The sequence below is a fragment of the Bubalus bubalis genome, chromosome 8, assembly GCF_019923935.1.
Source record: "Bubalus bubalis isolate 160015118507 breed Murrah chromosome 8, NDDB_SH_1, whole genome shotgun sequence".
Classification (NCBI taxonomy): domain Eukaryota; kingdom Metazoa; phylum Chordata; class Mammalia; order Artiodactyla; family Bovidae; genus Bubalus; species Bubalus bubalis.
The window spans coordinates 59,149,630-59,209,913 of NC_059164.1; the positions used below are offsets into that span (position 1 = coordinate 59,149,630).

Sequence of the window (60,284 nt, forward strand, 5' to 3'; positions counted from 1 at the left end):
TTGATCTTCCAAATGACAGGACAGTTTCATTTCTCAAAATCAAAATCATTTTCTTTAGAAAAACAGACTTCCAACTTGGAATTTTTTGCCCCATTAAAATAACAATGTATTTTTTTTAATTAAGAGTTTTCAAAAATATTTACAGTCTTAATATGAATCAAGCACAGAATTTACTGCATCAAACTGAAGTTTATCCAGGAGGTGAAGGTGAGTTCTGATGTGTCTTTCAAAAAAGTTTAAATTGCTATTTATGATAATTAAAAAATAGCCTAAAAAAATTAATGTTTGCTACCAAATCCAGTCATTGATGACAGACATATTCTTTTATTTATGTTCAGATTGTGCATGTACAAATTTAAAACTGTCAAACACTGGGAAAACAAGTTGTAACAGTGTTTCTTTGAAGGTAGTGGTTCACATATCACACAGAAAGTAGCACATCTTGATTTTAGGAATCCAAGAGAGTAAAACCCTCTGGTACCATAAAATACACAACTGGGGTTGAATCTGGAGAAGGCAATGGCACCCCACTCCAGTACTCTTGCCTGGAAAATCCCATGGATGGAGGCTCCTGGTGGGCTGCAGTCCATGGGGTCGCTAGGAGTCAGACATGACTGAGCGACTTCACTTTCACTTTTCACTTTCATGCATTGGAGAAGGAAACGGCAACCCACTCCAGTGTTCTTGCCTGGAGAATCCCAGGGATGGGGGAGCCTGGTGGGCTGCCGTCTATGAGGTCGCACAGAGTCCGACGCTACTGAAGCGACTTAGAGGCAGCGGCGGCAGCAGCAGCAGGGGTTGAATCAGGATAGAATTCACTTCCTAATAGTGTTAGCAGCCTGAGCTGGAGCCAAGGTAGAGTTGCTGCAAGAATAATTTTGAGGGAAATTATGGATGGATGCTTTTATTTTTCTTAGATTTTCATTTTCCCAAGTGATTTTGTGTATTACTGTAATACAGTGACACATTTATTTCAGATTCTTTTATTCATTTCTGTAAAAATTTTAAAAGCCTAAACACATACTAATTGTCACAATACATGCAAGATTATCACTATAATCCCAGTCTCAGGTGAGCCCCAGTAAAGGAAAGAGAAGATGGTATTTTTGGTCCCCTTGCATTTTTTAATAATTAGTGCATAATATACTCCAAGTCACTCAGAGAAATTGGGAACAAAATCAGAAAAACCATTCTCTGAAAAATTGAAGTTTATATTAATTAATATGGAAGGGAGGGATGTGATTAGCCTTCTGAAGGAGTGACCCTTGAGAAACACTTTGAAATGAGTTGTGCAGGAGACTACAGTGTTTCTGAATTTCCTTAAGGTCTCCAATCCAAATATAATATTACTGTAGCCTGAGCTTTGACCTTTTATAACCTGGATAACCACATGCTCGTAATAAATGCAAACAAAATGATGTGGCACTCAGTATGAAGTTTAGAAAACAGAAAGTTGATGAATAATAATGAGCTTGGGTTTATTCAGAGAGACCTGCAATACAAGTCATTAGATATATGTAGTCAGCAGTAAAGCAGGAGCAATTTCTCTAGTTTTTGCCACAATCTGAAAGAAATATCCTTCAAGCCTACTCAATTTATTTTACCATTATCTCATATATTCATTCTTACCTCACAACTTTTTGATTAGCAACTTGGATTCCAGGGAAGTTTGATAACACAAAGGGCTATTTTAGATAAGTGTTCTCTAGTGACCTTATTTACCCAAAAAGGTAAATCCCCATTGAATATTAATAAGTTAGCACTTGTTTTATGAATAAAACAATGAGACCTCATAGCCTAAAGTCAGCTCCTACAGAATCTCATCTTTCCTCAGTGAACCGATAGCATCATTTCTTGAAACTGGATTCTGGACCCATCGGACTTCATCAGTTTGCAAAAGAACCCTCCCTGCCTGAGCAAATGTGTGAAATGATTCAAAAGCAAATAACAAATAAGAAAAATTTAATAAGCAAACAGCTTTTATTTATTGGCCTGTCACATGGCATGCAGAATCTTAGTTCCCTGACCAGACATCGAACCCAGGTCCCCTGCAGTGGAAGCATGGAATCCTACCCATTGGAATGCCAGGAAACATTTAGAACTTATTCCCAAATGTGCTATGTGGATAACTGGGTTCCATTACCATAGCTTTCAAAGTTGTTGGAGTTTTTGTGTTGTTTTTCGGTTTGCTTGTTTTCTTTCTGTTGCTGGTTTTGGTGTCCCATCTCACGAGCACCAGACTGCAGGACAGACTGCACAGTGCTGGATGGCATGGCTCCCGTTACTTCACAGAAGTCACACTAAAGCCAGGGCTCTGCTGAGGGGATGGCACAGGGTTGGTGTGGGGGGAGGGGAGGTGGTTGTGTTCCAGTGCAGAGCATGGTACTGTGCTCTTCTGCCTTTTTCACAGGATCAGTAAGAGAAAGCAGTGAGGGAGTATACAGGCTGCCAGCCCCAGGCTGTCTGTTTTGGCCTATCAGACCTGTATGGTATTTATCTGCAAACACCAAGCTTTAGAGACTTCCAGAGCACACAAGTGCCTTCCCTCTTCTGGAAAGAGGAAGCCCGAAGTCCCGTGGAAGCTGAGTTTATACACTCCTCACTCCCCATCCCCACTCCGAAAGACATGCTGTTTCAGGTCTCAGCTGGTTCATTGCCCAGGCCGCCCTGAGTGGGCCTGAGGGTCACTTACAGTCACTTCTTCTTGTCTGCTGATAAATGTTTAACAATAGTGGGTCTTCAACGGAGAGGGTGTGAAAGCCAAGTTTCCTAGCATTTGCTAAGGTATAAGTGGAGAAGGCAATGGCACCCCACTCCAGTACTCTTGCGTGGAAAATCCCATGGGCAGAGGAGCCTGGTGGGCTGCAGTCCATTGGGTCGCTAAGAGTCGGACATGACTGAGCGGCTTCACTTTCTCTTTTCACTTTCATGCATTGGAGAAGGAAATGGCAACCCATTCCAGTGTTCTTGCCTGGAGAATCCCAGGGATGGGGGAGCCTAGTGGGCTGCCATCTATGGGGTCGCACAGAGTCGGACACGACTGAAGCGACTTAGCAGCAGCAAGTAAGCCTATATGGCTAATTTCCAGCTATCAGTGTGCCATCATGGCATCGAGTTGAAAAGAGATGTCGAAAACACAAGGGTTGGCTATCACACAGCACAAGGTCATTCTAGGACACCACTTCTTGCAACACATAAGGTTTCACTAGAAGTCTACTGACAGTTTGGTAGCACTTGGCAATTTTTTTAATCACTTTTATTCCTTTTTAAAGGATTTAGGAACAGGAGGAAGACAGTAATACCAGATAACAAAGAATTGCTTGCACTACCCCTCACTTGTGAATAGCATTTACAGCATGTAAATGCTGAGAGGGCTATACAAATTTTAGTATGATACCACTAAAATATAAGGGAGTTGAGAAGATGTTACAGGCTTTGCTTACTCATATACATACTATTTTTTGAAAGGCATGGAAAGAAACAGCTAGAGAGGTTGAATAAAGATAGCAACTATATTTTTTATTCCCTAAATTTTTTTTATTTTATCATTTAAATACAGACTTCATTATTTGTTCATTATTTCCATAGTCAAAAAATAAAGCTTGCTTCTAGGCCTTGCAGTCTAGAAGTCCTCATTAATTTACAGTAAAAAGTCAGAGTTAGTCCCTTTGCTGAAATGACTGATATTTGAGGGAAAATAGTTTCTTAAATAAGAGCAACTAGTACTTGAATAGTATTATGTAGTTTACATACACTCTCCTACTTACTCCTCCACATGACCCTAAAATATGGGCCTCATTTTTCATCTATATTTTGTCTACTAGGAAATAGAGGCTCAAGTAGAGACATTTACAATGATTTACCAAAGACCATGTAATCTTGTCAGTTGAAAAGTCAGCTCTCTTCTACTATCTGCCTTTTTCCCTTTCTTTCCTTTCCTTTCCAAAAATATTTTTTGGGTAGCGAGTTAATCTATGCAGGCTGCCATAACAAAACACCACAGACAGGGTAGCTTAAACCACAGAAATGTATTTTCTCACAGTTCTGGAGATTAGAAGTCCAGGGTCAAGGTTCTGATAGGGTGAGTTTCTAGTGAGACCCCTTTTCCTGGCTTGCAGATGACTGCCTTCTCATTGTGTCTTCATATGGCTTTTCCTTTGTGCTGGAGAAAGAGAGATCTCTGGTCTCTCTTCCTCTTCCATAAGGCCACAGACGTATAGGATTAGGTTTTTACCCTTATGAATTCATTTCATCTTAATCACCTCTGTCAAAGGCCCATCTCCCAATAGTGTCACATTTAGGATTAGGATTCCAACATATGAATTTTGGGAGGACACAATTCATTCCATAAGCAGCAGCAGACACTACACCAGAGATGGAAATATAGTGATGGACAAACTGGTCCCTGACTTTGCGGAGCTTATGATGTATTAGGAAGGACAGATGCTGTCCTGGTCCACATTTTCCCTCACATAACACTATAGAAGGCATACTGCTTACCCCCATCTCCTTCATGCCATCCCCACCCGCCTCAAATATATTTTAATGAGTCAGACACGACTGAGCGACTGAACTGAACTGAACTAATACAGGATAAACTTCTGACCACCTTGTGTCTTGTTCATTTGTCTTTAAATTTGTAGAGACAGAATGAATAAAATTCACTTGACAGTCCCCTCAGAGGAAGGCTAGTGGAATCCTTTCTGAAAGCAGAACAAGGGTTAGGCCAGGATTCGTCAACAATAACAAAAAAGCTTATTGCAATGGTGGAGAGCAAGGAACGTTTTTGTGAATTCCATGAGGGTGCGTGCTGTGCTTCGGTCTTCAATCTAGACTGGTGAGCAGCAGGAAAGCTTTCTCTTTTCATCAGTACCCAAAATCAAGAGTTATTATATTTAAGAAGTCTCTGCTGTTAAGCCGAAGTAAATTCACAAGTGTTTCAGAAATTTTTTAAAAATAGCAAAAAGAATCGGACTCACCAGCATCACAGCACTTTGAGTCTGTGATTCTGTGTCACCTTCCCACAGCACAAATGGAGGTTAAAAGAAAAATGTGGGCGAAGAGGAAAAAAAACATTCTAAGACCTTTTGTTTAATGATATGCAAATGAAACAGTTACTAGGTCACCAAGCACCATGGATGCTAATTCTGCAGTGTTTTTTGAATCCATTCTCTGCCTTCCAGCTGGCAGAAGCTTTGTATTGAATTAGATATAATATCGGCTCCAACTCAGACAAATCTGGCTTCTGCTCCTGACTCCAGTGCTTACTAGTTTTATGAACTTGAGCAAAATAGCTAGTCTCTTTCTGCCTTGGTTTCCTTACAACAAAAATTAGAATGATAATGCTGTGCTGGGTGCTCTCGGGTTTAAGAAAACAAGGTACATTCCAATTACTACAGGATATTATAAACATACTATAAAGATGAAAAGGAAACTGTCTCAGTCACCATCCTGATAATCAGCACGTTGTTCATCATGATCACTCAGAACAGGGCAGGAACTGTTCTGAGGGTCCATGAGGACTCAGATTCACCTGAAGATGAGAGTTCATTTCTCCTAACACTAGCACCTCTGCAAAATGATGACAATCTCTCTCTCTCTCTCCTTTTATCCACCTGCTTCCTTCTAGTTTGGGTGGTGGTGGTTTGGTTGTAAGTCATGTCCAACTCTTAGCCATCCCATGGACTGTAGCTCTCCAGGCTCCTCTGTACATGGGATTTCCCAAGCAAGAATATGGGAGTGGGTAACCGTTTCCTTCTCTAGGGGATCTTCCCGACCCAGGAATTGAACCCTGGTCTCCTGCATTGCAGGTGGATTCTTTACCGACTAAGCCACCAAGGAAGTCCTTCCTTCTATTCAACTACCAACTAATTTCTCTCTACTCCTCATGTTATGACACCTGTTAACCTCCTACTTCTATTATTGCCTTCATTCTAAAGCAATTTCTTCATGTATTCCTTTTCAGCCGCTTCCACTACTCACTGCATCCTTTCTTGTATGTTTGTTTCATTTTTAAGCTGCCTAAAACACAAAGTTTGATAAAATTCTTAATCAAAATAAAACTCTGCTTTTGCACAGATTTTGATCCCCATCTCTTAAGACCACTGTTCAGCCTGTGGATGGCTGCCTTGGAGACTGATGCTCCTCTCGATACACTCGTGTGGCTACCATGGTCAGGTCACATGGACACAGCATGGTTCCATCTGCTGAGAGAACTGTTGACAGACAAGCCCTCGGAGGTTTCCCAGCAGAGAGCAGTGTAATTGAGTACTCTTTTGATTGACCTGTATAAAACAGGCACTGGTGAGGATCAGATAAAGATGTGCGAACAGCTTGTTTAGTGCCTGGCATATAACAGATGCTCAATAAAACTTAGCCCCACTCTTTCATCCCCATTGCAATTACTGTAGTTCAGGTCAAAGTTCTCTCTTACAACTGCAGTGGGTTCCCACAAGTCTCTGTGCCTCCACTTTCTTTTCTCCTCAAATTCATCACCCATACCTCTGCCGGAACAATTTGTAGAGACCGGGTGGAATTATTCATTTATTTAGCATAAATTGAGTCTTTGCTGTGTCAGACACTATCTCAGAAGATGGAAATATAGAAATTAATAAGATGTGCATTCTATTATCAAGGGACTAAAGTACAGGAAAGAAAATTACTCATGGTAAAGATACACAATAAAAAGTGCAGTGGAGCCCCACCTAAAATTATCAACAGGCTCTTCCCTGTTCAGCAAAGAACAAAGCTGCTAAAGAAGGGGAAACAGATGAATCTTGAGAAATGCAGTAGCTCAGAAAATGCTAGTGCAAAGGAAGTTCATTGCACAAAGAGGACCAGATCATGAAGAGTTTGCAATTTTTATGCGAGGAATTAGAGAATTTTAAGTTCAAAAGGAAAAGCCTCTTCTACTTTTAAAGAAAATTAAAAAAAAAAAAAAAAAAAAGTGGGGCTGATGTTTAAAAACCAAAAAAAAAAAAAAAAAGTCTTCTAAAATCTAATAAAATCCAGGAAATGCTGGGTTAAAATAATTGATGATAAAAGGACTTCTTTGCCACAGGATTTCTCAGAGCTTTTAATATATAAATGTGTATTATGACTTTCCATGAGGAAAATTTGATATAAGACATTTGCCAGATTAATTTGACCTGGAACCACTTTTTCCATAGAACATCTGGCAGGATACATTATTAAACCTATTTAGGATATAAAGTTGTTGTCTATGGGCTTCTCAGGTGGCACTAGTGGTAAAGAACCTGCCTGCCAATGCAAGAGAATCAAAAGATGTGTGTTTTATCCCTGGATCAGGAAGATCCCCTGGAGGAGGGCATGGCAACCCACTCCAGTATTCTTTCCTGGAGAATCCCATGGACAGAGAGTTCCAGTGAGCTATAGTCATTAGGGTCCCAAAGAGTCAGACACAACTGAAGTGACTGAACATGCATAAGAACTGAGAAGTTTCAGCAGGAGAATAAGGTGAACAAAAGTCACTTGCAGAGCCCAACGCCCTGGTCTCCCAGCCTGGCCCCACACTGCCCCTTCAGCCACGCTTGTCAGCTGCTTCCATCTGTGTTCTCTACACCCTGCACAAACTGGACATTTCATTTTTCACTAAGCATGCTTCATACTCCCTTGCTTTGGAGCCCTTGAACAGTCTCCTTCTGAAATTCTACTCATCTTTCAGGATACACCTCAAAGACCACTTCTTGAATAAAGTCATTCATAATTGCCCAAATTGTGTTGATAATACTCCCTTTGGGTGTTGCTTTTACTTCTGGCTAGCCCTTGTTTCATTCTATTCTGGCAATGCTCATGAATAACGATGTGGAATGCTGGTCACTCCTTGCCAGAACCACCCACAACCAGTTCTAAATTTTTCCTTCTATATTCACTACTTCCTCTTTGGGTTTTGAAATGGGATTGTCCCTGAATAATAGATGTACACACACACACACACAACAGAGGATTCCCAAATTTCCCTCACTGCACAAAAAATGTGTAGAGAAAATTCAGCTTCTTTGTCTGTAACCAACCTAATCTTCGTCATTAGCTCCCACCTGCTGAGTGGTGATAAAAACTGAGTTTATTCCTCTCTTATTAATTAATCTAATTCTCTCTAGGGAACTCAGTGTTTTTTTGGATAAATGTCTAGTCTTTCAGATGCTCTCTCTCAGCCTTCTCATCCCCAAAGAGACATCTGGGTATATGAGATGTGTTTCCTATGCCCTCTTGACAGTAGAGCAGGGAGGTCTGGGATTTATATTCTCTGTCCTTATGTTTTTCTCTGGACTAACAAACACAGAAGTACCACTGGGCTGTCCCGGGTTGTTCTGCTAGCATCTGCTGTTAAGTTTGGCAGCTGGTGGGATTTATGACCTGACCTCTTTTGGTCTCCTTAAAGCCTCATTCTGTTTAAGCCCATCTTATCTCTCAATGAACATCTGGTCCTGGCACAGCGGTCTATCATGTGATACTCAGCTGCAAGGTCACCTCCACTCTGCGACAGCAACTCTTGGCATGCCAGAATAATTTACTATTAATAATTTACTCTTCCACCTCACCCCTGGGGCTTAAGAAAATCTGGGATTCTATCCAAGACTGAAATAAAAAAACTGCTTGGGGTTGCTAAAGTCAATATGAAGTACAGTGTAGTTGCTCAATAAAAATTTGAATGGAAGATTCCAAGAAGAAAAAAAAATGTCTATAAATTTTAACTTTTTAGCATCTATGATAGTGTTTTCAAGAAGCTCTGCTATACATGATAATATAAATTGTATGCAAAGATTTCAATGTTTCTTGTAACTATTTTAACATATGCAAATTTGATTTCTTCTTTCTTTTAGTTTATCATCATTACCATCCAAGAGCATCGTTTAGCAGGTGCAAGGCCCCTACATTAGATACTTTAAATTTTAAGAAAAATAATTATGGTACATATATACAAGTGAGGAACAAGAAAATGTGAGCAAAATATTACCTTTAAATTGAAAAGCAAACTGAGGATGCCACACACTAATCAGTGGGAAGGTCAAGACACAAAAAGAGTCTGCCAGTGAAATGAGGGTAGCCAAAGGCATGAGAGAAGTAGACTTTGGGATTTAAGCAGTGTAAGATTAGGGATGTCTCTGTGCAGCTGACCCACACTGATTCTGTTTTGTCAGCTCCTTCTTAGACTCACCGTGCCTTCCCTTCTGAGTGGCTGAGCGTTAACATCCTCATAAGAAATGCATCCAAGCCTTATCAGCTTTTACCCTTGCCTTTATTTGATATGAAAACCAGGAGGTTAATGATCATGAAACCCTCAGTGGAAGGAAAAGCCCCTGGTTCTTGTCATGCAGATGTGCTTCTTCCTTAGCAATCAGAAGTTCCCCCTTTAAGTCCCTCTGTACTGGGTCAGGAAGATCCCCTAGGGGAGGCATGGCAACCCACTCCACCATTCTTGTCTGGAGAATCCCCTGGACAGAGGAACCTGGCAGGCTATAGTCCATAGGGTTGCAAAGGGTCAGACCCCACTGAAGCAACTTAGCATGCTCACATACCCCTTTTAGAGTATGTCCCTGGATCATTCTCAACTCAGTCTTGCCTGTATGTTATTACCCACAGTAAACTTCATAACTGCCCTTCATGGAGTTGCCTGCTTCACTGTTTTCAGCTTTAAAGTTCCTTCTCAGTTTCAAGGATAGTATTCAATATCTCCACCTTCCAATAGTCTTTCATTAGTTATTCTCTATAAAGGTAATAGTACAATGTTATGCAAATGAAATGAAGTATCTCTAAGAGTGACCTTAAACTCTTCTCCAAATACAAGACAATCTAAGTGGATTGCAAACTGGAGCTCTTAAATAGTATTCTAAAACACAGCTTCAGAATAAAGATAACCAAAGAATGAAGAGAATTAAACCCCTGCTAATATACTAATCATATCTGTTCTCATTCTTCTGTATTAGTTCACTGGTCAGAAATTGGCTTCTGGCTTCCTGTTAATCTTAACCTTAGCAGAATTTACATAACACTTGCTACTGAAGGGATGAGAGAAATCCAGACAGCTTTTAGCACATGAGTAATCAATTTTTCAATAGGCTGTAGTGGATATTGGGTATTGGGGAGGATTAAATACTATCTTAATAATGGGTCAAAGGACAAAAGAGCTTTTAAATATCATTTTTCTTCCTGAGAATATCTTGGAAGTTATGGCTTTTAAAAATAATAATATCTGATACAAAGTCAGGGATTCATCCGTTTATTTCTTTTATTTTTTTGTTTTAAGTAAATTCTTCCCTCATGATCACTGCATCACCTAAGTGTGAAGCCAAGCAGCGACTATTTCATCACACCAAATACAATCTCCTTTCCTCTGAGAGGTATTGAAAGGTTCATTTAATCCAATGACTCAATTGGAACCTTTTATAATGCATTTTATATGACACACAATTTATCTACATTTTAAAAATGCATTGGAAGAATACCTCTGTTCATTTCAAAGACCCTGAGAGAGCCCCAGTTACTTTAGATTATATAGATATTGTGCTACAACCTGCCGGCTTAACTGTAAACTTTTATCTTCAATTAACTTCTGCCTATGATCTATTTAAATCCTCAGAGAAGGTGGGAGAGGTAGGAAGTCAGAGAGAGGCAAAGGGCTCCTCTTGGAATAAGGCAGCTCTCAATCAACATCAAAGGACAAGGAGACCAACAAAAGCTGCAGAAAGCAGGGCATCTTGCCTTCACTCGGCCTTTGTTGAGCCTAGGTGGGCACGAGCTGGTAAATTGAGCTGAAAAATAGAAGCGTTCCAGGTGGGCAAAGCAGCAAAGAGAAGAGCCTGGCCAGCCCTGCCCAGGCTCAGCAAGGGCTGGTTCCACGTGACCACTGGGAGATGGTACCCATGCTACCACAGAAGGCATTCATTAGTGCAAATGAGGACAGAAGCAAAAATAAAATCCTAGAGCCTGTACAAGTGTATACATTTCAACTGGAGGAAAGGCATATCAAACAGACAATGAACACTCGATCCAATAGTAAGAGAGCTGAGGTTTGCTGTAAGTGAAGTCAAAAGAATGGTGGGAGACAAGGTATCACTTCCCTAAGCAAGTTATGTCCACAGTGCTTGCAGACCAGGTATCACCCTATTGCAAAAGTGGCCAGCTATAGTCCACGGGGTCGAAAAGAGTCAAACAGAACTGAGCAACTAACACTTTGGCAAAAGTAGAGAACTTCCTTTAGTATACCTACTAAGAGATGATCCCTTCCTTTCTTAAAGCAACTACGTCCTCTTGATGATGTAGATACTTGTAACAAGCTTAATCTGACAAATATTTAACTTGCACCTGTAGGTCTGAGTTTCCCTTCCAGAAAGATGATGTCAGACCCCACTCAGCACTTGTTCTAGGTGGCTAATTCCACTTAGAAGTGTGGGGCAACAGTCTCCACTAAGCCATGGCAGCCATGCCTTCTGTGTCCTGGGTTTCTTTTACAACAGACACAGAAAGGATGTTCAGCAATTTCAGGTCATAGTCCCTCATTATGGAATTACTGATCTGGTTCAGGGCCAAATTCCTGGCTTCATATTTGCATCACCTGGGGAACTTCTGAAAAACAACCAGAGTCTAGGTAGGGCCTGGATAGGGATATTTTTTAGCTTCTCTTTGCAAGCATTTCCTTCACCTGTAAAACAGGGATAATAATAGTGCCTCCCTCACAGGTCTAGTGAAGATTAAATGTGCTACTAAATAGAAAATGTTTAGAATAGAACCTGGCATCATTGACCAATCATCCTGATTTTTTTAGGATTCAAATGGTCCCAGGATGCAGAATTTTCAATGCTAAAGCTTTAATGAGCAAGTGAAGTGTTAGTCACTCAGTCGTGTCCAATTTGTTGTGACCCCATGGACTGTAACCCGCCAGGCTCCTCTGTCTGTGGAATTCTCCTGGCAAGAATAGTGGAGTGGGTTACAATTCCCTCCTCCAGGGGATCTTCCTAACCCAGGAATCGAACCCCAGTTTCCTGCACTGCAGGCAGATGCTTTACCATCTGAGCCACCAGGGACAGCTAAAGCTGAGAAGTCCTGGGCAAACCAGAATAATTTGGTTACCCTACCTGGTACATAGTAAGTAGTGTATACATGTTAGAATTTTTTGATGATACATGCAAAGATTATTCATTTGAACTATATGTAGATTGTTACATATCTCCTACTTCTATTTTTTCAAAAGTCAAATCATTTAAGCAAGCAGGATGCATACCACCTAAACTTCTCATCCTGGAATCATTACTTCATATGGATTCTTTTGTCTTCAAGCTCATCATTTTAAGTAGAGGCCTGAATCCCTTCTGTTTCATCTTCCCCAAAGTTTTTATATTAACACCAGAAACTCACTTCTCATTGGCTTACTTTCTCTTAAAGCCTGCTTGTTAGAAAAGAGGCTTCCTTCTTATTGGCTCATTTGTTTGATCTTGTTTAATGAGGCAAATTTTTATAACACTAGGAGGTAAAACATCATTACTGTCAACAATGCCCAATTTTATTTGGCTTCCTATCACAGTTCTTGCTATGCATAAAAAAAAATTGCATTTCTTTCCCTTTCTTCGCTGCTCAAAGCCACATAATCACAAACAGATTATTAGAAAATGTCTCCTATGCACTGGCCCAGGCTTACATAGATAATGCATGTGTCATAATTAAAAAGTAATGTAAACTTTCACAAACACAACAGAACTTATTCCAAAATGAGGTTGTCACCATGGAAGGAAATAATAGGGAGTATAAGAAGGAGAAGAACTTCAGTGCCAGATAAGTCCCAATTCTACACTAGTTCTAAGGGATTTAAATCACTTAAACATTTTTATTCTGCTTCCTCATCTAGATGACAAGGATAATACCTGCTTCATAAGACTTTGGTGAAGATTACATAAAAGTGATTTATATTAATCACTGAGCTTCCTTCTTCCCATTTTTAAATCTAAGTTATCCTGGGGTAGAAGAAGAGGCACATAGCCATTCCAGAGAGGATGCTGCTAAATAGAATACTTTGGAATTACTTATACCATGTCTTCATAAAATTCTCTATTAACAAAAATTCAGGCTCTTGAGTCAAGTTTGATGACTAGAGTGAGTGAACTAAACAAGGGCAATACCATCAGTAGTGATGATGAAAGCTCAGCCTCTCTGCACACTGGTGCACAATGGAATCTGAGAGATGGAGTTTTGGGTAAAGTAGAAAAGAATAGCTTTATTGCTATGCCAAGTTAAAGGGGATACAAAGGTCTCCTGCCCTTGAAAGCTATTTCCCAGCTAGGGAGGATCTGAGGAAGAATTTTATAGCAATAATTCAAGGGCAAGGTTGCAGATAAGATTAGGGTGTGAGTAGGGCCAGCCCTCCTTTAATCTGGCTTCAGTTAATCTTATTAATGAGCTTCTGTGGTTCCATTAGTCTGGCCTCAGGTGGTCTTCTCCCATATGGAGAATGCTGACAACTTTCATTGTTGGGTTTTAATTCTATAAATGGGATTAAGGATATTGTTATGTGTGTCCTTTGAGGTAGAACCAGGACCCTGCCCCAAAGCCGAACTATGTTTCTTGGCTGCTCCTCCCTTGACTCTGAATCCCTTCCCTTCCTGGATTAGCAACTTTTTGAATCTGCCCTTCAGAACTCAGGGAAGGTTATGGGAGTGGAACAGAAAGTCTTCCAGTGCCCAGGAGCCCCTACAGGGGCCTGCTTGCTTTCAATAATAAAAATGTAACTGTTAGGTAGGTAGAATAGGGAAAAGGAGTCCAAAATGGCAGTGGCTAAAAGACAAGGAAGGTCTGAGGACCAGAGTGAAGACTTCAGGCAGGACAAACAGAACAAACAGCACTCCTGGCTAAGCCCAATTTGCATAGGGCAGGCCCAGGTGGAGGAAAAAACATATAAAAGGAGGAGCCAAAGCGCTTTCTCTAGGACTCTCTCTCCCGCATGCATGCGTGCGGGCGCTCTCTCTCTCTCTCTCTCTATCTCTCTCTCTCTCTCTCTCTTTCTCTCTCTCTCTCTCTTTCTCTCTCTCTCTTTCTCCCTCCCCATGCACTCCTCCACTCCCTTCTCTTCGAGTCTTGGATTCTCCTGCTATCTTCTAAATAAAATGGAGCTGTAACACTGATTTGCCTAAGAGCTGTAACACGGTTTGTCCAAGACCCGAGAGCTGTGATGTGCCGAGGGCTTTAATGTCCGTTGCTCCAAATCTTTATTGTGATGAGACAAAGAACTGAGGAACATACACTCGCGTGACATCTATGGCATTGCCCAAATGGACTCCATTCTGTGCAATCTCTTTGTGCATTTTTCAATATGCATCTGTTTATCTTTTAACAGTTCTGGTGTCCAAAAAGGGAACCAAAGAAGACCCCCAATGGCCCACAAAGCAATGAGCAACCAGGCATAGGACTGCATGAGACCCTTGATTTCACTGTCTCTGGAAATGATTGGTAAGTCCTTTCTGGATTCTGGATCCAAGCTCCACAGCTTTTGAATTATGAGTTTTCAGACTATATTTGAGCATTTGTGTTTCTGGATAGGGTCCAGAAGCTGTCCAGAGTTAGACTCGGTCTGGGATCAGACTAAATTCAGCTTAGAAATGGGAGATAATCTGGACTGGGTCCAATTTAAAACTGGATTGGGTGCAGCGTGAGGCATCAGATGAGTAAAATTGTTTTGAGGCTAAATAAGTAGGTTAACTTTACAAAAAATAATATTGAATTACAGTGTACACCAGTAGAGAAGTTTTCATCATCTTCAGGTCAGTTCAGTTCAGTCTCTCAGTCGTGTTTGACCCTGCAACCCCATGAATCGCAGCACTCCAGGCCTCCCTGTCCATCACCAACTCCCGGAGTTTACCTAAATTCATGTCCGTCGAGTCAGTGATGCCATCCAGCCATCTCATCTTCTATGATCCCCTTCTCCCCCTGCCCCTATTCCCTCCCAGCATCTGAGTCTTTTCCAATGAGTCAACTCTTCACATGAGGTGGCCAAAGTACTGGAGTTTCAGCTTCAGCATCATTCCTTCCAATGAACACCCAGGACTGATCTTTAGGATGGACTGGTAGGATCTCCTTGCAGTCCAAGGGACTCTCAAGAGTCTTCTCCAACACCACAGTTCAAAAGCATCAATTCTTCGGTGCTCAGCTTTCTTCACAGTCCAACTCTCACATCCATACATGACCACTGGAAAAACCATAGCCTTGACTAGATGGACCTCTGTTGGCAAAGTAAAGTCTCTGCTTTTTAATATGCTATCTAGGCTGGTCATAACTTTCCTTCCAAGGAGTAAGCGTCTTTTAATTTCATGGCTGCAGTCACCATCTGCAGTGATTTTGGAGCCCCCAAAAATAAAGTCTGACACTGTTTGCACTGTTTCCCCATCTATTTGCCATGAAATGATGGGACCAGATGACATGATCTTAGTTTTCTGAATGTTGAGCTTTAAGCCAACTTTTTCACTCTCCACTTTCACTTTCATCAAGAGGCTTTTGAGTTCCTCTTCACTTTCTGCCATAAGGGTGGTGTCATCTGCATATCTAAGGTTATTGGTATTTCTCCCGGCAATCTTGATTCCAGCTTGTGCTTCTTCCAGCCCAGCATTTCTCATGATGTACTCTACATATAAGTTAAATAAGCAGGGTGACAATATGCAGCCTTGACGTACTCCTTTTCTGATTTGGAACCAGTCTGTTGTTCCATGTCCAGTTCTAACTGTTGCTTCCTGACCTGAATACAAATTTCTCAAGAGGCAAATCAGGTGGTCTGGTATTCCCATCTCTTCAGAATTTTCCACAGTTTATTGTGATCCACATAGTCAATAAAGCAGAAATAGATGTTTTCCTGGAACTCTCTTGTTTTCTCAATGATCCAGCGGATGTTGGCAATTTGATCTCTGGTTCCTCTGCCTTTTTTTAAAAGCAGCTTGAACATCTGGAAATTTACAGTTCATGTGTTGCTGAAGCCTGGCTTGGAGAATTTTGAGCATTACTTTACTCGCATGTGAGATGAGTGCAATTGTGCAGTAGTTTGAGCATTCTTTGGCATTGCCTTTCTTTGGGATTGGAATGAAAACTGAGCTTTTCCAGTCCTGTGGCCACTGCTGAGTTGTCCAAATTTGCTGGCATATTGAGTGCAGCACTTTCACAGCATCATCTTTCAGGATTTGAAATACCTCCACTGGAATTCCATCACTTCCACTAATTTTGTTTGTAGGGATGCTTTCTAAGATCCGCTTGACTTCACATTCCAGGATGTCTGGCTCTAGGTGAGTGATCACACCATCATGATTATCTGGGTCATGAAGATCTTTTTTGTACAGTTCTGTGTATTCTTGCCAGCTCTTCTTAATATCTTCTGCTTCTGCTAGGTCCATACCATTTCTGTCCTTTATCGAGCCCATCTTTGCATGAAATGTTCCTTTGGTATCTCTAATTTTCTTGAAGAGATCTCTAGTCTTTCCCATTCTGTTGTTTTCCTCTATTTGCATTGATCACTGAGGAAGGCTTTCTTATCTCTCCTTGCTATTCTTTGGAACTCTGCACTCAAATGGGTATATCTTTCCTTTTCTCCTTTGCCTTTCACTTCTCTCCTTTTCACAGCTATTTGTAAGGCCTCCCCAGACAGCCATTTTGCTTTTTTGCATTTCTTTTCCATGGGGATGGTCTTGATCCCTGTCTCCTGTACAATGTCACGAACCTCATTCCATAGTGCATCAGGCACTCTATCTATCAGATCTAGGCCCTTAAATCTATTTCTCACTTCCACTGTATAATCATAAGGGATTTGATTTAGGTCATACCTGAATGGTCTAGTGGTTTTAGCTACTTTCTTCAATTTAAGTCTGAATTTGGCAATAAGGAGTTCATGGTCTGAGCCACAGTCAGCTCCTGGTCTTGTTTTTGCTGACTGTATAGAACTTTTCCATCTTTGGCTGCAAAGAATATAATCAGTCTGATTTCGGTGTTGACCATCTGGTGATGTTCATGTATAGAGTCTTCTCTTGTGTTGTTGGAAGAGGGTGTTTGTTATGATCAGTGCATTTTCTTGGCAAAACTCTATTAGTCTTTGCCCTGCTTCATTCCATATTCCAAGGCCAAATTTGTCTGTTACTCCAGGTGTTTCTGGACTTCCTACTTTTGCATTCCAGTCCCCTATAATGAAAAGGACATCTTTTTTGGGTGTTAGTTCTAAAAGGTCTTGTAGGTCTTCATAGAACCGTTCAACTTCAGCTTCTTCAGCATTACTGGTTAGGGCATAGACTTGGATTACTGTGATATTGAATGGTTTGCCTTGGAAACGAACAGAGATCATTCTGTCGTTTTTGAGATTGCATCATTGACCATGATGGCTACTCCATTTCTTCTAAGGCATTCCTGCCCACAGTAGTAGATATAATGGTCATCTGAGTTAAATCACCCATTCCAGTCCATTTTAGTTTGCTGATTCCTAGAATGTCAATGGTCATTCTTGCCATCTCCTGTTTGGCCACTTCCAATTTGCCTTGATTCATGGACCTGACATTCCAGGTTCCTATGCAATATTGCTCTTTACAGCATTGGACCTTGCTTCTATCACCAGTCACATCCGCAACTGGGTATTGTTTTTGCTTTGGCTCCATCCCTTCATTCTTTCTGGAGTTATTTCTCCACTGATCTCCAGTAGCATACTGGGCACTTACCAACCTGGGAGTTCCTCTTTCAGTATCCTATCCTATCATTTTGCCTTTTCATCCTGTTCATGGGGTTCTCAAGGCAAGAATACTGAAGTGGTTTGCCATTCCCTTCTCCAGTGGACCACATTCTGTCAGACCTCTTCACCATGACCCGTCTGTCTTGGGTGGCCCCACACGGCCTGGCTTAGTTTCATTGAGTTAGACAAGGCTGTGGTTCGTTGTATCAGATTGGCTAGTTTTCTGTGATTATGGTTTCATTGTGTTTGTCCTCTGATGCCCTCTTGCAACACTTAACATCTTACTTGGGTTTCTCTTACCTTGGACATGGGGTATATAATGGGTATTGTTAATTGTCGAAAATGTGTGGAAAATGCTATGTCTAAAGCAATCTTTTCTTCCCTGTGCTCTCCACTTCTATAATCATCTTAGATAGGCTTATCCATTTACATAGTTGCCCTAGAGACAAAGGAGTTTCACTCATGCACTTACTATAAAGAATAGAGGGGAAACTATTTTTCTTCCTTTATAGTTTCTGATGACCAGGATGAGACCTGCAAATAGGATACTGGGAAAACTGCAAGAGGTCAGCAAAGGATGAGAATTCTCACCAAAGTCAGCTCCCCTAGATCTCTCTCTGTGGTGCCTAGTGTGAAATAAAATATTTCCTGCCATATCAGTAGACAGGGATTCACAGTTATCAGTGATTACAGCCCTCCAATGTGAGCTGGTGTGTCGTAAGGGCACTCAAGAAGAGTACCTACTAGCCATCAGATTGCAGCCACTCCCTATAGTAACCTCCAAAAGAGCTCAGGATGTGAAAAATACAGGGTACCAGGTGAGGTGGCTATGAAAGGAATGATTTCAGTGAGCCAGATTCTTGCAGCTTCCCATACATAGACAAGCACTAAATTCCTTAACTTGGGATATCTGGTTTTCTTTAACAATACTTTTTTTAAGAGATAAATAAGGCCTTTATATACAGAGAAGAGCAAGTGGTGAGTGGAGTTAAGGTAGCACTAGTGGTAAAGAACCCACCTACCATTGCAGGAGACATGAAATCCAGGTTCAATCCTTGGATTGGGGAAATCCCCTGGAGAAGGGAACAGCAACCCTCTCCAGCATTCTTGCCTGGAGAATCCCATGGACATAGGTGCCTGGCGGGCTACAGTTCATGGAGTGGCAAAGAATCAGACATGCCTGAAGTGACTTAGCACACATACAGAGAAGCATGACTAACTAGTGGGGGTAGGCGGGCTGTCAGCAGCAGCAGCAGGTCAGATAGGGCGACCACACCAGCAGGGTCCTGTCAGTGGTAGAAGATGCGCCAGAAGCAGGCCTTGTCCTCCTTGTCTTTCTGAGGGATCTGCGCTTAGAGGCACAGCTCACAGCTAGATCTGCACCTAGATCCACAGCTCAGGGCTCACCATAGTCGCCAGGGTGGGTCCCAGCTCCAGCACCTTGGCAAAGTCAGCCTGGGCCTCCTGAGTGCTGCATGTACCTTGATGTACTTGAAGTAGGCCTTGACATTGTCATCATACTTAGTGAGGATGGAGGAGCAGTGGTCCAGCACTTCTGATACTCTTCCACCATCAGCTTGCACTAACAGTAGTTGAGCAACATCAGTGTGATCTGCTGATCCAACTGGATTCTGTCAGGGGACTCAGGCTGTTCTTTCATCTGAAGGTTCTTGACACAGGTGATGGCCTCGTAGTATTTGGCAGCAGCCTCCTTCACATGGCCTTCGAGGTACAACCAGTTGCCCTCCTGGTGGATGACTGGCATTGCCTTTGCCTTCTCCTCAACTGTCATTGCCCATGGGTCCTGCTGATATGTGCCAGGATTCTCCATCTTAAGCATCTCGATGTCAGAGATGAGAGGCTAGGCCTTCTGCTGCAGGGTATCCAGATCAGCATGGCCCAGGGAATTGTGCTCCTGCATCTGGGTGATGCCCTCCAGGAGGTCCTTGCTGGCTGCAATGTTGAGTAAACTCTTGGCCAATAGCAGATATAGGGCCACATGCTTGACGTCACAGCAGAACTGAGCGATCTCCCCCTTCCACATGGTGTGCAGGATGGGCTCCCACAGGGGCAGCTTAAACTTCTTGCCAATGATAAGCTCCATGGTTTGCTCCATGGTTTGCCCCATGGCCGACTGTCATCCAACATGGTGTTCTCCTTGTCATTGCAAAGAGTCTGGTAGCAGAATGTGACTTTGGTTCCATCCTGAAAGTCAGAGAGCTTTCCTTGGCCCTCATGTATCATGTGCTTTTGGATCCCATCCTCCCAGAGTCTTTCAATGATATCTACCATACTCCTTCCTCACTGCTCTCTTTCAGCAGCTTCCAGACCAGCTTCCACAACTTCTAGAATTTAGGCAACTTCTGAGCTGGGGTCATTTCGGCTATGGGCAGAACAATAATATTTTGATGTTCAGATTACCTGCCTTTTGTGTAAAACTTCTATATAATCTGGCTCCTCCCCACCTCTCCTCAGAGCAGTTCTCTCAGGGTTACTTGAGATGCTGTTTCCCAGGCTTGAAATTCTAAAACTTCCCACCAAATAAAACATAACTCTCAACTTTTGGAGGAGGAACTGGCAACCCACTCCAGTATTCTTGCCTGGAAAATTCCACTGACAGAGGAGCCTAGCAGGCTACAGTCTATGGGGTCACCAGGAATCGGACAAGACTGAGCACTCATGCACATGGCATAGATTTCTTTTAAACTGGCATTCTTGCTTAATGATGTCATCTAGGCATCATTGGAGACTAAAAAAAAATTACTGCTCTGTAAATAAAGCTAATTAAATGTCTACATAAATTTTAAAAGGGGCAATATTTTAATTTTTTTCTTACTTAATAGTGTAAAAATTCTTTGAACTAAGCTAAAACCATGGGAAAACTTGCTACTTTAGTGTTTAGCAGTATACCAAGACTAGCAAGAGTTTGCTTCAGGATTTCATTGAATAATTAAGATTATATTTTGAGTGTGTCAGGGCCATTCAAATTGTTGGTGTCGCATCATAGCTACCTTAACTGTTTTAAGCATGGAGCCTCTGTGCCTGTGAATTTACTTGCATGCTTCTACTTGACTTTACTGACTCAGCTTTTAGGTTGTGACTATTTTTTAAGTCAACAAAAGAAGAAGCTAAAATTTTACATAGTTTCTTTTTCCCCAAATTAAGATTGGTGAGGAAAAATATTGATTCTTGACCCTTTCTCTCCCAGGGGCAGCTATTGCCTTCCTGTTTCACTGTGTGTCCTGGGAGGTTGGCCTGGCTACCATCAGATTGTAGGGCCCCAAAATATGGCCAGATACAAATGTGGGTTGTACTCCATTTGCAGCTAGGGTCCTACCAACCATTCCCAGCTCTCAAGGGAATTGTCTAAGTCATTCTTCAGTTATCTTTGGGGGTGGCTCTAGATCTCGGAAGGGTAGCAACGTTTGCATTTCACTGGAGACCCCTCTTGTGTCCACGTGCTGTGTTGAGCTGTGCTGTGCCTAGTCACTCAGTTGTGTCTCTTTGTGACCCCACAGATGGCAGCCCACCAGGCTCCTCAATCCATGGGATTTTCCAGACTAGAAAACTGGAGTGGGTTGCCATTTCCTCCTCCAGGGGATCTTCCCAACCTAGGGGTTGAATCTGCATTTCTTGTGTCTCCTGCATTGGCAGGTGGATTCTTTACCACTGAGTCACCTGGGGAACCCCTGTCAAGAATATTTACTCTCTGTCTCAGGTAAAATGTGAGACAATATATTGAAGAGGATTATTTTTTAAAGTAGTTCTCTGGTCAGAAATTGACCTAATTGAAAGCTGACATTCAGAGTCTGATAAGACCTGTTTTTTAGACCTTGTCTACTAAGCTAAAAAGCAGAGCCATTACTTTGCCAACAAAGGTCCATCCAGTCAAGGCTATGGTTTTTCCAGTAGTCATGTATGGATGTGAGAGTTGGAATAATGAAAGCTGAGTGCCAGAGAATTGATGCTTTTGACCTGTGTTGTTGGAGGAAGAGAAGGGGATGACAGAGGATGAGATGGTTGGATGGCATCACCAACTCAATGGACATGAATTTGAGTAAAGTCTGGGAGTTATTGATGGACAGGGAGGCCTGGCGTGCTGCAGTCCATGGGGTCACAAAGAGTCGGACACAACTGAGTGACTGAACTGAACTGAAATAAGCTAAAATGAAACTACACACCCAGAGGGAAAGAAAACCATTCTGAAGCCATTGTGGAAGGATTACTAAACATTCCAAAGAAATATGGCTCTAAATCTAGAATGTAGGAGTCTTTTGATTTCCATTTTTGTTGGAAATCTTCTCCCGGAAATGAAAAAGGAAATTGAGAATAATGCAAGATTGGATGGTAGGGTCAGCATCTTGAAATTATTTAGGTTACAACCCAATTCTCTGAGGAATTAAAACAATTGTACTTGTCTTACAATTGAGTCTTTACCAGAACAAAAATGCAGCTCTAGCAACAATTCAAAATCTACTTATCTTTTTACCAATCCCCTCAGCTTCCCTATTTACCTCAAAAGGCTTGTCGATGTTGTAAAACATGTGAATTTTGGAAACAAAAGTCCTTTTGGAGAAATTTACAGCCTTTCTCTGTCCTTTGAGATTGTAAATGTTCTACCTGGTCTTCCTTAGGAACCCAGCTCCATCTCTTGAAATGCAAATTTATGAAAGAATTTTTATCAGATAAAAAATAAACTATTTGGAAACAAGGTTAATGAAAAGTCTCAAGCCTTTTTCACAAATATTAGTAAAAGTTTTAGCCATCTGACATGTAATCTTAACTTATTCTTTCTGCCAGAAATACAACCAGCCTTTCTTTTATAAACCACAGTTTGCACTGTTGCACCTCATGGATAACATTTTAAAGCAAAAATTATAAAATCAATGTGTCTGTATGCCTTTATAGTTGTGTGAAATTTTTCTGCCTCTGGATGATATTGCCAAAACTAATTTGCCAAGAGTTCTATTTAATTTACTTGAAGACAAAATTTTAAATTAATCGTGTTCTCTCAGAAATATAGAAACTAACCCAAATGTTTTTCAAGTTCATATGATCTAAGATAAAAGCTAAACTTTGTTGGCTTAATTACAGTAGGCATGTCTTTAGAGTTATAAGCACTGAATATGATACTTTGATTCTACCTAGATTCACTAAAAGTCAGATAAGCTCCTATTTTCTCTGTTACAGAATTGAGGGTGATTGTGAGGGAAAAAAAATATATTTCAGTAGAAAATTATAATACAATTTTGTAGATATCAGATTCTAGTTCCATTTATTGTCTTTGAGGTTTTGTTATATATCTATAAACCAAACTAAATCCTGATTCTTCCAGTATCCTCAAATATCTGGCTATAAGTCTCCAAACTAACACTGTCAGTTTTCTCCCACCCTTTCTGAGTTGGAATCCTTAAGAGCAAAGACTGCCCTTGAACCTCTCTGGCAGGACAATACCAGATATGCCTAATAACCCAGAAAGCAGCCAAACTTCAAGAACTTGAACTTTGGGTCCACATCCCCCAATTACATTGGGCTCTCTAGACTCTTGAACTGCACACTAGCTAGAGATCTAAAATTAAAATTGTCTTGGGAAGTTCCTCACCAGAAGCAGATGGCATCCTGAGGTAGACAGCTCTCCCAAAATCAGAGGTCAAGATCCTCATTCAGTATAAAAGCTTGAATCCTTTTGCCTTTTCACAACTTAGTTTTTCTCTCTGTTAATGCATGAGAAAACAGAGCTCCTTAAATTTGGCAACTATTGCTGAATCTACTGCTAAGCCCATAGCTGCACAGCAGAAGTGCCTATATTTTCTTGCTAAAGTGGTTTTAGGTAATAGAATTGCTTTTGGCTGAACAAAGAAGAGTCTGTGCCATAGCAAATACCTTCTGCTCTACCTGGATCAACACCTCTGGTATTGTAGAAAATAGAGGAAATAAATAAACCACTTGACTAAAACAGGCTGTTTCCCCTTAAGGTACATTCCTTAATTTATTTGCTAACAACTGGTTTGGTTCATAGGGGCTCTGTCTAAGGAGTATACATCAGTGTCTTGGTATTATCCTCCTAATAGCTATCCTTGAAGTGTCCCTGGTGCACTATGTTCTCCCAAAAGTCTTAAATGAATGTCCAAAGTCACCAATAGTTCATTAGATGGTCTCAGTATGCTTGAGAACAATCAAGGTGAACAGCAGAAACAATCTCTTCCACAGATCTGACATCATAACCTATGAGTCTCACAATGAGACAAGAGCAGCTTAGATCTGATGGTGACTGAGAGTGACACTAACTCTACATTTTCGGTCAATATCTCATGTATCAGAGGATGACCAAAAGGGGAGAATTGTTTAATTAATTAAACAGGGAGGCCATTACACTGATGTGGCTGTAATGCCTTAGTGGCCTGTTTAAGCAAACCAAAATCTAAGCCTGTAAATGCCTCAAGGTAATGAAATCAAAACACGAAGGACACCAATTACAGTCAACTAAGCTTTTTGCTGTAGCCAATCAATAATTCCTTTAACTTCTCCCTTTTCCCTAGAAAACTATCTCCCTGAGCTCCAAATCACTTTTCATTTGACACCTGTTTTTCAGTCATTCAGTCATGTCTGACTCTTTGCAACCCCATGTACTGCAGCACCCCAGGCTTCCCTGTTCTTCAACTCCTGGAGTTTGCTCAAACTCATGTACATTGAATCAGTGATGCCATCCATCTCCTCCTCTGTTGTCCCCGTCTCCTGCCATCAATCTTTCCCAGCATCAGGGTCTTTTGTAATGAGCCAGGTCTTTACATCAGGTGGCCAAAATATTGGAGCCTTAGCTACAGCATCAGTCCTTCCAATGAATATTCAGGATGGATTTTCTTCCTTTAGGATTGACTGGTTTGATTTCCTTGCAGTCCAAGGGACTTCTCCAACATCACAGTTCAAAAGCATCAATTCTTTGGTGCTCAGCTTTCTTTATGGTCCAACTCTCATCCTTACATGACTACTGGCCAAAGCCATAGCTTTGACTAGATGGACCTTTGTTGGCAAAGCAATGTCTGCTTTTTATTACACTATCTGGGTTTGTAGTAGCTTTTCTTCTAAGGAACAAGCATCTTTTAATTTCATGGCTACAGTCACATCTGCAGTGATTTTGGAGCCCAAGTCTCTCACTGTTTCCATTGTTTCTCCATCTATTTGCCATGAAGTGATGGGACTGGATGCCATGATCTTTGAATTTTGAATATTGAGTTTTATGCCAGCTTTTTCACTCTCCTCTTTCACCTTCATCAAGAGGCTCTTTGGTTCCTCAGTTCCTCTTTACTTTCTGCCATAAGGGTGGTGTCATCTGCATATCTGAAGTTATTGGTATTTCTCCCAGCAATCTTGATTCCAGCTTGTGCTGGAAAAATCACAACTAGTTGCTGAACAACCATCAACTGGAAAATGTTGGATCCCACCAAAAAAATATACCCTGCATCCAAGGGCAAAGGAGAAGCCCCAACAAGATAGTAGGAGGGGCGAAATCACATTTAGATCAAACCTCATACCTGCCAGAGATGCTCAGAGGGTGCAAACAAATCCTTATGGACAACTGGGGTCCAGGGAAAAGAGCAGTGACCTCCACAAGAGACTAAGCCAGGCCTGCCTTTGAGTGTCTTAGTGTCTCCTGAGGAGGCACGTGTCAGCAGTAGCCTGCTGCAGGGACAGGACTCTGGCTGCAGCAGACCTGGGATGCGTGGCATGTTGCATAAGTTCTCTTGGAGGAGGTTGCCATTAGCCCCACCATAGAGCCGCTGAGCAGACAACCTACAAACTGGAGAACAATCAAAGAAGGCAAAAGTTCTAGGACCCACAACAGATTTCCCAACCTGAGGATCCAGCACAGGGACTAAGAATCCCCAGGGAATTTGAAGGTCAGTGGGATTTGATTACAGAACTTCCACAGGACTAGGGAAAGCAACTCTTGGAGGGCAAAAACAAAACATTGGGTGCACCAGGACCCAAAAGAGATGAGCCAGACTTGCCTATGAGGGTCCAGGAGTCTCCAGCAGAGGGTCCAGAGTCTCCGCTGTCAACCCCCATGCCATGGGTTGACAGCGGCATGCTGTAGGGTCAGGGGCACTGAATAACAGTCCTGGGAGCTTCAGCATGCTCCTTTTGAAGGTCTCCATTACTGCTATTACCCCTACCAAAGTTTGGCCTAAGGCCAAACTACAGGATGGTAACACAGCCCCACCCATCAGTAGAAAATTGGGTTAAAAGATTTTCTGAGCATAGCCACCCCCTCACCAGAGCAAGACCTAGTTTACCCCACAGCCAGTCCCTCCCATCTGGAAGCTTCCACAACCCTCTTCATCCATCAGAACGCAGACAGGATGGAAACCACAATCACAGAAAACTAACCAAAACTAATCACATGGATCACAGCCTTGTCTAACTCAATGAAACTATGAGCCATATGATGTAGGGCCACCCAAGTCAGACAGGTCTTGGAGAGTTCTGACAGAATGTGGTCCACTGGAGAAGGGAATGGCAAACCACTTCAGCATTCTTGCCTTGAGAACCCCATGAACAATAGGAAAAGGTTTGACACTGCCCAATTCCAATTGATTCATTTTGCTCAAATAAAATCTTAAAATTCTTAAAAAATAATAAGGCAAACCAGGTCATAAACCAACTTTCAAGCAATTCTGACACAGGGTTTTTAAAAATATTTTGAAAAATAGATTTATTTTTTCAAATTTGTCTGTAGCTTCCCAAAATAATTCCTTAAACTAACAACCCTAAACTGAATGATTACTTCTATATTCATTTTAAAAATCACACTTATTCTCATCTATTTCATACAATTAAAATTAATTCTGGTTTCAGACACCAATTTAGATATTCTAATCATGGAAAAAGCAATAAAGTTCCAGAAAAACATCTATTTCTGCTTTATTGACTATGCCAAAGCCTTTGACTGTGTGGATCACAAAAAACTGGAAAATTCTGAACAAGATGGCAATACAAGACCACCTGACCTGCCTCTTAAGAAATCTGTATGCAGGTCAGGAAGCAACAGTTAGAACTGGACATGGAACAACAGACTGGTTCCAAATAGGAAAAGGAGTACATCAAGGCTGTATATTATCAGCCTGCTTATTTAACTTCTATGCAGAGTACATCATGAGAAACACTGGACTGGAAGAAACACAGGCTGGAATCAAGATTACCAGGAGAAATATCAATAACCTCAGATATGCAGATGACACCACCCTTATGGCAGAAAGTGAAGAGGAACTCAAAAGCCTCTTGATGAAAGTGAAGGTGGAGAGTGAAAACGTTGGCTTAAAGCTCAACATTCAGAAAACAAAGATCATGGCATCCGGTCCCATCACTTCATGGGAAATAGATGGGGAAACAGTGGAAACAGTGTCAGACTTTATTTTGGGGGGCTCCAAAATCACTGCAGATGGTGACTGCAGCCATGAAATTGGAAGACGCTTACCCCTTGGAAGGAAAGTTATGACCAACCTAGATAACATATTCAAAAGCAGTGACATTACTTTGCCAACAAAGGTCCGTTTAGTCAAGGCTATGGTTTTTCCTGTGGTCATGTATGGATGTGAGAGTTGGACTATGAAGAACGCTGAGCTCCGAAAAATTGATTCTTTTGAACTGTGGTGTTGGAGAAGACTCTTGAGAGTCCCTTGGACTGCAAGGAGATCCAACCAATCCATTCTGAAGATCAGCCCTGGGATTTCTTTGGAAGGAATGATGCTAAAGCTGAAACTCCAGTACTTTGGCCACCTCATGCAAAGAGTTGACTCATTGGGAAAGACTCTGATGCTGGGAGGGATTGGGGGCAGGAGGAGAAGGGGACGACAGAGGATGAGATGGCTGGATGGCATCACTGACTCGATGGACGTGAGTCTGAGTGACCTCTGGAAGTTGGTGATGGACAGGGAGGCCTGGCGTGCTGCGATTCATGGGGTTGCGAAGAGTCAGACACGACTGAGCGACTGAACTGAACTGAATCACCATTGATACTTGATATGTCATAAATCAAACCTCAAAATTATTTCTTGTATCAGGCTAATCCCAAGAAATAATTTTTAGCTTTGGTTTATTTTGCAGATCTGAGCTGTTATATACAGAATGGATTAACAACAAAGTCTTACTGTGTAGCAAAGGGAATTATTTTCAGTAGCCTGTGATAAACCATAATGGTAAAAGATATGAAAAAGAATATGTGTATACATATGTGTATAAGAAGTGAAGTAGCTCAGTCGTGCCCAACTCTTTGCGACCCCCTGGACTATAGCCTACCAAGCTCCTCTGTCCATGGGATTTTCCACCCAATAGTACTGGAGTGGATAGCCATTTCCTTCTCCAGGGGATCTTCCCAACCCAGGGATCGAACCTGGGTCTCCCACATTGTAGACAGACGCTTTACTGTCTGAGCCACGAGGGAAGTCGTGTATATATGTGTGTGTGTGTGTGTGTGTGTATAATTGAGTCATTTTGTTGTATAGCAGTAGTTAACACAATATTGTAATTCAACTATACTTCAGTAAAAATAAATTTTTTTAAAAATCTGAAAAATACATAGAAAATTATTTCTTGTCATGTACATTCTTCAGGGTTTATATGACAAGGAACAATTGTATAAGGAATAAGCATATAACATGTAAGAGTACATATGGTACTTTTAAAAAATTTTTTTTAACTGGAGGATAATTGCTTTGCAGTATTGCATATGGTACTCTTGATGACTGCTACATGAAGGGCAGATTTCCATAGCCAGAATGAAGAAGAAATTTATGTTTCTCACCTTGACATTGAGAACAAAATACTCACATAAACTGGTTAAAAATCTTTTGGCTTCAGTGTGATTAAATAATATGCTTGCATCAATATCTATTCACTTTGCTGTGAACTCTTGGCCTCAATGTACATTATCAGAAACATGAGACATGTTTTCTTATTTCTCAAAGTAAGAGGTTTTTCTCCTAGTTCTAACTGCCATAACTGTCTCAAAGGAAAAAAAAAAATGCCCTCAGCCACAAAGATAAATTATAGAAGAACTAAAAAAAAAAAGTTAGGTTTACTGATTTAAGAGGCACTTGGTGAGCTTTCAGACCTCAATTAAGGCTGTGATTTGAGAAAAAGAAAATGAATTTTCCAAGCAATTAGGTGGTAATAGATCTAATGGCTTTGGGGGGGAAAAGAAATGGGTATATTTAATTTTGACAAGTGGCTGCCGTGCATGTGTTATATAACCTCTTTTGATAAGTATTTTTGCTCCAAATACCTTTTTTAATTATCTGCAAATGCCTTTTACAGGGAATTATAAAAAATAAAAACCACAAAGAAGAGAGGCATTCTGCCCTACTGAGTCAATAGCATTCACTTTTCTAAAAATATCTCATATTAATTTCATAATACTTATTTTAAAAGGTCCAAAAATATGTGCTTACCAATAAACCATATGGTCTCAGAAGGATATTTTACAAGAAAATGTGTCAGCTTTCATAAATTTCCACAGGGGACCCTTTTCCTTTTGAAAGAAAAAAATCTGACGTTGAAAACACAGTGGAATTTGAACATGAAAAGACTTTTTAACAGCATGAGAATGCAATAGGATCCAACAAAATCGGTACATTTTATATTGAAGTAAGGTTCTGTGTTCAGCTCACTCGTGGGACAAAAGAACAAACTATTGGTTACAGTGATATAGCACAGGTATTCACATTAATGTAGGTTGAAGTTCCTCATTTACTTATTGTTGAAGGACAAGCTAAGATTGAGTCATCTGAAAATAGAACCACATCACTATACCTTATTCCATAGGTAAAAATCTTTTTTTAAGCTCTTTTGTTCACAGTGTACAATTTTCTTCATTATTTGACCCTACTTTTATCTCTGCCAATTCTTTAGAGTGCCAAAATTTGTCCTACAAAGCCTCACAAGGAGGAAATCCTCCATCCACTAGTTTTGTATGAGCAGGAAATTAATTCTCTGAGCTTTGGCACCTGGCTCTTCCAGACCCCAGAAGCCTGACCTCTCTGACCTACAGAATAGCAAAATGAGTTGGCTTTAGGGTACAGAAAATATTTCAAGCTAGTCAACTGAATGAGGTTTCTCTAAAAGAAGGCATACAATTAACATACATAATGGTTACACCTAAAACTTGGCTGGAGACAAAAGAACTTTATGTCTGCTTTGCTGGGGTTGAAATAATTGTTCACAAAATAGGAATTCTGAGGTCATACCAGCAATTAACCAATGAGTGGTGAATGGGACAATAGCCAATCCATTCAGTCATTTTAACCACAGTGATAAGGAATATTGGTTACTTCTCTTTAAAATGTTTATTATTATTATTTGACTGTGCTGGGTCTTCACTATGTTGCACCAGCTTTTCTTATTGCAACCCACAGGCTCTCTAGAGGAGCTGGGCTCAGTAGTTGCAGTGCACAAGTTTAGTTGCCTCACAACGTATGGGATCTTAGTTCCCCAGCCAGGAGTTGGACTCACATCCCCTACATTAGAAGATGGATTCTTTGCCACTGGATCACCAGGGAAATCCCATGAATAATGATTTCTAAAGCCAAATCTTTCAGGAGGTGATCATCTGTTTATTCAGATGACAAAACCAATGGGTCAATTCCACTGCCCATTTGGTCCTTTATGTGATGAAATCTGAGGAATGCTTGCTGTTATCTGAGATGGAAGCATAGTGATATTGGTGATAATAGGAAAGCAGAGGCTCTCCTAACTCCAAGAGAGGAAGCAAGCAGAGGATGCACTCAGCTCAAGAAAAGCTGGACAGGACATCAGTGCCACAGAATTAAGCAGGAGAAAGCAGCACAGATCATGCAGCCAAAGTAACAGAGGGTGGAGCTAAAAACAACAATACCTAATTAGTCATAACAACAACTTGCATATGGTGAGCACAAATATTTGTCAGGAATTGTGTTTAGCTCAGCAAATATTTTTTAACATTTAAAAAAATTATTTATTTGGCTGCACCAGGTCTTAGCTGCATCATGTGGGATCTTTGATCTTCTTTGGGCATGCGGAATCCTTACTTGTGGCATGTGAGATCTAGTCCCTGACCAGAGATTGAACGTGGGCCCTCTTCATTGGGAGAGCAGAGTCTTAGCCTCTGGACCACCAGGAAAGTCCCCTATCTCAGCAAATCTTGACAACCTTTGATTGTGAGCTTCCCAGGTGGCACACTAGTGGTAAAGAACCCACCTGCCAATGCAGGAGACATAAGAGACATGAGTTCCATCCCTGGGTCAGGAAGATCCCCTGGAGGAGGGCATGGCAACCCACTCCAGTATTCTTGCCTAGAGAATCCCATGGACAAGAGGAGCCTGGCAGGCTATGGTCCAAACAGTCAGAAAGAGTCAGACACGACTGAGTGACTTATCACGCATGCAATGCATCCCCACGTTAGAAAGAGAGAAAATTGAGACTCAGAAAGCCAGTGGTGGAATCAGAGACAAATCCAGGCAATATAACTTCATGGTCTGTGCTTTTGCCAGAACCCCTTTAGGAGCACTGGCTGAAGAAAAGAAATAGCAAAAATGAGCATGAAACTGAAATGAATCAGCCAAATATCAAGGGAGGGGCAAAAGCAGCCAGTGGACAGTCTTTAAGCTGTGGAACCCTACAGCCAGGACAGCAGGTAGGTGTGTGATGCTGCTTTGGAAGCCTGTGCTCAGCCTCATCCAGCAGCTTTAACCACCTATTTACAAGCCACCATCAGAAAGGGGTAACTGGAAATAGCCATTTTGGCAAGCATGGATCATTCAAGAGCAAATTCTGCAGGTCAAACAGAACTCTTCACTTGAAAAAAAATCCAAAATCTTGCTTGAAGTACATACCAACATGTGGAATATCAGGCCTTCATCTGAGGAGCTCAAAACATTTTGTAAATACTCTCACAGTGGCCCTCACAAAAGAATCCTTTTTATTCTGTGCCCTGAAGCTAGGATTGGAATATTAGAGAATCCAGTACCTTCATACAACCTGTGGGATATCCTGTACTTTCACCAAGGCTAGAGAGAAGACAGTGGTGATTTAGAAACTGGAATCTCAGTTTGTTTTGCAGGGATTACACATACTTCTAGAACCTCTGAAGGATGTGTTACTTACTGTGAATCAAAGCATCTGTGGTAGAGTGTACCTACCAGATTAATCGCATTTCCTGTGTTGATTTGTTAAGCAATTAGAACATGTACCATATAAAGTCTTATACCCATTATGCCATGCTGGTAAATAGCCAGCTTTAATCTTCAGTATCTTTAAGCAGTTGCCATTGTGTTATATTGTCCTCAGTAGATCCATGCATTTCTACTTATAATTCCTCTATTTCTAGAAGTGTGGTTTGTAAAAAATAGCTCTGACCTGTCAAATCTATAATATGGAATTGATTCTCTTTACTAAATATATTTATAGCACTTTATGTTTACAAATGGATCTGTTTAGGTAAGTGTGGCTATTTCTTTTCTTTTCTTTTTTTTGTTAACTGAAGTAAAACTGCTTTACAATGTTGTGTTAATTTCTGCTTTACAGCAAAGTGAATCAGAAGTGTGACTATTTTCATCTTACTCTGGAAGGCTAAAGACCACATGGCTATAATTTACCCACTAAACCCACGATCACAACAACTAGAAGTCTATTGATACTCAGCACAGTTTTGGCTCATGTTTTTCTTTCACTGAGGCAAAAAATAAAGAAATATGGACAACAAAGGATTTTAATTTAACTAATGATTATAGATAGAAAAGCTGAAAGACTCAGACTAAATCCTTCCCTAATTCTCACTTTATATCAGTTTCTGGCAAGAATTACTCTCTAAGTAGCCTATGAGCTGATATTTCAACTTTTCTTCAGTTATTAAGGTTTAGGTAGACATACGCTATAGAACAAACACTGTAATTAGCTTTAGGGGCCTCTAAGGGCAATCACAGGACAAAAGGTCCAGCCCTCTTCAAGTGACTTCAAGTGTGCTCAGAAAAACACAATATAGACACAAAATGTCTTGGTTAACCAGTATGCCCAAAGATGCGGGACAGTATTTACATCAAATCCTAATAAATATATCCAACTGCAGAGCTGAGAAAACTTCCTGAGCCACTGTCAGCAGGCACTTGGTTTCAAACAATATTGAGCCAAACCAAATTCCAGCATGACAAACGGGTAACATTCTTTAGGCTTTGCTGTGACGATATTTGAAGGCATAAACCAAATGAATACATGCTGAACTATGGTTCTCCAAGTGTGATCTCAGACTCGCAACATCAGCACCACCTGGCACTTGCTGGAAGTACGTATTCTCCGCGCCCTGCCCAGACTTACCAAACCAGAAACTCTGGGGGAAGAACCCTACAATCTGTTTTCAGAACTTTTCCAGGGGATTCTGAGGCACACTAAAGAAAAGTCATCTGTTTCAGGTGGAACGAGATCAGGAATATTTCTTGAAGGAAGAGAATCTGTAATCAGACTTGACAAGAGCTTGCCTGAACTACAAGCAAGATCAGAAAAACAGATTAAACACTTACCTTTTCAAAGAAGTGTGGGCTCTGTTTAAACACTAAACCATATTATTCAACCACTTGGCTGATCTATTTTCCATTGATGTTGCAACCTCAAAAATATATACTTCCCAGCCAGCCGTTTAAAAAAAAAAAAAATTGATCATCACCCCCAAAATATTTGAGAATTTACACGCTATCATTCAAGATGAAAAGTGAAGTATTTCCCTTCACTGATAATTATTATTTCTTTTCTTTGTCCACTTCGTAAGCCATATATTTAGCTCAAAGGTGAAATTTGTAGAAGATTTACAAAATAAAAGGAGGCTAAGGCTTCTCTAGTGGCTCAGGGGTAAAGAATCCGCCTGCCAAGGCAGGAGACAGAGATTCAATTCCTGGTCCGGGGATATCCCACATGCCGAGGAGCAATTATGCCCAGTAGGCCACAACTACTGAACCTGCGCTCTAAAGCCTGGAAACCACAATTACTGAAGCCCGTGTGCCTATTAGAGCCTGTGCTCCTCAATAAGACATGCCTCCACAATAAGAGAAGTCCACACACCACAACGAGAGAGTAGCCCCCAATTGTCGCAACTAGAGAAGAGCCCGCTGCAGTGAAGACTCAGCACAACAAAAACTAAAAGTACATAAAGTTATTGAAAAAGAGATTTCAACTTTCAAAATATTCTTTAAAAATATATATATATATACACACACACATATATATGAAGGGGCTGAAATTAATGTGAATTTGAAGCCACAGAGATTACTAAATTCTAGTCAACTTTTTTTTTTAAGTTCTCATTTTTTGTGCAACAGATTACGTTTCTTCTTAACACAAATGCACTACATTTTTCATTAGCCGCCATTTCATTACAATTTTAGTGTTCTACTTCCCCCTTGTGGTGGAAATAAGAATTTTACTATTTTTGACATCGAAAAGAGTCCCCCAATAGTCAACAGCAAAGGCTTAATCAAGTTTAATAGAAATTGACAGATTCATTCCTCTCATTGTTTCTGTATCCTTTTGAAATACCTGATAGTTTGTAGAATGTGTGCTTTTCACCTAGATATAAGTCGTTATCTGCTGCTGCTAAGTCACTTCAGTCGTGGCTGACTCTGTGCGACCCCATAGACGGCAGCCCACCAAGCTCTCCTGGGATTCTCCAGGCAAGAACACTGGAGTGGGTTGCCATTTCCTTCTCCAAGTCGTTATCTAGATACAGACAAAAACAACTGATAGGAGCAGCCAATCAATAAATTTTTTCAAACATTCAATTGTTAGTTTTTTAGAGTGCCTGAAAAAAAGAAATTCAATAGTTCAGAATAATATGATTGTTACTGTTAAAAATGAAGTAGCTAAAACTACACGGAGAATGTGTGGTGGGCTTCTCACCATTTATTTTGTAAATACTGAACTACTTAACAGATAGCTATCGCTAGAGGGGGAAAAAAGCCCAGTTTAATCAAAATTTCATTATAAAATCTACAATTTGCAGCTCTGGAGTTGTGGCAGTTTAAGTGCCATGACAGCAACACATTTCATTCACCCATCAGAATGAACTTGGGCAAAATTACTGGGGTTGTGAGAGTGGTTTCAAGACTGAGAACTTAAAAATAAAAAAGTGAAAGAACAAAAAAAGAGAGAGAGAAATGACAATTTTAACACCTAAGTGTGTTTGCATCTATGATACATCCAGTTTTCAACTCCTATCTTCCTTCGGTATCTGTATGATAACCTAAGGAACCTTGATTATGTGATCAAATGACACCACACTAGAACCACACAGGGGTTTCATGAATGAGATGAACTGGTTCTACCTCAGTCCAAGCAAAAACTGAGAGAACCAACAATGAACTCAGCTTTCAAGGAATTCTAGTTTCCTCCGTCTCGGAGACTGTTAGACAATGACATTGATTAAACTGCTATATTCAGGATGCTGAGTTAATGAGATACTCAGAAACCTTCTTGTCCTTGAAGGACCAGCTCAAATGCCAGAGTGTGTCTAAAGCTAGACAGAATTAGTTCTTTCTCTTCAATTATATGAGCAATTTACTTTTACAGCTAAGAATGCACTTCACATATCATTTTAAAACTACTGTGTGCCCATCTGTCTCCTTCACTAGACTCTGACCTCTCTAAGCAGAGGAACTATAACTTAATCATAGAATCATTAACATCTAGCATCAAGTCCTAATTGTTCAGTCATGTCCGACTCTTTGCAACCCCATGGACTGTAGCCTACCCAGCTCCTCTGTCCATGGGATTTTCCAGGCAATAGTACTGGAGTGGATTGCCATTTCATTCTCCAGGGGATCTTCCTGACCCACGGATCGAACCCCGGTCTCCCGCATTATAGACAGACGCTTTACTGTCTGAGCCACCAGGAAAGAACATCTAACATAGTGCCTGGCAAATAGTTCAGTTCAGTCGCTCAGTCATGTCCAACTCTTTGCTACCCCATGGACCGCACGCCATGCCTCCCTGTCCATCACCAACTCCCAGAGTTTACTCAAACTCATGTCCATTGAATCAGTGATGCCATCTAACCGTCTCATCCTCTGTCGTCCCCTTCTCCTCCCACCTTCAATCTTTCCCAGATTCAGGGTCTTTTCAAATGAGACGGCTCTTTGCATCAGGTGGCCAAAGGACTGGAGTTTCAGCTTTAACACCAGTCCTTACAATGAATATCCAGGACTGATTCCCTTTAGGATGGACTGGTTGGATCTCCTTGCTGTCCAAAGGACTCCCAAGAGTCTTCTCCAACACCACAGTTCAAAAGCATCAATTCTTTGGCACTCAGCTTTCTTCACAGTCCAACTCTCACATCCATACATGACCATAGGAAAAACCATAGCCTTGACTAGATGGACCTTTGTTGGCAAAGTAATGTCTCTCTTTTCAATATGCTATCTAGGTTGGTTATAACTTTCCTTCCAAGGAGTAAGCATCTTTTAATTTCATGGCTGCAATCACCATCTGCAGTGATCTTGGAATCCAAAAAAATAAAATCTGACACTGCTTCCACTGTTTCCCCATCTATTTGCCATGAAGTGATGGGACCAGATGACATGATCTTAGTTTTATGAATGTTGAGTTTTAAGCCAACTTTTTCACTCTCCTCTTTCACTTTCATCAAGAGGCTCTTTAGTTCTTCTTCATTTTCTGCCATAAGAGTAGTGTCATCTGCATATCTGAGGTTATTGATATTTCTCCCAGAAATCTTGATACCAGCTTGTGCTTCTTCCAGCCCAGCATTTCTCATGATGTACTCTGCATAGAAGTTAAATAAGCAGGGTGACAATATACAGCCTTGACATACTCCTTTTCCTATTTGGAACCAGTCTGTTGTTCCATGTCCAGTTCTAACTGTTGCTTCCTGACCTGCATACAGATTTCTCAAGAGGCAGGTCAGGTAGTCTGGTATTCCCATCTCTCTCAGAATTTTCCACAATTTATTGTGATCCACACAGTCAAAGGCTTTGGCATAGTCAATAAAACAGAAATAGATATTTTTCTGGAACTCTCTTGCTTTTTCGATGATCCAGAAGATGTTGGCAAATAGTAGGCACTCAATAAATGTTTGCTAAAAGAATTGAATCAGTGAAAGTGGATTATACTTCAACAAATAAGTTGTTGTTGAAGTATAATCATTGCCCTTAACTCATTTTTATGGCTAATCTTCATAGGCTTTCTAAGAATATATTGATGGTTTGATCTATTGTATGATTATAAAAAGTGTGATCTCTCCTGGGATTAAGGAGAAGTAAGAAAGGTGTTTTGTTAGCTAAATGCCACTCAAACCAGCTTTTTCAGGTTTTCTTCCACTAGCCCTTCCCTTGAAGCACAGAACTTGTTTGCAGCCAAAGTGAGCTGGGAACCTTTTTTTTTTCATTCTTTCTTTTTTTTAAATTTATTTTTGGCTGGCCTGGGTCTTTGCTGTGGTGCACAGGTTTCTTATTGTGGTGGCTTTTCTTGTTGTGGAGCACAAGCTCTAGGGCGCACGGGCGTCAGTAGTTGAGGCTCACAGGCTCCAGAGTGCAGGTTCAGTAGTTGTGGTTCACACAAGTTTAGTTTCCTTGCGGCATTTGGGATCTCCCCAGACCAGGGATGGAACCTGTGTCCCTTATGTTGCAAGGCAGATTCTTAACCACTGGACCACCAGGGAAACCCTGGGCCCCTTTTCTTGATCAGTGTTATTTTCCTCTCTTCACAATAGCTACATGGCCCCCAGCTAAAGGTGCACATGTTCAGAATCAGGAAATGGTCAATAAGGTATATTTCTAAAGAAATTTGTATGCAGGTCAGGAAGCAACAGTTAGAACTGGACATGGAACAACAGACTGGTTCCAAATAGGAAAAGGAGTTCGTCAAGGCTGTATATTGTCACCCTGTTTATTTAACTTATATGCAGAGTACATCATGAGAAACGCTGGACTGGAAGAAACACAAACTGGAATCAAGATTGCTGGGAGAAATATCAATAACCTCAGATATGCAGATGACACCACTCTTATGGCAGAAAGTGAAGAGGAACTCAAAAGCCTCTTGATGAAAGTGAAGTGGAGAGTGAAAAAGTTGGCTTAAAGCTCAACATTCAGGAAACGAAGATCATGGCATCCGGTCCCACCACTTCATGGGAAATAGATGGGGAAACAGTGGCAACAGTGTCAGACTTTATTTTTCTGGGCTCCAAAATCACTACAGATGGTGACTGCAGCCATGAAATTAAAAGACACTTACTCCTTGGAAGGAAAGTTATGACCAACCTAGATACCGTATTCAAAAGCAGAGACATTACTTTGCCAACAAAGGTTCATCTAGTCAAGGCTATGGTTTTTCCTGTGGTCATGTATGGATGTGAGAGTTAGACTGTGAAGAAGGCTGAGCACCGAAAAATTGATGCTTTTGAACTGAGGTGTTGGAGAAGACTCTTGAGAGTCCCTTGGACTGCAAGGAGATCCAACCAGTCCATTCTGAAGGAGATCAGCCCTGGGATTTCTTTGGAAGGAATGATGCTAAAGCTGAAACTCCAATACTTTGGCCACCTCATGCGAAGAGCTGACTCATTGGAAAAGACTCTGATGCTGGGAGGGATTGGGGGCAGGAGGAGAAGGGGACGACAGAGGATGAGATGGCTGGATGGCATCACTGACTTGATGGACGTGAGTCTGAGTGAACTCCAGAAGTTGGTGATGGACAGGGAGGCCTGGCGTGCTGCGATTCATGGGGTCGCAAAGAGTCGGACATGACTGAGCAACTGATCTGATCTGATCTGAAAGATATGGAGAAGACCCCCATTTTCCAATGATATTTTCCCCACTGCTGCTGCTAAGTCGCTTCAGTCATGTCTGACTCTGTGTGACCCCATAGACGGCAGCCCACTAGGCTCTCCCATCCCTGGGATTCTCCAGGCAAGAACACTGGAGTGGGTTGCCATTTCCTTCTCCAATGCATAAAAGTGAAAAGTGAAAGTGAAATTGCTCAGTCGTGTTTGACTCTTAGCGACCTCATAGACTGCAGCTTACCAGGCTCCTCCATCCATGGGATTTTCCAGTCAAGAGTACTGGAGTGGGGTGCCATTGCCTTCTCCACTACTATGTTAATTAAATCCCACCGAAAGAATTGATTCCATTGTGTTATAAATCTCTCTACCATTTAAAAGTGCAGTTTCCCCTTGGAAAAGCAGTTCACCCAGTTCTTAGCACCTTGGTATGTGTTGGTGTTTATTAAGCTACCTTTTGTCTGCTCTAACAGGAACTGAAAAAGAGCATGAGGATTCTGGATACTTATTAAGGGAGGTGAAGTGCTAAGGGGTGAGAATGAACGTAAAAACTGACAGTGACGAGAGGAAGCCCTACCATTCCAGGCCCCTGCATTCCTGGGGCTGCTCGGGGACCTGTGAAGGCAGCCTTCCTGTACACTTCCTGCTAGTACCTAGCCACCCATAGTTTATCACTACCGTGCCTCACCTCCCTTCAAAGTGACAGCTAATTAATTTAACAAAAATCATTCCTAGGAGTACTATGAACTCTCAGAATCTTCTTCCTTCTCTAAGTAACATCTGCTAGCCTTCATGATGTGGGCAGGCTGTGACTAACCCAAAACTAAATGCCATTGCCAGCAAGAGGAGTTGAAAACTCTCATCACCTAGCCCTGGGGCAGAGTAGTCTGATTGTCCAACAGGAGAGCAGCCAGCTGCAAGTATACAGACACAAGGTAAGATGCAGAGGGGCAGCTCCATGGAGCCCTGCTTCCTTCCTTCACAGACTAGCAAAGTAGGCATCCAGTACAGTGGGGAAGACAGTAATGAGGCACTGTGCCCTGGGGAACTGATCTGGTTGTCCAGAGGTTATGACTCTTCTCTTCAAATGCAGAGGGTACAGGTTCTAGCCCTGATCAAGGAACTAATATTCCACATGCTGCTCAGAGCAGCCGGGGAAAAAAGCACTATGCCCTGAACATCAGCAGATGGTAGTTAAGTCCTTAAAGCTATGCTCTGGGCCAGAGCTTAAATAATGCCATCTCTACATGATCAGGTATGTAGATTTCAAAGCAAGAGGTATTCATCGTCTCTCAGACAGGGTGCCAAGAGCAGCCTTAAACACATTGAAAGGGAGTCACCCTGGATGGATCACCGGCTCTGAAGAAGCAAGAAGGATTCAGAAGCTAGTGGACATTTGTTGTCATTATTGTTATTATAGTTCTGCTAAACAGGATTCCCTCTTTCTTATGTTAGCCTAACTCCTTTTAGAAAAATTACTTCTTCACCTCTCTGTGAAGTCTTAGTCGAACTGTACCTTACCCCTATCAGATTTGGCACCAACTCATGAAATGCAGCCCTCTCTCCATGGACTTTGAACACTGAGAAGAATAATTCAAAGATAGGTCAAATAAATAAATAAATAAAGTTTGGGTCACATTCATTCCAGGAGCAGAGCCTGTAAAAGATAGCCAGACAGTTTCCATTGCCTGGAGGCCTACCTGTCTGCCCTGCTTTCTGTTTCTACCCTGATATTGCGTAGAAGCCATCCTCATGTCTAAGTCAATATATTCTGTGATGAATCCCTCCAAAAAGTTCTCATTTTTCTCTCATTCCCTCTCTTTCTTTCTATACTATATATATATAATAAATCTTTATCTATACTAAATAATAAATACATATAACTAAATAACAAGTCTAAGTATGATTATACTTGAATACCTATATCAAGTGGGGCTTTCCAGGTGGCTCAGTGGCAAAGAATCCACCTGCCAATGCAGGAGACACAAGAGACACGGATTCAGTCCCTGGTTCAGAAAGATCCCCTGGAGTAGGAAATGGCAATCCACTCCAGTATTCTTGCATGGAAAATTCCATGGACAGAGGAGCTTGGTGGGCTACAGTCCATGGGATCACAAAGAGTAAGGACTGAGCATGCATGCATCTATATGAGATATCGCACTTGACTGATTGAAGACACATATAGTAGGCAGAATTAGGTACACAATTCTGTCTTAGAGCTTATTTTCCTCTGGATATGCCACATGCTACATTTTAATTCTATCAATTTATTTCCAGCATCTCACTCTGGATGATCTCTGCATGAGCCAGGAGACATGAAGCAAGGATAAAATGTTGAGCATAATCCTTTTGACCTCATCACATAAACCTACTGAATTGAGAATTCAATCTCAGTCTCTTGAAAGGGGGAAAGATATTTCTCAGACGAAGTGAAAGAATCAATAAGCAGTACCAAGCCTGAAGTCTATCTAATCTTCAATTCTCCCAGTCCCAAAGAAGATTTTTCTAGTGATTGAGACACTCTGGTTCAGGGTGGATATGGCTGGCAACAGATTCACACTAAAACAAGTCTTTTTGGATCATGCCTGGCTGGCTCGTGGCTAAGGTTCCCATGCGTGAGTTGAAGAGGCTAAGTTCAGGCAGTTTCTGTGTGCCTTAGTTTGGGCTGCTCTAACAAAGTACTGTAGACTGTGTGCCTTGACTTACAAACAACAGATATTTATTTCTCACGGTTCTGGAGGTTGGAAGCCCTAGATCAGGGGACCATTATGGGCGGGTTCTAAAGAGAGACTTTGTCCAGGCTACAGACTGCCAACTGCTCCTTGCATCCTCACGTGGCTAAAAAGAGAGCAAAAGCCTCTTTTATGAGGACACTTCCCCCATTCATAAGGGCTTGAGACCCAATTATCTCCCAAAGATGCCACCTCCTTATGCCACTACACTGAGGGTTAAGATTTCAACATACGAATCTGGGGGGACACAAATATTCAGCCCATTGCACTGGATGGCAGAAAAGCCCCAAACACAGCAGTGCCCAGGTGAAGCTCAGACTCAGTTTTCTGGTCCATCTGCCCTGTTCTTCTCAAAAGCAGGATTCATTTCCATTGACTTTACTCCTAAGCCCCACTCAGAGAAACAAAGGCAGAATTTAATTATGAGCAGAATTTAATTTTCTCATAGTTCTTGAGGCTTGACATTCAAGATCAAGATGTCATCAGAACTGGTTTCTGGTAGGGCCTGTCTTCCTGGCTGTGGGGGTCATAATTCAGTCCATAACAGGCAGACATAAGCACCACAGATTGGAAGGTTTAAACCACAGAAATTTACTTTCTCACAACTCAGATTACTTTCTACTTACTTGGCTTGTAGATGGCCATCTTCTCTCTGTGAATTTCACATGATCTTCCTTCTATACATGTTTGTGTAAAAATTTCCTCTTAAAAGGACACCAATCATATTGGATTGGGGACCACCCTAATGACCTCATTTTAACTTAATTACCTCTTTAAAGATTCTCTCTTCAAACATAGTCCCTATCTGAGGTACTGCAAGTTATGATGTCAGCATACAAATTTTAGTCAGAGAAGGCAATGGCAACCCACTCCAGTACTCTTGCCTGGAAAATCCCATGGATGGAGGAGCCTGGTAGGCTGCAGTCCATGGGGTTGCTAAGAGTTGGACACGATGAGTGACTTGGCAGCAGCAGCAGCAATTCAGCCCATAACAGTAAAATAATAGATAAGTCAAGAAATTGGACAAACGTTAAGAATAGAAAATATGGTGAGAGAATAAAGAGCAACATTTGTCAAGGCTGGGTTAGAACTCTGACTCTGAGATTCCCAGGTGCCAACACAGGGAGGGGAACGTGATCAGTTACAAGACACTCCCCATGCTCTGAACATGGATTTTTTTTTTTTTTCACTGTGGCCCATTTTTAAAGTTTTAATTGAATTTGTTACAATACTGCTTCTGTCTTTGCTTTTTTTTTTCTGCTTCAAGTCATGTGGGATCTTAGCTCCCTGGCCAGAGAGTGAACCTGCACCCCCTGCATTGGGGGGTGAAGTCTTAAACACGGAACCACTAAAGAAATCCCTACACAAGGGTTTGAATGAAGATGCTCTTTCAGAGGCAGTGTGCTTCTGTTGTCTAATAAAAAGTCCTGACTCATGGTGGGAGACTCAAGATGGGGAGGAAAGCAGAATAGAACCACGGCAGCCCAGTATTCTTTGATACAATTTTATTGATTCCTTCACAACACTGTCATGGGGTCAACTATCTGTACTTCACAATTCCAGGGTGACAAAGAATGTCTGCAAAGAAACCAATGTTTCATAAATAATACATGCTTATGTATGCTTGCGTGGAGTGTTTCAAAAATTGTATTACTTCAATTACTTTTAAGAACACTCTAAAATTAACTAGTTTTAATTTCTCAACTAAATGACTAAAGTCACAAGGGATATTTTGATCTATGCAGGCTCTTCACAGTCTCCAGCATGTTTATGTCTCTGAAGACCATCACGGCTCAGTGGGCCAAGATGAAAACGATCCAGGTGCTGGAGCACAAATTTTAATCTTTGACTTATGTCTTGGCAGACCATTTAGATCACCTTTGGAAGGGGAACAGCATATTTGGGAGTGAGGTAACACGCAGGCATACATGAGGATGAATGGCATAGGCTGGGCCTAGATTGTCAGTTTTTCCAGTTCTGTTAAGAGATAAAGTTTATCTGTCAAGCTGATAGGAATTATGGAGTCTACCCACTGACAGAAGTTCTGTGTAGTGCTAAAAGGACATGAACTTGGGGGACAACCTTCCTGGGTTTGAATTCCAGAATCACCATTTATTAAAATGTATGAAAAAAAAAAAAAAATGTATGACTTTGGGATATTTCATTAAGCTCTGCACCCTGGTTTCCCCATCCAACAAGGAGAACAACTGGACCTATTCAGAAGGTTATGAGGATTTAGTTAAATATGTACAGTGCTTACAACAATGCCTGGTATTTAGTAACTGCTATTATTCTTACATAGTTCCTTAAGTTCTGAAAATTATAGGTTGGTATATTCAAATTTCTGTTAAATTGTTTGACTAAAAGTGATAGAATCAGAACAGTTCTGGCCACGTGTGCATATTCACATGACCCCCAGTGCACTCTGTACTGTGAACAAGGTTCATTTGGTCAGCTGTGCAGTGAAGATCTCACTCTGTTAGTAAAGAGGGACATAAGCTCCTTTGTCAATGCTTCATAATGAGACACCTCTGCATTAAAAACCCCAAGAGGTAACTCTCACCTTTTGGAGCTGTTGTAATACCTTGCAATTCTGATAGTATTTGCTACCTGCTTTCACTCCACATCCAGGCTTTACACAGGTTTTCTCCAAATAGGTATCTTTACTTAAGATTTTGTTCCCCAGGTGTGTGTGTGTGTGTGTTCACTTTTCTCAGTTGTATCCTGAATTTTTTTCCTGTTTTTTTGGTTCAAGCCTCTGAGGTCCCTTAAGCCTTTGTAAACTATCTCAGTCTGTAGTGTTCTCAGCATCATTATTTGGTGCTAGATTGTAAGCCTTATTGGAACATCTCTCTGCCGGATCATTAATGATGTTTTAAAATTTACATCCCAGTTCTTCTTGGTCTTTTTCTTACATCCCACAAGCCTTTCTCTACAGAATGCCACTGGCTGACTTGGTTCTCTTTCTCTGTTCTCTCTCATTCATTCTCTTTCTCCCCTTTCTTTTGTCCTTTTAAGAATGAAGGGAAACTTTGTTACCCAAGTAGGTTTTATTCCAAGATGACTTGTCTCTTAGTGCATTTGACGCAGGTATATAATTAGTGTAGAACATATTTGTATGGGATCTTTTGTTTTATAAATTACAGCCACAGGCTCATCCGTTTTTCTGTACGTTCTCTTTTTTTCCCTGGTACCTAAGGTAACCAGATTTATGCTGCTGTTTATGTTGACTCCCTATTGTTCTTGTGATGTGTGACATCTGTTATTTTACAGCACTTAACTCATGTGCACTGGCAGCCAGGAACCTACTGGAAATAACAATTAAGGGCATAAATAACACACATCTGCATGAGTTTGGCTCCCTCTCAGGTATTAACTCTGCTTACCACCTTCCAGATTTGTTCTCTTCTGCATTGTGATAACCATTTGATTTTGAAGACTTTCGTTTTCCTCCCTGTGGAGATTTTGGCATACATTTTATGTAATTGTCTGTTTTTGTGGATTGGGACTTGTGTGTACTGTGTGCTCTCTGATAATTGAACATTCAGGAAAAAAAGACACTCCCCATCGTGTTCTCGTATTGCAGTGTTAGCCTTCCCACCTGAATAGTTTATACAACAACATCAAGCATGACTCACTGGTAATCCCTGCTCACATAAAATTCATATGCCTGTGTGCTTTCTTCTGAAGGCAGCGATTTGCATTTCTGTAGAGGTCTGAAAGAATAGGAGAGCGTAATTATCAGTTATTATTTGCTGACCACCCAGAGCACTCACAATGGGGTACAAGAGACAGAAAGGGGAGAGGTCAGTTCTTTAAAATGTATGTGTAACCAGCTCAGAGCCAATGCAAACATCTTGGTGGCACTTTAATTAGCAGTTTCCAGGGTGAGAGGACTCCAAAAATTTTCCTAACATCTACTTTGAGTCCATGGAAAGCGCCACTTCACAGACTCCTGAGATGAGAGGGCTAGCGGTGAACAGCTGTGAATTCTCTCTGCTTCTCAGCTAAGCAAGATGGCTAGCACCACCTCACTCCTCCTTTGTAGAGCCTGAGGCTGGCATGCTCCCTGAATGCCACTAGCACCTGCTGGGGGCCACACAAAAGCTTGAAATGTTTGTTTCCTCTAAAAAAAAAAAAAACATAGAAAACCAGAAATGAAGAAGGGAGGAATCATTTGCGCACAGTGGTTGAAGGGCTGGTGCTTTAGATGGCACTATAATGGCAGGACAACCCAGATCCACTGGGATAGAATGTTGCTGAGCAAGGAGCTACTCTGATGCTTACATCAGACTAGAATCCTAAACCCATGCTTCCTAAACTAATTGTTAGAAAATAAAGTGGCTTTTTCATTTTTCAAAACAAAAGCATAGCTTGCAACACCAACAGTACCCTTCCTTAGAACATTCTAATTTTTTTCTCTAAAAGCCTCTCAAATATTTCTAAATGACAGAGTATGAGGTCACAGAGTTTCTTTTTGTTTATTTTTGTAGCATAACAGGTGAATGAGAAGGATGAAATAGGTCATGTATAAACTGGTTTCCAAACTATACACAAGAATCTAGTCTCAGAAATTAGGGCAAAGCTTTATGTCTAAAATATGTCACAATATGATAATATTAAAACAAAAAATCTAGATATGTAAGTGTCCAATGACAGGGAAATGATTTAGCTATGGTCCATCTACAACTATTAGACAATTATAGAATTATGCTTTCAAGTCATTTTAATGGTTTGCAGAAATGTTCACTATATAATGCTAAGTGAAAGAAATATAACACAAAACTACTTACAGTGTGATTTTATTTGCATGTATATCTGTACAGATGTATACACACACATACATACTAACACTGGAAGGAAACACACCAAATTGTCAATAACACAGTTATATCCAAATAAGACCATTAGAGATGATTTTTATTTCTTCTGTAATTTTTTAATCTTTCCATGATTAATGTATTTTACTATTAAAATCAGAAAATAAGTGAATAGATTAAAATGCCTAGCCTGAGCTGAAAAGATAAGTCATCAGCAGGACAAATATGCACTTATGTAATAGAAATTTAACAAGATTTGTAAAAGTCCATCTTACCCCCAGATCTCTTTCATTAATATCCTTCAGGTACCCAAAATTCCTGAGATTAGAATTCATTCAACAGCAGTTGAATTCACCTGCAATGCAGGAGACCTGGGTTTGATCCCTGGGTTGGGAAGATCCCTTGGAGAAGGGAAAGGCTACCCACTCCAGTATTCTGGCTGGGAGAATTCCATGGACGGTTTAGTCCATGGGGTCGCAAAGAGTTGGACATGACTGAGTAACTTTCACTTTCACTTTCAACAACAGTAAACTATCTCGAGCAAAGAGTATATATTTATGACTCCATTTCTTTTTTTTAATGAGTATATACTTTAAATCTATTTACTTATTATTTATATATCTTATTATACAAGTGTTGGGGCTTCTCTGGTAGCTCAAATGGTAAAGAATCTGCTTGCAATGCAAGAGACTTGGATTCAACCCCTGGGTTGGAAAGATCCAAAGAGGAAGGCATGGCAACCCACTCGAGTATCTTGCCTGGAGAATCCCCATGGACAGAGGAGCCTGAAGGGCTACAGTCCATGGAGTCAAAAAGAGTCAGCACAACTAAGCATCTAAACACATACATAGATGTGCTGGGAACTGACCCAGTCCCATTTGTTCACAATCATAGGTTCTTTTTCATGGAGAATGGTAGGCTCTAAAGGTTAGAAGTAGGTGATAGTAAAGGACCCTTCTTCCACAACTGCCCCCACTGTGGGTATCTGGTACAACGAAAGCAGGTCTCACAAGAACTTAAGCTCAGAAGACAAAGATTTATTAGTAGGTACAAATATAATCACACTTACTTCTCTTAGCTCAAAGAATTGTCCCACAAGACAGAATAAAATCCTAAACCTAGTGAAAGAAATTGTTAGTCACTCAGTCATGTCCAACTCTTTGTGAATCTATGGACTGTAGCCCGCAAAGCACCTCTGTCCATGGAACTCTCCAGGCAAGGATACTGGAGTGGTTTGCCATTCCCTTCTTTGGGGGATCTTCCTGACCCAGAGAGCAAAGCCGGGTCTCCTTCATGAGCCTCTGGGGAACCCAATATAATATTTCTAATCAATTCACATATTTCAAACATTAATAATCTTACTAAGGGAATATTATTTCTAGCATCCATTATGCTAAAAAATAAATATTTGAGTCCCATCTGGGGTACCAAAAAAATTTTTTTTAATTTTAATTTAAAAAATTAGAAATAAACAACTGGAGAACTAGTTTCTCTGGAGTAGGGCCTTCTGATTAGAACTTCAGTGGTAACTGACCATTCCTTGAACCCTAACCTTGATTAGGATATATCAAAGATTAACTAATCAGCCCTAAGGTATTGATTAAAGCTAAAACACAGGCACAATTAACTAATTTATAATATATTATAGATCATATAATGATATGTACTTACTTGAAAAAAATTCTGAAAAAAATAGCCAGCAAATTATTATTAGTGATTTTCTCCAAAAAGAATGAAATTAGAAGAGGAGTCATTTTTCTTGATATTCTCCTATATTATTTGAGGTTAAAAAAATATTACTTTTATACTGTATTAATACTAATAAGAATGTTTAAAGGATGACATAAATGATAACAGAAATTTATTCATCTGAATTAAAGATTTATCCCTACTCACCTTCAGAAGTACACAGCAGTGTGCTGGAAGTTTGCAAAAGCACATGATGGTCAGGAAAATCCCCTGGAGGAGGAAATGGTAATCTACTCCAGTATTCTTGCCTGGAGAATCCCATGGACAGAGGAGCCTGACAGGCTACAGTCCAAACGGTTGCAACGAGTGAGACACAACTGAGCATGTGTACATACACACACACACACACACACACTCACACACACAGGATGGACAAGGTATGTATAGAGTGTTTTCTGCTGGGAATTTCAGATAGGCTAGAGCATTGTTTAGTCTCTAAGTCGTGTCCGACTCTTTTGTGACCCATGGACTATAGCCAGCCAGGCTCCTCTGTCCGTGGGATTTTCCAGGCAAGAATACTAGAGTGGATTGCTATTTCTTCCTCCAGGGGATCTTCCCCACCTAGGAATCAAGTCTGGGTCTCTTGCATTGCAAGTGGATTCTTCACCTGTGAGCCACCAAGGAAGCCAGGAGCATTAAGTAACCTAAATGATAAATAACTTAAAATAGATTTTTAAAGCAATTTTTCTCTTGCTTTTCTTACCTCAGCCTTACACCCCTGCCTCTCATCCTACATCCCTCAGCCCCATTAGAGATGTTCATTCACTGTAGTGAATTTAAGATTTTAGTGGGAACATTTGAGAATTATACTCCTTTCTATTAATATTATCATCCATTAATACTTGTTATGCATTACTATGGCCTTCCCTGGTAGCTCAGACAGTAAAGAATCTGCCTGCAATGTGGGAGATCTGGGTTTGATTCCTGGATTGGGAAGATCCCCTGGAGGAGGACATGGCAACCAGTATTCTTGGCAACTCCAATATTCTTGCCTGGAGAATCCCTATGGACAGAGGAACTTGGTGGGCTAGAGGCCATGGGGTTGCAAAGAGTCGGACACAACTGAATGACTAAACACAGCACATGAATTAGTATGTGATCAAACAGTTATCTGCAAGGGTCAAGGAATAACTGAGAAAAGGATGTAACTGGTGGCAGGTGGTGGTTAAGGAAGTTGAGGAAAAGGGAGAAAAATAATCTGGAATTCAACAGATAGTTGAGACCAGGATACCCCAAACCTTGGGATAGCCCAGCCATTAGCCCTCTAGCAACTAGAGCTCTGAAAATGTGTGCCTTGGAGCTAAATTGAAGCAGGAAGGACAGGGAGCATTAACATCAAATGATTTTATGTCACAATTTACCCCTCCCTAGGAAAAACAGAGGTACAAATTCAACAGCTATGTCAGTCATAAGATTTACTGCAGATGATAAACATCTGTCAGCTTACTTGTATCGAGCAGATGAGCTGAAACTACAGTCTGTGTTCGTGATAAATGAAGATTTGGAAGACATTTACTGTATCCTGCCTTTTGCTTACTTAAGCATCATGCAGACACAAAAGACACCACCAGAATTTGCTTAGACAATGCTGAACACAGAGAGAAGGGAGGGAGAAAACCACCATGAAATATTGCTACTTCCACTGCTATTCCGGAACCATCATTTCACATTGCTAATGCTTGTTCCTGCATATGAGGAGCAGGAGCCTTTCCTGATCCAAAGGCCTTGGCAGGAGGCTTCATTTATCAGGCAAGGAAAATGCATAATTCAAAATGAAAGTCACCTAGCCCTGATAAGTTGAAACAAATGAAGCTAAACTTCATACTCTGGCTCAGCACCAGGGAACCACTACTGTCCCTCCAGAGAGGAAGCCTCCACCCTTTTCTCGCTTACTATCAGACTCTGTAAACCTAGTGAAAGAAGAGAGGAGGAGGTGGGGAGCATTGTTGGGCTCATAATATTTAACTGTTTTTTTGTGTATTTGACTTCAGTGGTCTTAGGAAGTGTCTCTCTCTCTCACTTGCTCTTAATCTCTCTTCCTCTGTCACTGCAGAAGGAGAGCTTTCATTCTGCACCCCTGGTGTCCGAAAGATTACAAAGCACTCCAGAATGTCTGCTTCCTTCTTTCTCCTAGCATCCCCCTTTCCCTCCCCTTTCTTTTTTATGGCAACTTCTTTTCCCAACCTCCCTCCCCATCAACCCAAAGTTTAACTCAGGCAGCTGGTGCATGATAATGAGTCATCCTTTCATCCATCCCCCATCTTTTTGACAAATATTTATTTATAGTCTGTTATGGGTGAGATGTTTGAGAAGGGAGGAAAGGCATCCTCCTGTGCCCCTTTCTGCAGCTTATATTCCTGTGAGATTCTGAAAACTCTGCCCCCAAAGTGACTGTAAACAGTTTGCAGCTGTGATCTGTGTAGATCTATAAAGAGAAAGTATTACATAAAAATTACAGATCTATCCTAACAATGCTCAGTGATTCCTGGTTGAATGCTACCCTCCTCCTTCAGCAGCTAAGTCAAATGAACCAGCAGAGCAAATATGATCTGGTGGCCATGGCAACATACATTTCTGCTTTGAACTTGTCAATCCACCACAAGGAAATCACATTAACGGGATGTTTTTCTGCTACACATAGCTTTTGTCTTCACATTTTAATTACAGAAAGAGATTTTTCTTGATTTCTAAATTCTTCAAAGACCTGGGCAAAAAGGAAATAGTAATAACAATAATAATGTTGTTTCAAAAATATTTTTTGAAATTCCAATTAGCCTTTTAGTTGAGGAAGGAAAGGTAGAGAGAGAGAAACCATCTATTTGTCCCTGTTTTTTTCCCCACCATATAACTTGGAAAATCAGAGATATAGTCAGATACTCTCTAAGCAATTTGCTTCTTGGTCTTTTTAAGGTCATTTCCTCATCTGTAAAAATAGAGTAAACAATATCTGCCTCACAAGAGTGTATAAGGTCTAGTTAATGCTTGCAAAGTGCTAAGGATAATTGCTAGGATTATGAATTAATGTTGCAGGTTAATGCTGGATAGGGGACCCTTGGTTTCACCTGAGGCCCTTAACTACTTCATTCAGTTATTAACGCCAGAAAATGCTCATTTCATCTAAGTTTTATTGCTTAAATGTGGACCATGGCTGTAGAAGTTTATCAACACATCTTATGAGAAGTTAGTAAGCTCATAAAAAGGGCTAATTTAGGACTAATTTCTACCATTGATAAAGCTGAGGAAATAGGAGATGGCACCTATGTGCCACTGTGCTCGATAGGAAGCCCAAGGAAGACAAAATTGGACAATGAAAGGAAAAGAATCCATGAACATTTATGTTGCAGGTTTCAGTAGTCTTCATTCTGACCGCAAAACTAGCCATATGATAAAAGAAGACAAAAACTAACCGCTTGCAAATGAGGATTGATAATTTCAGAGTTGTGAAGGTCTGGCTCTGTAATTCTTCCCATCTTTTCATACTGATTTTTGAGAAGAATAAAAAGGACAAATCTGTACAAAATAAAGAACTCATTTGCAGGCCTTGGTTTTACTCACTTTGCTCACCTGTAGGCACAGAAGATAAAAAGTGGTGGAATATGGCCCAGAGCTCTGGCCCTCCGCATTCTCAGGTTTTTTTTTTCCCCCTAATATTTATTTTTATTCATTTATTTGACTATTAGTTACAGCATGTAGAATCTTCCATCTTAATTGAGGCATGCAGGATCTTTAAATTGCAGCATAGGAACTCTTGCAGCATCTGGGATTTATTTCCCTGACCAAGGCTGAAACCCTTTGAATTGGGCTCTTGGAGCCTAAGCCACTGGACCAACAGGGAAGTCCTTTGTTCCTAGTTTTTAAGGAGAAAAGTCATCAACAAAAGCCATTTTGTTGATGGAGGAAACTGAACCAGCTTCAGCTACTTCCTGATTGTCAGTGCCATCTGACTGCTTCCAAACCAGGCCCCATAGGGTGCAGAGAACAGTAAAAAGTAGCTAACTTGTTTAGTCACTCAGTCATGTCCAACTTTTGTGACCCCTGGACTGTAGCCCACCAGGCTCCACTGTCCACAGGATTTCCTGGCAAGAATACTGGAGTGGATTGCCATTTCCTTCTGCAGGGGATCTTTCTGGCCCAGGGATTGAACCCATATTTCCTGCATTTCAGACAGATTCTTTACCACTGAGCCACTGGGGTTATCAAATCAAAACTTGGGTCTTCTCCCCAATGAAGCCTGTTTACTAACACTGCAGTGTTTGTTTCAGGGCACCAAGCAAGGAGTCCAGAGCAGCTAGTGTTCAAAACACCTGAATTCCCCATGGGTTTCTGGGAAGCATTTTCAAAGGCCAATGAGGGAAGGGAGTCCCAGGGTCAGTGATCAACTTGTGTACAATTCCCTGATTGGTTGATTGTGAGGTAACAGGGCGGGGTCACAGAGGTTAACATTATCAATCCTTAGTTTCCAATAGGCCTGCAGGCTCTGCACACTGTCATCAAGTAGCTAATATCTTCCATTTGGTGGGGGCTTTAGTTTCTGTGAAACAACTCAGGAAATGTGCATTAGATGCTATTATCTTAGGGACTAAGGTAATATGCAAAGATTATGCAAAGTTACACAAAGAGAGTCAGACATAACAATGACTACAACATTTCGACAATCTTAGGTACTTAGGAGAAGAGAAACAGCAGAGGACTCGAGGGGAGGCGTCTGTTCTGGGAAGACCCCATAGGGTCCTGCCTTGTTACACTCCACTCAATCCTTCACTTGCTCTTCTGAGTCCTTGAAAAAAAATTATGGGCTGGTCCTGCAGATATTCATGTCAGCATATGTAATAAAAAGTCTTGTTGGTGAGGATGGAGAGAAATTGGAATCTTGATGCTTTTTTGCTGGTAGCAATGTAAGGTGGTGCAGCTACAGAGAAAAACAGCTTGGCAATTACACAAGAAATTAAACAGAATTACTGTATGACTCAGCAATTTCACTCCTAGGTATATACCCAAAAGAATCAAAAACAGGAGCTCAACAGTAGGCCAATGTTCATAGTAGCATTATTCACAACAACCAAAAGTGGAAGCAACCCAGGTATTTATCAACAGATGAACCTGTGGTATATATACATGATGGAATGATATTCAGCCTTAAAAAGGAAGTTCTGACACAAGCTACAACATGGATGAATCTTGAAGACATTATACTAAGTAAAATAAGTCATTCACAAAAGGTCAAATACTGTATGATTTCACTTATATAGAGTATACCCAAACAGTCAAATCATAGACACAGATAGAATAGTGATTACTAAAGGTTGGGGGAAGGGGGAATGGGGTGTTATCATTTAATGGGTATAGACTTTAGATGAAGAAAAAGTTCTGGAGATGGATAGTGGCGACAGTTGCACAACAATGTGAATGTACTTAATGTCACTGAACTGTACACTTTTATATGGTTAAAATGGTAAAGTTTATATTATATATATTTAACCCCTCTAAGCATTTTGGGCAATAGAATATCTATACCTGGAGGTCCTTAGACACCAGACACATAAGAAAGACCAGCACCCTCATGGAGCAGAAATATTATTAATAGTGAGGGAGTGAAGACTTCTCACAGCCAGAGTCAATGTTAAAGACTCAGGGAAATTCTGCAATGAATACATGGTTCTTTATAGTGTCTATCACCATGTTCTCCAAGTTTATTGAACACATTGAAATATTGTGGAAACAGCTATGACACATCAGTTTGGAAAATCTTTTAGCAAATTACAGTGCCAGAATAGCTAACAGCCATCTGGCTGAGAGATGGCCGATAACCTTTGCCCTCATAGAATTTTGGTGAGAATGAGATGAAATGGTTGGTGTGAAAGTTTCTAGTACAGAAGGAACAGTGAGTAGGAACAATGAGTACAGTATTAGAAGAACCAAAATATGAATCAAAATCCTTATGAAGAAACAAGACACTGAAAAGGTGTCTTGATAAATATATCAGGAATGCCAAAGGAAGTGAGGCCTCGTGTATCCTGTGTGTCCAAAAGCAGGGTAGTAGATACTGATGAGCAAAATGGGAGGAAATAAAGGAATACCTCAGCTTCCTCACAGTGCAACTTGTGGTAGAACCAGTTTTAACCTCTGATTTTCCTACTCTCCCCACTTCTGACTTAATCCTCTCATTCTTTTATGGCCCACTCCAAAGGCTAAAAGCTTGCACAAGGCACAGATGATAGCTAACAATTAAAATAGAGCAATGGAACACAGAAGGAAAAAGAAAAACCCGTAGGATGTTATTCATTTTTACAACACACTGCAGCACCCAGGCGGTCCATGGCTTTAAAGCAAAGCAAGGCCTCCATCTAGTGGAAAAGTGGAGGTGTCTGACATTGCAAATGTTATGTGCAAATGTTATGAAACCCTCCTCCACCCTCCATATTAAATTTGGCAGCTGTTAAAGCTATATGCCAACTAAATCATGCTTGACAATCATATTTGTTTCTGGCTACTTAATTCATTCATTTAGTCCAGTAATAGATATTAACAACATTATATTCCCTACAGCAAAGCAAACAATTACAAACATTTGTAATGTTCCAGTTTCTGCTGTATCACAAATACTAATGCATCAGTGAAAATAAATGAAAAAAAATCTGTCCTTCAGGCAGTAGGTTAAGTAGAAAAAAGGTAATTTTTTCCTCTTTTCTAATAATAGTGGGAAAAAATGAAACATACAATCATTTTGAAGAAAGTCTTTTCACCTTTGGATGAAATATATTTTTTAATCCATCTAATTAAAATGAAGACTACATTTTAAACTACAATTCAATCAATATATTTAAATTGCTTTTTATAAGAAATAATAGCAAGAATAAAGACTGCAGTTACTCTATATGTTACAGTTTAATGTGGAAAATATTGAATACTTTAAAATATATGAAAAATAGCACCTGATCACTCAAGACACAGTCAATAAGTAAAATTAAATGTCTGAGAGTTCCTATCATTACTCAAAGTATTTGGGAAAAGAAAAAAGATGTGACCTGGTATCATCAATATATGAGCTTATCAACCCAATTGGTAATATGTTTCCATTTGAAATGACATTGAATTGCTTTTGCATTTTAATTATATAACAGAAACTGCAGAAGCTGTTTCAAATCGATTTAAAAATTTGAGAAACTGATAGACAAATGATGCATACATGCTTGGTCGCTTAACAGAAGAAAATTAAGTAAAGGTCAGAGAATGGGTGGGCTTTAAAGAATATGAAGACTAGTTAGAATCCTAAGAGAGGATAAATTCATGATCTTTCATGATGATTAGTGCCTTTTAAGATAACAGCAGGATGTCTTCAGAAATGAGGATGGAAGAGGGAGGGTTTGGGCCTAAGAGCATTCACTGAGGTGGGAGAGACAGGCCAAGAATAGAAGAAATGAGGGAATTCCCTGCTGGTCCACCCTGCTGCTGGTTAAGACCTAGCACATCTACTGCATGGGGTGAGGGTTGGATCCCTGGGTGGGGAACTAATAACCCAAATGCCTCAAGGCGAAAAAAAAAAAAAATAGAAGAGATGAGATTTGTAACTAGTAGGCTACTGCTCAAAGTGGATGCAAGTTGAAAAAGGAAAAGAAGGAAAATGAATTCACTCAGTTATGTCTGATTCTTTGCAACCCCACGGACTATAGCCTGCCAGGCTCCTCCATCCATGGGATTTTCCAGGCAAGAGTACTGGAGTGGGTTGCCATTTCCTTCTCCAGGGGATCTTCCTGACCCAGGTATCGAATCTGGGTGTCTTGCATTGCAGGCTGACTCTTCACCATCTGAGCCACCAGGGAAAAAACGAACTCTTAAAAGTTTGGCTATGATTATCAACAAAGATGGAATAGTGCTGCTGCTGCTGCTAAATTGCTTCAGTCGTGTCCAACTCTGTGCGACCCCATAGACGGCAGCCCACCAGGCTCCCCCATCCCTGGGATTCTCCAGGCAAGAACACTGGAGTGGGTTGCCATTTCCTTCTCCAATGCATGAAAGTGAAAAGTGAAAGTGAAGTCGCTCGGTCGTGTCCGACCCTCAGGGACCCCATGGACTGCAGCCTTCCAGGCTCCTCCATCCATGGGATTTTCCATGCTACTGCTGGTGAAAATAATGTCAAAAGGGAGAAATGCATGAACTTCATACAGTAGAAATCCTCCAGGAAAAGCACAATTAGGGGTTTTATAGACACAGTTGTAAAGACTTGACACTAGTAATTAGTTCAAAAAGTGACTTCAAAAGAGTATAAATGAACAAAATTCAAAATTGATGTTATACAATTGATAAACAACATTTTCATTGTTCCATGATTTTCTGATACCAGTACATCATTTTCCAAATAAAATTAAATCTGGTTTGGATTTCCTACCTACCTGCTGATGGGATGGTAAATACCATTATTGGTGCACCTTGCCATCCTCTGAGAAATGTATGAGAATCCCAGGGCTCAGATGGTGACAGCAAAATGGGGCAGGCCTGGCCCTTAGTCACATCTGTCTTCATCATCCACCTTCTGCCGCTTTATTTTTCCATCAAGCACTGAGCCTCTGTCCTCTACGGGACCCTGTATTATTTTCCTACTGTAGCTGGAACATATTACCACAAATTTAGTATTTTAAAAACACAAATCTATTATCTCATAGTCCCAGAGGTTAGAAGTCCAAAATGGGCTTTACTGGGCTAAAATCAAGGAGTTGGCAGGCCTGTGTTCCAGTCTGGAGGCTCTAGGGGAGAATCTATTTTCTGGCCTTTTTCAAACCTTGTAGAAACTGCCTTCATTCCTTGATGAGTATCCCTTTGCTCCAGCAATGACAAATCTTTTTCAGAACACCATAGTCTCAGATTCTTATTCTTCTGCTTCCCTCTGACCCATTCAAAGACCCTTGTGATTATGTCAGGCCCTCCTCGATAATCCAGGAAACATCCTTAGGTAAAAGTAAGATGATTAACAACTGTAATTCAATCTTCAACCTTAATCCTCCCTTGTCACCTACCTGAGCATATTCATAGGTTCTGGGAATTAACATGAACATTTTGAGAAGACCATTACTCTACTACAAACACTATGAGAGAAGTCCCACAATGTAATCCTCTCTAGTGCTTTCAAATGTCTTTTTTACATCATGAAACTCAGTGAAAATGAAAATATTTGATAGCATACTGGGGCAACTGGTTAACCCTGTCATGCCTCAGCACAATTTTGGGGAAGCAGTCTACATTGACTGCAGGACTGGTCACGGGGCTTACAATAATGCCATTGAGACTGAGACTTAACAACATTATTAAGGAGATCAAACCACAGACCTGCATGTGCTGTCTCCATGAAGTCTTCCAGGACAACTAAGTGGGAGGGGAAGTTCTGCCATCTTTAACCTGCCACACATGCTACCTTCCAGTCTCAGAGGATCCCTCTCTCCATGAGGCCAGCACACATATCTAAGCATGAGAGTCGGACACGACTGAGCGACTTTCACACACACACAAGCTTTCTTTGTCTTCCTGTCCTCCCCTTTCCTTCTCTGGGACAACCCAATGTGGTTCCTCACTGCTCCTGACACTCAATGAAGGATTTGTGTGACAGCTGCTAGACCTCAACTACCTCAGTCTAACTAATATAAAAAGACTTTTTTTGTTGTTTTTTTCACATAACGAAGACCCCAGGGGAAGTATTGGCTTTAGGCATAGCTGGATCCAGGGATAAATGACTCTGGATCTGTTTATCTAAACTTCCTCCATGGAAGCCCTTTCTCTGTTTCCATAATGTAGCCCTTGGCAGCATGAGGTTGACATCATTTTTCCTGTTAACAGTCTCAGCTGGAAGCACATCCTATACATTTTCCAAACACGAATTCATTGAGATTTCCTTTGACTTATTTTATGATCAATTTTAAAATTTTCCAGAAGCACTGAAAAAGATAGAATTCTTTTGTTTATTTCTAATTACCAAGTAGGAGATATTTTCAGTACACCATTATTATAGCTTTAAAGTAAAATTTAAATTGCACATTTATGTCCCTGTGCACACAGCTCAAAGGGGTTTCAAGAAGGAAGATTTATCATTTTCAAAGTTTTTGAAAGAAAAGCTCACATATCCCCATTCAGTAATGAGTGTCTATATAAAAAGAGTTAACAGCTGATTTTAACTTCTTAGCTCAGTAAAAGTTCTTTTAAAGTTCCTCTTTGATCTTCTTATAAGTGAGGAGCCATGTCCTAGTTTTCTGAGTATCTAAAGATCCACTAGTATCAATATATAAACTAATTTTGTCTCCTTTCAAAAATAATTTCTTATGAGATATTATCTCTGACAGCTGAGACTATAGTATATGAACAGAATATTACTTTCTAACACTATAATGTCTGAAAGAAAAATAATGAGAAAAAACTAATAGCAAAAGAGATGTTATCATTTGGCAAAAAAAATCCGCTGGATGACTACATTAGATTCTCAATGTTTTTATGAACAGATGTCATTTATCTGGTATAATCAAAATGTCCCTATTCAGATTAACCCCTTTCTAAGAGATAAATGGAAGATACTGCAATGTTTCCAAAAATCAAATTGCTGTGATATGCCATCTTATTGAGATGTCTAATTCATTCATTCAGTAAATATTGAGTATCCACTCTATGCCCACCACAGACCTAGGTACATAAGACACATGAGTGAACAAAACAAAGATTCCTATCCTCATGGAACTTATATTCTATCAAGAAGAAAAATGACAACATGATAAGTAAGCAAATAAGAGGGCATTTTAAAAAAATGAAAAAAAAAAGAGATGAAAGGAATGGGGAAGGTAGAGGAGGGACACTTCATAGTATTAAATAGGATGACCCAGGAGGTTCTAATGAAATGGTGACATTTGAGCCAAGAATGAAAGGAGGTGAAAGGGTCGGCCATATGGTCGAAGAGTGGTCCAAAGAGAGGAAAGGGCTAGTGCAAAAGTCCTAAGAAGGAAGTGTGCCTGGCATGTTCCTGAAAGATTAAGAAGCCCAGCCTGGCAGGAACAGAGTGAACAAGGGGAAAAGGAGTAGAAGATAAAATTAGTGAGTTAAGGAGGAGGATGGGCTGATTGTGCACGACCTTGTGGCCAGTTATAAAAGATTTAGCTTCTACTGTTGGAGAAGGCAAGGGCAACCCTCTCCAGTATTCTCGCCTGGGAAATTCCATGGACGGAGGACCCTGGCAGGCTACAGTCCATAGGGTCACAAAGAGTAGGACATGACTGAGCCACTAAACAACAACAACTAGCTTCTACTGTGAATGAGAATGGAGTAAATAGAAAACTTTAGGTAGAGAAATGTCAAATTCAGACTTACCTTTTAAAAGGATAATCTTAGTTGCTGATTTAATGACACATTATAAGGAGAAAAGCATGAAAATATACCTTTTTCAACTACAAATTAGCACTTACCAAGAGCATTGCTAATGACTGAACAACAAAGGCCTTTGCCATCTGCCTCTATGAAGATTGAACCCAGGGCTGCTATGGCTGTTGACCTTCAACAATCCCTGAGGGATTTCAGGGTGGAGTGAGGCACTCTGTGCTCCAGGGAATCTAGTGGGACAGTTCAGTCGCTCAGTCATGTCTGACTCTTTGTGACCCCATGGACTGCAGCACACCAGGCTTCCCTGTCTATCACCAACTCTTGGAGCTTGGTCAAACTCATGTCCATTGAGTCAGTGATGCCATCCAACCATCTCATCCTCTGTCATCCCCTTCTCCTCCCACCTTCAATCTTTCCCAGCATCAGGGGCTTTTCCAATGAGTTAGTTCTTCGCATCAGGTGGCCAAAGTATTGGAGTTTCAGCCTCAGCATCAGTCCTTCCAATGAATATTCAGGACTGATTTCCTTTAGGATTGACTGATTGGATCCCTAGTGGGAAAAGTCTTTGGGTAGTTGGATGTTTTTAGGAACAGATTTTATTATCTCAATCCTTCCATCTCCTCATATCTAGAGAAGCACTAAATCCCTTCATGGTTACATCAGATCCTCATGACTAACAACAACAAAAAGTCTTTTGTAAAATGAAGGCTTCATGGTATTGAACTCCCTCTTCACCAAAACCTTATATATTGACCTTCACCCACTGCTGCTTTGGAGCATTCTCTCAGAGCTATCTGAGATGCTGCTTCCCAGCCTGCAGTCCTCATTTTGCCCCAACTAAAAACTTGCAACTCACAAGCTGTACATCTTTTTTAGTCAACACTTTGACCCCACTAATCCATGTGAGAGATGATGGTGTTATTAATATTAGGGTGATAAGAAGTTGTGAGATTCTGAAAATATTCTGAAGGTATGGCCAGTAGAATTGGCTATGCGGTGGGATTGCAAGAGCAAGAGCGAAACCAAGAATCAACCTGAGCACCTGGCAGGATGGATTGACAATCAGCTGAGATGAAGCAGACTTGAGTTGGAGTATCTTGAATTCTATTTTAGATATGCTAAAGAGAGCTGTAGAT

General features: G+C 40.8%; 1 long non-coding RNA gene and 1 pseudogene across 1 annotated transcript; one reads left to right on the forward strand and one right to left on the reverse strand.

The window, feature by feature from the left end:
• Window positions 1-14,137: 14,137 nt before the first annotated feature.
• On the forward strand, window positions 14,138-32,433 carry LOC123466053. Its single transcript, XR_006641316.1, has 2 exons — window positions 14,138-14,457; window positions 32,255-32,433. It is a non-coding gene; the product is annotated as an uncharacterized LOC123466053 (long non-coding RNA).
• LOC102391616 lies at window positions 18,988-20,253 on the reverse strand (annotated as a pseudogene).
• Window positions 32,434-60,284: the final 27,851 nt, after the last annotated feature.